A 72089-nucleotide genomic window follows, 5' to 3' on the forward strand; every position below is an offset into this window, starting at 1 on the left:
ATTCTTAACAGCTTCTATGAAGTCAGCATAATCCGAGTACCAAAAGCAGAAATATTGCTGAAAAAGAAAACCACAGATGATATCCCCAATGGACATTGATGAAAGAAATCCTCAACAAATTCTTTGTGAATTGAATACAGCAGCATATCAAAAGAAGCATGATAAAGTAGAGTTCATCTCACAAATGCAAGTATAGTACTGTCACTGTTCTCCTCTTGTTCATCGATTTGCTGGAGCAGGCCCAATAACGTCTCCATTGTGAGACTTGTTGTTACTGTGTTTGCCATATGGAATATGTCATGGGTAGCTTGCCAGGCTTTGCCGTGAGGGTGAGATACTCTTGGTAGCTTGCCAGGCTCTCTGAGAGGGGCGGAGGAATCGAACTCGGGTCGGTCATGTCGGCTGCGTGCAAGGCAACCGCCCTACCCGCTGTGCTAGCACAGCGGGTAGGGCGGTTGCCTTGCACATGGCCAACCCGGGTTCGATTCCCAGAATCCCATATGGTCCCCCAAGCACCGCCAGGAGTAATTTCTGAGTCCAAGAGCCAGGAGTAACCTCTGTACATTGCCGGGTGTGACCCAAATAGAAAAAAAAAAAGAAAAAATATAGTACAATAAACATAAATAATTATAATGTACTATCTCAACATAAAGGATAATAAAATATTATAATATAAATTGATGTAAAAACTTTTAGTTTTTAATATAATCAATATTTATTTATTATAAATAGCCCCAACAAAAGCTAGCATAGATGATAGCAATATCCATTTACAACAAAGTCACATACAGCACTATAATAAATGGTAAAAAACTGAAAATCAGATAGAAGGTAAGGATGTTCACTTTCACTACGACTACTTAATATCAGCATGAAAGTCCTTTCCAGAGCAATTAAACATGAAAAATAAATAAAAGTGATCCAATATGGAAGAAAAGTACTGAAACTGTCATTGTTACTGATAACACAAAGGCCATAAAAATCCACTAAAAGAAAATCCACTAGCATGTTGATATGCATAGAAGGACATAAAAATCCACTAAACATCTTAGAAACAACAAAGCAATTACACTTAGATATAATCAAAAGTAGCAATTACAAGGGAACATACAAAATATGGCTTCATACCTATACACAAACAATTAACTATAAAAGAGGGAGCTAAAAATGTTTTCTCTATTTAAAAATGTCCCCAAACACAAAAGATCAAGAATGAATGAGGCCAGCTTTACAGCACACAGCCACAGAGAAGAAAGGCCGTGCGGGGGCCTCCACAGCTACCGAGAATGCTCCCTGTCCTGAAGAGAGCCGAGATCACCGGGAAGTCCCAGATGGGGTAGGTGCTGCATCCCGCCTCCTCCAGAGGGAACCCCGGTGACCATGAGCCTCTACAAGCATAGCTCGCTTATGCAGGAACCAGGACTCTCACTGCAAACCAAGCGGCCGTGCGATATCTTCTTATATATAAAGTGGTCAATGGAAAGTAAATTCTCCAACGTTTTTCCCTGAAAATCAGGCTTAACTCTTTTACAAACCACAACACCGAATAGGAAAGAGAGAACTAAAGGGAATGCCCTGCCACAGAGGCAGGGTGAGATGGGGATGGAATGGGGGGTGGGAGGGTTACTGGGATCCGTGGTGGTGGGAAATGGTTACTGGTGGAGGGATGGGTATTCAAAATAAATAAATAAATTTAATTAAAAAAAGAATGAATGAAAGGCCTATAATAGTATGAAAACTATAACTCACTTATGAATTAAATAGAAAAGGGACCCAAGGGAATGGAAAAGTATTCTATGATCGTTATTGGAAGAAAAAATGTTGACAAACTATACTACCTTAAGCATTATATATTTAATAAAATTCCCATCAAAATCATTACATTTTTCAAGTATTATAATGAGTACTACTAAAATTATCATGATAATAAATGAAAACCCTGACTAGCCAAAGCTATCTCAGAAAATGAAAATTTTGACAGGTATATATTCTCTGAATTTAGAGCTACATTATAATGCTGTAGCAATAAAACAGCCTGGAACTGGAATAAGGACAGGATGAAAGATTCATGGGTCAAATTGAGACCCTACTTACTAATCCCCAGATATACAATTAGTCTTAAAGGAGAATTGGGATTATGAAGCAGAGCAAGGAAAGCCTTTCAATAAGTGGTACTGGGGAAACTGGATAATCATTTGTAAAAAAAATAATGTAGCTCCATACCTCATATAATACACACAAAATAGATTGAAAGTAGATTATCTACCTAGAGATTAGACAAGAAACCAGAAAATACATTGACACAACTCTCCACAATCTGGGAGTCAAAAAGTTCTTCAATGATCTCTACCACTGGCAAAGGTAACAAAAGCAAAACTAGGCAAGTAAGACTTGGTATTGAAAAATTTAGGTATGGCAAATGAAAATAAGAATAAAATGAAAAGCAGCCAACTGACTTGGAAAAGATTTTTATACATAGCACTTCAGGTTGAAAGACTAACATCCAAACCTGTAAGTAACTACAAAGTTCAGCGACAACAACAAAAAGCAGTAACCCCATACAAGAAATGTGGAGAAAAGATAGTCACTTCCACAAAATACATTTGGATGTTCAATAAACATATAAAAGAGTGTTCACTATCATTTGGTATCAGGAAAGTAAATCAAAATTAAAATGTGGTATAACCTCTCACTGATAAGAAAGAATGGCATATCTATTTGTCTATATTTTTAAACCTTACAAGCAACAAATGTTGGTGAAGATGTGGGAAAAAGGAACTCTAACTCACTATTTCTGGAAATGTCACCTAATCCAGCCTCTATGGTAAGCAATGTGGAGATTTCTCAAAGAAGTTAGAATGGAGGTTACATTTAACTTACCTTTCCTACACTTACGTATTTACTCTCAACATACACCAATATTAATTTGAAAAGATATATGCATTTATATATTTGTTGAAGTGCTTACTTAGTACAATAGACAGAATATTGAAGCAACTCAAAATCTAACAACAGATGAATGGCAAAAACAATTGTGGTGTATATACCCAATGAAGTACTATGCAGCTAACAGAAAAGAAAAAAAAAAAACCTTGTCTTTCAGTTTGCTGCAAGTTGAATGAAATTGGAGGGTATCATAGTGAACAAAATTAAACTAGAAGACAGAATAGCAGATAGAAATATTGTCTCACTTATATGTAGTATGTAAAAAACCAAAGCAAAAATACGGTCAATATCAATCAATAATAAACTTCTGATACTAGAATACAGCCCTCAGAATGACCGTTTTGGGGGGAGGGGAGGAAGACCAAACTTGTTGCTAGTAACATAAGTGGAGGGACCTGAGCACATATTATGATCTAAAACTATAACTGTCAATCAACAAAAAATAGGGGGATGACTGGGGAAATGAATGTTGAACTGGAGGTGACGTAGGTATAAGAGGAAGGTCATGCGTGCACTTTCATGGTGAGGTTGAGCAGTAACTTTGCGCATCAATACCAGAAAACTGAACAATATCGTAACCCTATTACCTAAACTATTATGGGGAAAAATAAAACCTTAAATACAGATAATAACAGCTTTTGTCAGGAATAATTAGAAACTGGAATTCTCTGTTTTGCTTTTAGGAATACAAATTGATGCTACCTCTGTATAAAACAATAAACAGTTCTCCATTTAAATATAAAAGTATCAGGTCAGAAGGCAGGGCATTTGCCTTGCATATGGTCAAGGTTAATCTAGTTTCAATTCTTTGATATTTGTCCACATAGCCACTAGGAGTGATCCCTGAATGCAGAGCCAGGTAAGAAAAAGTGTTATATCTATTTATCTACTTTTTCAATCCTTATAAGCAACAAATGGTGGTGGTGAAGATATCATTGAGCATTGCCAGGTGTGGTACAATAGACAGAATATTGAAGCAACTTTATTAACTTTATTTAACAAAAGCCATTAATTAATTAATTGATAATTAAAAGCAACTTTAACAAAAGCCATTAATTAATTAATAGATAAATACATTTCTCATATGCAATTTCTGGTCATATGCTTAATGTAACAGGTAATGACATCTCTGTATACTAATAGTAGCACTGCACTGTAGCACTGTCCTCCCGTTGTTCATCGATTTGCTCAAGCGGGCACCAGTAACGTCTCACAACAAATTGTGAGATTTATTGCTACTGTTTTTGGCATATCGAATACGTCACGGGGAGCTTGCCAGGCTTTGCCGTTTGGGTGAGATATTCTCAGTAACTTGCCAGACTCTCCGAGAGGGGCAGAGGAATTGAACCCAGGTTGACCATGTGCAAGGCAAATACCCTACCCGCTATGCTCTAGCCCATACTAATAGTAATGTTAAAATAATTTATAATGATCAAAAAGTAGAAATTAAGTACATGATTATGGCTGAATGCCTAAACAAAATGTGGTTGATATATGCAACAGAGTTTCATTCAGCTTTAAATAAGGTAATAGAATTCTGATATGATCTTATGACAAATAATTATTGAAATTAATACAAGCCAGACACAAAAGAATATACATTGTAAAATTATCTTATATGAAACATGTGTAGTTCTACTTGGAAATGTAGAAGCATAGAATTCCAACTTGCAACTTGCAAGTTTTTTATTTAAATTTTTTTTGCATTGCTGCTCTTGCGTATAAAAGAAAGTTTTAATTCTTACCTCTCCATAGGTATAAAGATATTTTATATCTATACATTTAAATGAGTCTCCATTTCTGGAAGCTAAAAACTAAATTACTGGGTCAATAGAAAAAAAAATCAAACCTTTCAGAATAAAATCGTGTCTATAGATGCATGCTAGGGGTAATTGACCAATTCTTCATGAAATTTCTTATTACTCTTTTCATAAACACCTTGCATACATAACTACAGATGATTCAAATACAAACTAATCTGTAATGTTACATGCAGAAAGCATCAACATTGAGATAGCATAAATGTGCTAACTGAGAATCTCATTCCTGTCTAGCCAGTTCAATATTACAAAAATGCTGTTTAGTAAATATTATTAAAAATATTTAATTAATGATGAAAATTTTATTTCTCCTATGTCCTATAAGTTTGCTGTCTAGGTGTGCTTCCTTAATTCCAATCTTTTAGTTAAATTCTAAGGTTACTAGAATTAAACAATTATTTATTTCTTACATTATCAGCATCTGGTATATAATTTATAGAATAGCACGTAGGACTTTTGCCTTGCAGGCAGACAACCTTGGTTTGAATCCTTCGTCCCTCTTGGAGAGCCCGGCAAGCTACCCAGAGTATCCTGCCTGCATGGCAGAGCCTGACAAGCTCCCCGTGGTGTATTCAATATGCCAAAAACAGTAACAAGTCTCACAATGAAGATGTTACTGCTGCCCACTCGAGCAAATCGGTGAACAACAGGAGGACAGTGCTACAGTGCTACATATTTGCTGAATAAATGAATCTATAACTTCTAATAGCAAAATGACTTGACAGAATAGCAATGTGTGTGTGCTTTCAAATTTCTCAACCCATCAGAATTAGAACTAAAATTAAGCAAAACCAATAAATTAGACTCTGTACTTTATAGCTACAGAGGTAGTCGTTCTTTTCAGAAAACTGAATCAAAGAATACTGTGAGCAACACAATTGAAGTAACACAGCAGAGACACATTTACCAAGTCCAAGATTACAGAATTGGATGTTCTTTTAATTCTTTCTTCCTTAGATCTCATCCGGGATATAAATTACTAAAATAAGTTAGTCTTTTCACATGGCTTATATACCAGGGTAAGTTATTATGTTTATGAATTAGGTTAGAAGAAATCTTGGGGAGAATTATGAAGAGGGAGTAAAGGAAATATATATTAAAGGGGTGGTTCATGGAAATTATAAAAAATAAGGTCTGATATAATACAGATATATTTTAATCTCTGATATGAATCAAACTTTCTTATATTTGACAAGCTATGAGTTGGTGATGTGCTATATGAAAAATTTTAATGTGTAATATTCTTAGAAGCCTGCTGTGCTGAAGTATGAATAAATTCAAATCAGAACACATCTGGGTTGATTAGAAAACTGAAAGTCAGTAACTGAAGAGATTGTGTAGTCTCTGCACTGTCTCATCTAGGTTTGATTGTGCTAGAGCCTCTTATGATGCCCTAAACCCTGTCAGAAATGATCTCTGAAGCTATAACCAGAAGTAAGTCCTGAACACAGTTGGTTGTGAACCCAAATAAATAAATAAATAAGAAAGAACAAAAGAAAAAGAAAATTAAAGGGTCATAATATAGAAACAATGTCGACATTTATTTTTAAAAGGTATAGAATTAAAAATGAAAACTGATGTTAGAAATATTAATACAGTTTACATTTGCTGCTTGATATGTGTTAAGTATTACTATGGTCTTCCAGAGCTTCTCTATTGATATAAGCAAGTACAGAACTTATTATTCTTGTTCACATCTGAAATAAATAAAACACAGACTTTTAGTCTCATCTTGGGTATCTTGTGAAAAATACATTAGCTCCTAAGTAAAGAAAGAGAAGTTCAGCTTCAGCTAAGTATATGCAAAATGTCAGAGATCTATGTCCGTCTGTCTATCTTTCTGTCTGACTGCCTCACTTTGAGACAGGGGTGGGGAGCAGCAGAATGCCTTTTATAACATAGCATTGGGTTTATGTACAATATATCTATTCTTATAGATGCATTTTTGTATTTTATGTTTTCCCTTTTTCCCTGAAATACCACATTCACTGAAAATTCTCTATAAGGCAACTGCTTTCTATCTCATTCTCTTCCTCCTCCTTTGTTCCTTCTCTTATCCCCTCTATTCTCCCTCCCTCCCTGTCTCCTTTTCATCTTTCTTTCCTCCTCTTCCCAATCTTCCTTCATGTATCCTTTCCTCCAATTCTCGATCAGTTATGGAAATGAAAATTGATATGTATCAGCTACTGCTAGTCTCAATCATTCTATCCACTCAATATTTACTTGAATATTACAGTCACTTTCTCTTGTCATCTTGTTGATGATCGATTTGCTTGAGCGGGCGCTAGTAAAGTCTCCATTCATCCCTGTTGTGTGCTAGTGTAACCCAATGGCATCTGCTCACTTCAGGAACACGAAGAGCCTCAAACCATTTGTTCAGGGTCTTGACGAAGAACTCTGACCATCTCATAGGTGGTCGGCCGTGCATCCTTTTGACATCCTGCAGAATCCAGTCAGTAATAGCTCTAGTCCAGCAATCATCTCCAAATTGCATTACATCTCCAGCCCATCTGATTTTTGATGCCTTGGCAAAAAAGACAGCGGCCCTGATTCTTGATCATCGATGGAGGTCGGAAGTCCGGATTTCTTCTCTCACTGAGTGAAGCATGATAGTCCAAGCATAGCTCTTTCAATTGCTGTGCTGGAAACCCAAATAGTGTTCTTGTCCTGTTTTCATAGGGCCTAGGTCTCTGAGGCATATTTTAGTGCAGGAAGAATGATGGAGTCAAAAAGATGTGCCCGGAACCAGAGGTTCTTCATCCTCTTAACAAGTTCTTCAATGCTCTTGAAGGCGCTCCGCACTGTTCAATTCCTCCTTCGCAGTTCTGGCGTCAAGTCATTACTCATGTTTAGTTCTTGACCCAGGTACACATAGCTGCTGCATTTGGAGATGTTAGTTACATTGAGGGCAAATGGAACATCAGGGACCAGTTCATTTTTCATGAATATTGGCTCGGTGAGATTCAGCTGCAGTCTGACCTTTCCACACTTACGGTTGAAGTCGGCCAGCATTAGCGCCACTTGGCTAATGTTTGGTGTTATTAGAAACGATGTCATCAGCAAAGTGGAGGTGGTGTAGTTGCTGACCATCTATCTTCACTCCCATTTCTTCCCATTCCAGTTGTCACATAACATTCTCGAGGGTGGCACTGAAGAGTTTTGGTGAAATGATATCACCCCCTCTCTTTACGTTGATGATCACTTCCTTGTAGAATGGTGAGATCCTAGTGGTGAATCTGTAATACAGCTCATAGAGAATCCTAATGTACTGAGTTTGAATGTCCTGTTTGGCTAGGGCTTTGATGACTGCTTCAGTCTCAACAGAATCAAAGGCCTTCTTTAAATCGATGAATGTTAGACAGAGCGGCATCTTGAACTGTCATGAAACTTCAATGAGCTTGGTCATAGTGTGGATATGGTAGATCAAGCTGAATTCTTTTCGGAACCCGGCTTGCTCACATGGTTGTCCTTCATCTAGTGTTCTGCCTATTCTATTCAGGATGACTCAAGTGAACAGCTTGTAGATGACAGACAACAGGCAGATCGGGCAATAGTTGCCAATGTCGTGGATGTTTCCCTTCTTGTACAACAGAAAGATCCTGCTGGGTTTCCATTGGGACGGAACCTTGCATTCAGACAGGTAGCATGTGTACAGCTGAGCCAGTGTATTGATGAGTACTGACAGCAGGTTCTTCAGGTATTTGGACCCTGTCTGGACCGGATGCTGTTTGCTTCTTTACTAACAAAATGGCATGTCGGATTTCGGAAGGGAGAATGTTGGGAACGACATAACAATCCTGCGGAATTTGGTATGTGGGCAGGTGGATGTGGCTATCAAAGAGATCCAAGTTGAAGTCATGGATAATCTTCTCGATTGCCCTTCTGGAAGATGTGATAGATCCATCAGGACATCGGGGGGAAGTTATCTTGGTAACTTTAAAGTATCATGCTAAGTGAAATGAGTTGGCAAAGGACAGGCGATCATTGCGAATGCTTTTCCCAGCTTCTGCCACATTGGCCAACACTGCTGCTCTTCTCTCTTTGAGGTCTTCCTTTATTGCTTCTCTGCACTGCTTTGTGAGCTCGGATGTTAGCTTGTTGTTGCCTGAGGCCCATGCTTAATCATGTTGGCAAAATCATTCTCCAATTTTACAGTAATTCTTGTTAATTATCATCATAAAGTTTAGTTTCTGTAGAACCTAAAGGAGTAGGGTAATTCTAAATATGTATACTTTCTGATATAAACATTGCATATTTTATCTCAGTTCCATTATTTGAAATGAACAGAATTTATATCTCTATGGTCAGTGGTAATGAAAACACATAGGTTTAACATACACAATATAAACACAAATAATTGTGGTTAACACTGCTGGAATTGCTTTCTATAAAGAGACAAATGAGAAATAAAATTATGCTGTTCTTGCAGGTATTTTATGTGAAGTGGAGAGGAGAGAGGTGGCAGCAGCCTTGGAAAGGGAGTCTCTCATTTTCCCTCTGTCTCAGTTGATGGGTTTGAAACTGGGGGACTTAGGACTGAGACTCTTGAGACTCTTGAGAGTGTTCTACGTGCTCGTGCACAGAACAGACCTTATGTCTCACCAGCCTGATGAGTAAGTAAGGCCCTCCCGTTGATCGTCGATTTGCTCGAGCGGACCCAGTAACGTCTCCATTGGAGACTTTGTTGTTACTGTGTCTGGCATATCGAATACTCTCGGTAGCTTGCCGGGCTCTCCGAGAGGGGCGGAGGAATCGAAGTCAGGTCGGCCATGTTGACCGCTTGTAAGGCGAACGCCCTACCCGCTGTGCTATTGCTCCAGCCTGATGAGGTGATCATCAAATTTCACCTGGGCCCCATATGTTCTGCCTGGCATGGGAACTAGTCCTTGCCACCCAAATTCTTGGCGACCATGGAACTCATGGAAGAGTGAGTAATTGCTCTTTGCAAGAAATGAAATTTAGTCCTAAGTAGTACCCAGACTTTTAATTTCTGCTACCTTCCTTCACAGAAAAAAAAATTCAAGAGACGAGAGACAATAAAGTAAAATCGCTTACGTTAGAGATTATGATAAAAATAAAAGAGAGAGAGGAGGAAGACAGAGGCATTCAAGAGAGCATACAATCTTCTAAGGAGAGGACTAAATGTACACATCTCATTCTCACGGTGATTCAATAAACAAATAAATAAATAAATAAATGTACACATCTCAAGTGAAATTGTGGGCCTCCCAGTCCCAGAATGGGGAAGCAGCCCATTTGCCTTCTCCAAGTTAGTTTTATAGTTTTTCTCTAAATGTCCTCCCTACCGCCCACCCTGAAGTGTTTTCTATGTAAATTAGAGTTCATTGCTATGGCATTGTTAAGGGTTGTCAAAGGTAAGAGTTTGAAACATTTGGTAGTTCATCTTCATATCCATATGTTTATCACATATCTTTGTTCCTGCTGAGGCTCTAGACTTCACTGGGTGGTGCTTTTGGCTACTTTAGTGCCAGTGATAGAGTAACTTTAAAGAATCATGCTAAGTGAAATGAGTCAGAAAGAGAAGGAGAGGCATAGAAAGATAGCAATCATCTGGATGTAAAGTATCAAAATAGGAGACTAACATTCAAGACTAGCAAAGATAAGTACCAGGAGGTTCACTCCATGGCCTGGAGGCCAGCCGCACATGATAGGGGAAAAGACAGCCCAGGTATAGAAAGGAACACCAAATAAAGGGTGTTGAGAGGATCCTCCCAGGATGAGAGATGCATGCTGAAAGTAGACCATAGACTGAACATGACTGCCATTCAATGCCTCTTTTGGAAACCACAGCACCCAAAAGGAGAGAGAAAACAAAAAGGAATTCCCTGCCACAGGGGTGGGGTGGAATGGGAGGGGGAGTGTGGAGGTGGGAGGGATATTGGAAGCACTGGAGGTGGAGAATGGGCAGTGGTGGAGGGATGGGTACTCGATCATTGTATAACTGAAACCCAAGCACAAAAAACTGTAAGTCTACAACTGTACCTTATGGTGTTTCACTAATAAAAAACTAAAATAAATAAAAATAAAATATATGAAAACAGAAATACTATAAAACCAACTTTTCAAATATTTCTAATTAAAAATGATCTTTCAGGGGTTTCTAGTAAATAAACAAACAAATAAATAAATAAATAAAATTTCATCTTGGTTTTATTATTTCCTAAGAACTCATTGCCCACTCCCACCATTCACCTCCAATCTACCTACCTACTTCAAAAATTTTCTCGTGATATTGTAGCACAGGAAAGTGCCATATAAATACTGTAGATGGAGTCTGAAATTAGATAAGGGCAGATGACCATCTCCCTTGCCCAACTCTGAAAGATAAATGGATGGGAGGTCTAAAGTTCTATAGTGAAGGCTAAACTGAAAAAAGTGAAGATAGTGACATAATAATATATTGCATTTCCCAATAATAGTTAAATTATTTTATTTTAACATTATCAATTCCATCATTATCAAAGTAGAATTAGAATTTTGAATGTATTGTTATATCATATATAACTTTCTTAAAATCCGTTTTTGAAATCTAAAGTTTGTAATTAGCTAAGATAAAAGAATTCAGTCCATAGGAACCAACTGTTTTCTCCAAAGATAAAGTGGAGAGTAAAATCAAGTCATTCATCTTAAGGTTTATTTTATTTGATGTTTTCACGTGAAAACTAACCTATCTATTCCATTTATTTTACTGTTGTCCTAGTTTCCAGGCACTTTGAGCAACGATTTTTTTTAAAAGGATTTATTAATGAGTTAAATCCTGACAAGTAAATTAGATAAAATCACTTTAGAGAACTGTCCCTTGGTATAGAGACAGGAAGACACATAATGCTATGCTTTTGTAACTTGGGAATTAAATGACTCTGAATAATATTTACTCCTGGGCATCTGTCATATTTACTCAATTTAGGCCTTAGTTGCCCTTTGTTCCTAACAACTCAAAAATATGGTTCCAGTGAGGGACTTGAATGGATCCAGGACAAGCTGCATGTTACCCTGGCATAGAAAAGGGTCAGGCCAAGCATCATAAAACGTTTAATAAGTTAAGACCAAGATCATAGACAAACTCTGTCATGACCCAAAAAGAAGTAACTGGATAAGGACCGTGTTGGGATTAGGAAGAACTAATCTGGCCTGAGGACTCTAGTCTGAGATATGTAGTGAGATGCCCCCAAGAGAGCTATCTTTTATGCTTAATATGTCTCTTACTGTGTCCATACAAAATGACTAAAATATTCACTGGGTCTCAGGCCCTGTGGACCTCTGGAACCAGCCACAGTCATGCCTAAGACCACTCTCCACACTTTAGGATGAGCCTTACACATGAAGGTACTGGCAAATAACCCAGGCAAGCGGGACTCGGGACTGAGATCTCTAAGCCTGCTCGGATCGGGACTGGGCCTCCTCCACCCAGATCCCCCATCTTCCAATTGCTAGTCGTCACACCCACCAACTGCCCCTGGCACCATGTTATCCCATCAACAGCCAAGACCCAGGGACTATAAAACCTAGCTCCTGTAAGAGAACAGTGCAGAGTCTCCTGCCCCCGCGCCTGGCTGTCCTCACTGGGGCCTCTTGGGGGGGCGGGGGTTGAGATTCCCTCCCAGGCTCGAACAGAGCCCCAGCAGTTGAAGACCTCCAGAACCAACCACAGCCATGCTTAAGACCACTCTCCACACGCTTGGACAAGGCTCAGAGATGAAGGAACCGGCAGAGGAACCCAGGCAAGCAGGACTAAAATATTATTAACAAGTAAATTTAAGATGACTGTTTAAATGTATTTAGGATAAGGAAAGATAAATATACCCTTAAACTGGAATACTGCCCTTGGATGGATCTCCTTTCAGGATGAGACAATCCTACATAGTTGTGGATAGCAAATACATATAAATGTGGTTGTGCAGTCAACAAATGTCAAGCCCTTCCCTCTGAGGAAACTTCTTCTTGGACAAAGTCTCATCCTTCAAGGAGATCCACCCAAGGGCAGTATTTTATGTAATCTGGTCTAATCTTGAAATCTTGAGAACTTTAATAAACTTTGAGTTATCTTTTGTGAATAGTTTGACTTTCTTTCTTTCTTTTTTCTTTCTTTCTTTCTTCCTTCCTTCTTTCCTTCCTTCCTTCCTTCCTTCCTTCCTTCCTTCCTTCCTTCCTTCCTTCTATTATTTTAGCATAGGGCTATCCATTTTTCTCTAGATCATTTGCTTAAGAATATTTTCTTGCTCTATTTAACATATTTGCAGATAAAATATTTTCAAAGATAGAAATCCCTAAAGCCTGAACAAAAAAATGATGATAGAGGGTTTTTTAAGTACATACCACATGTTTTAAATAATTCTATACTGACTTATGAGTAAATAATTTGGGACGAGTGTAAGCCACACAGAGCAGTGCTCAGAGATTGTTAATGGTTCTCTACTCATGGATCACTGACAGTGCTGTGTGAAACATGCAGTGCTGGAGATTTAAGGCAAGTGCCTTAACTCTGTACTAGCTCTTTAGGCTGAAATAAACACTTTTAACTATAATATTTATGCTACTTTTATTTCTGGGTCTCACTACATCCAAGTCTTTAAATTGGAAATAAGTATGAGCTTAGTTTCATAAAAAGCTGATGAAAGAGAAAATACAACCAAAAATAATTTTCTCAGAGTAACTTAAATGAGTATACTTTTAAATTACTTTACACTGATAAAGTAGTTCTTATAGGGTTTAAATTATAATTGCTTTTTAATTCCCCTTTAACTTCCAGAAATATTTCTCAATGGTTAACTCTTTAGTGTAACTGTGAGGTAAATAGTTTGCATATATGATTCACTGTGTTGCTTGTGACAAGCTAATGATGAAGAATGATAAAAGAAATGAATGTCATTGTTAGATTGTTTTAAAACTAAAACTCTAAATCTAGAACAACTAGATGAGTTTTGATGAAATTGTCTTTGTAGTTGCAGTTATTCTAGGAAATTTAAAAGAATCAAGTTTCACAAGAAATAAGTACACTGAGAAGCCTGAGTTCTATCATTTACTTCTTAGACTTTCTTGAAGAATGCAAAATTACCCTGAACTATCACAAAAATGTAGTTGCCTAATGTATTTCTGTCTTCTGAGCTATGAAAATGAAGGTAATATTGACTGTGTAATGCACATGAGAGCAACAGGCAAAAATAGAAAAATATAATTTAAAAAATTGCTAGGAAAAATAATTGTTAGTGAAAATTTTGAATTGTAGATTTATATAAGTGTTATTCATGTTGAGTAATAGAGTTATTTATTTTAATAATGGAAAGTCCAGTTAGTTGAAATTTTAGATGAATCCCTGTCTGATTCATATTAAGTGCTTAAGTTCACACTTAATAAGTGTTTGGTATATTATGCATTACAAGAAAATCTTTCTCAAGGTTAAAATAAATCCCAATCTCTAAAATTTAATCACTTTGGGGATGGTTTTAAGTTTTTATTTATGCTGTTTTAGTATTTTTTCGACCTATAGCTGTCATAGATATACTAGAACAGAATTTTCAGTAATACTGTTATCTCTATTGTGTAATATTCACACTTTTCAAATAGAAAAATGACTTTTTCTCCGTATGCTCAGCATTCAGGTCCTCATTCAACCAGAACGTGTTTCAGATCAATGAAATGGATGATATAATATTAGGGAATAGTAAGTCTCACTAATTAGCCAAACCTTCTTCTTCCACACTTGTCACAGAAAGTCAAAGCTTGGCAGAAACACATGTTTCTCTCATGGGAAAGGAATGAAGCCCCAAAAAGCAAATGTAAATGGTGACCTTTAGAAAGTAATATAAGTTATTCTATAAAGTGCTTTAAAATATGAAAAGTAAGCATAGATCAGGGAAATAAATGTGACAGAAACAAGACTGCCTGCAGTGAATTTTACCACTACTATTCAAATAACTCTTCATTAATTTTCTCAAAAGAATCAATTTCCCTTTATTTTTATCCAGTCAATTTGATGAGACAATTTTCCAATAACATCAAATTAAAAATCAATCAATTTTTTCCTGTTTTATCTTGAAGAATTGCCATAGTTTTGATGAGGTTATGTCCCAAATAAGATTGCATAAAAAAGAATATAATGTTAATTAATAAACTTTTTTCCTATACATTGAATATTTGAATATAGAATCTAAAGCTCAAAAGTAGTGACTTAAAAAAAAAAAAGAAATGTAGTATTTTAAGATAACCATAAAATTAATCGAGATCCCAAAAAGAGGGCTTAAATAAGTGGGAAAGCATACAATGGACACATTAAAATTATGTTATCACTATTATTATTATTTTAATTATTATTATTTAGAGTACACACTCCTGGCAGTGCTCAGGAATTACTCCTAGCACTATTCAGGCAGTCTCATGTATTGCCAAGGATCACTCAGTTGGCAACATGCAATACTAATGCAATGCTTACTGTTCTATCTTTCCAATCCCAATTTGGTCAATAAAATGCCTGCATATTTGCACAATTTCCATATATAGAGATATGCATGCATGTCAATAACATTAATAAATTATTAAATAACATTGAGAAAAAATGCGAATTATATTTGAATCAGTATAAAATTCTACTTTTCAGCTCCAGAAATTAGGAAACAAAATGAGTGAAATTAAAAGGATAAAAATTAATTTAAATTAAAAATTTAAATTTAAATTAAAAGGATAAAACAATAAGTAAAACTGTTATTATTTGCAGATGATTTTATATTGTACATTGAAATTTGTATAGAGTATACCAAAAAATTCCCTAATACAATTAAACCTATTCAGAAAATTAGCAGGCTTCAAAAGCAGTGCACAAATATTTGTTGCAGTTTTATATGTAAAAAGCAATATAGATAGAAGGAAATAATAAAATTCCCTTTGCAATCAAGTAAAAAAAAAATTCACCTCACACTATGTACAATAGCCAGAATATGGAAAAAACAACTTGAGTGCCTGAGAACAGATGACTGGTTAAATAAATTCTGGTACTTCTACATAATGGAATATTATGCAGCTGTTATAAAAGATGAAGTCATGAAATTTGCACATAATTGGATCAACATGGAGAGTAACATGCTAAGTGAAATGAGTCAGAAAGAGAGAGGAACAGACATAGAATGACTGCATTCATTTGTGGAATACAAAGTATTATAATGGGAGACTAACACCCAAGGAGATTAGAGATAAGGGCCAGGAAGATTCCTCCATGGTATTGAAGCAAGCCTCACATTCTGGGGAAAAAGAAAGCTGAAATAGAGAAGGGACTATCAAGTAAAGGATGCTTGGAGGGCTCACTCAGTATAGGAAATGCTGAAAATAAACTATAGACCGAACATGATGGTCACTTAATACCTGCATTGCAAACCATAACACCCAAAAAGAAGAAAGTAAAAGGAGTGTGCCTGCCACAGCAGCAGGTGGGGTGGGGTGGGGTGGGAGTAGCGGGAAGGCTACTGGGATCATTGGTGATGGAGAATGGGCTACTGGAGGAATGGGTACTGGATCATTGTATGACTGAAAGGTAATCATGAAAGTTTATAAGTCTGTAATTGTATCTCATGATGATTCATTAAAACTTTTTTTTAATGCACCTCATTTAGGAATCAAGAAGTGAAGTGAAAGACCTTTATAGTGAAGACCTTTTTTAGTGAAAACTGTAAATCACTACAAAAAAAATAAAGGAAGATACAAGACAATGAAAACATATTTATTATTTGTGGGTTGAAAGTATCAACATAATTGAAATGACCATCTTACTAGTACCAAATTCAGCACAATTCAACACAATCCCAATAAAAACTTCCGTAGTGTTCTTCTAAGACAAAATAAATGCTTTTAAATATTGTGGAGAACCTTACATCTCTCAGAACAGGCTAACCAATACTGAGAAAAAAGATGGGAGGAACTGAATTATCTGATTTTAAGCTATATTATAAAGCTATAGTAACCAAAGATGTATGGCGCTGTGCTAAATACAATGGAATAGGAAGGAGCACCAGAGGCAAATTCTTAAGTGTATTAGAGTTAATTTATAACACAGTAGCTAGGCACCTGAAGTGGAGTAAGTGTCTTCAACAAAAAAATAAAATGCTGGAAAACTGATTAGTCTAATGGGAAAAAAAATAAACTGGACCCCTATCACACACAAGACGCAAGATTACTTGAAAATGGATTTAAGACCTTCAAATCAGACTTATATCTATTAAATTTGTTGAGGAAAGTAAAGACAGAAATCTCCGATATTGACCTCTGAGGAATCTTCACTATTCTGCTATATTGAATTTACATGGAGCAGACCAACCCAGAATCCCATGGCCAGCATGTGCCCTAAGAGAACAAATCACACCATATGCACTAGTAAAAAAAATCCTAAAATACAATCTGTTAATGTCCAGTCCCATAAACAACCAAGAACAATTAAAATAAAGGAATTCATAGATGTTAACAGGGTGTCAGGGTGTCCCAAATGTCTGGGAAGAGCCTCAATTATATCAGACTGTTATAATCTGTCTGCCTGAAAGATACATTTGAGCAACAATTCTATCCATCCTTAATGATCTGAAAACACATTTGAACACATTTTCAATAAACCTGAAGACAGCCTGATGGGAAAAAGAAGTGAAAGCACTCAAACACAAGTGATAGAGCTAAAGAGTACAGTAGCAAGTCTCATCAGCAAATGGGATGAAGCTGAAAATTGAATCTATGATTTTGAAGATAGAAGAAACAACTTCAGAAATAAAAATGAGGCAGTTTGAAAATAGAATGAGAAATAAAGATACCTTAAGAGGCATTATTGACAGTACTAAGAGGAGCAATCTCAGAATCAGAGTAATTTCAGATTGAACACAATTCAACGCAATCCCAGTAGAGGGTTAGGAGCATAGAGGAAGAAACATGGGTTAAAAAATAATTAGATGACAATTTACTGATCCAAGAGGTTCAAAGAGTGCTAGATAAATCAAACCCAAACAGAACAACACTAACATACCTTGTAATCAAAATGGCAATAACCAAATAGAGAGACACATTCCTTAAACCAGAGAGAAATAGAATCTTACATATAAGGGGGAAAGCATAAAATTTATAGCAGATTTCTCTAAAAGAAACTCCGCAGGCAAAGAGAAGGAGATGGCATATCCTTATTCATCCAAAGTATTGAATGAAAAGGAAGTTCCAACCAAGAATACTCTACCTAAGCAAGGTAAACCATCAGAGTTGAAGGGGGGTTATAAAAACACTCTCAGACAAACAGGAGCTGGAGGCATTTACAAAATTTAAACAGATTTGTCTGGATCACTGACTTCACTTATATAAAAAAGTGATAAAAGAGCAAAAACTACAAAGTGACTTATAGATGTATGTAAAATTATTTCCTCCTACTAATAATTCCCATATAAGGACTGAGCTCTTTCATGAAATGGCACAAAATGGCTGGATGAATTAAAGAAACAAAACCCAACCTTCTGTTTAGTTTTTTTATAAGATGGACACTTATATTCTCATGATAAAGAAAGGCTAAAAGTGGGAAAGTGATAAGCTTAAAGGCTAATGACAATGACAGATTGAAGAAAGCAGGCACAGCCACACCTTTATCAGACCAAATAAAATTAAACCTCAATAAAACAGTAGGAAAATAGAGTACATGCTGGTTATGTATCTATTGGATCAAGAGTAACTCTACTTCTTTGCACCAAATGAAGGAGCAGCAAAGTATTTAAAGAAACTTCTAATAGACATGTGGAGATAGAACAATGGAAACACAAATTAATGAGGCAGTTTAAAACTCCACTCTCATCATTAGACAGGTCAACCAAAGAGAACATCAGCAATAAAAAAGCCCTAAAATGAGGAATAGGAATAATTGTGGCTAATAGTCATATTTAGGACCCTTTCACAAAGAAAAGCTGAATACATATTCAATACTGTACATAAAATATTCTCAGGAAAGATTGTATGTTATAACACAATTCAAATATCCATAGAGTTACAAAAATAGAAATTATATCAAGCAGCTTTTCAGACCACAGTCTTATGAGAGTAGAAATTATTCATGAACAAAAATATTAGAAAATCTCAGATATTTGAAAAATGAACAACATGCTATTGAATTACAATTGTAATAGAGAAAGGGGGAGAAGAAATAAAAAGATTCTTCAAAATGAATAAGACTGAAAACAAACATTCAAACACTGAACAAAAAATTACTAAGATGTGTACTGGCTTACATCAAGAGAAAACTCAAGTCAATACTCTAAATTCACAGCAGGAAGAACTAGAAATAGATCAACAAGTGAATTTCAAAGTAAGCAAAACAAAGTAAACAATAAAAAACAAAATCAGAGATCATTGACATAGAAGTAAAGAAAACAAAACAAAAGGTAAATGAAACCAAGAGGCTTTGTATATTTGTTTTAAAAGAACAAGAGTTATGAACCATTATCAAAATTCATGAATTTAAAAATGTGGGAAAAAAACCAATAAATTGCCTTAGGAATAAAAGGGTAGAAATTAGAACAGACACCGACGAGATCTTAAGAGATAACTATGAAAAATGCCTATATTACTAATATGCAAACTTGAAAAAATGGATGAATACTTAGAACCATATAACATTCTAATATTAAATCAGAAAGAAGTAGAAAACCTGAACAAAAAAATCACAAAAAGGAAATTGAAACAGTAATCCCACAAGAACAAAAGTCCAATCCAAATGTGTTCACTTGTAAATTTCACAAAAATATTAAACTATACTTAATGAACCATAGTTACTCCTCAAATTTTTCCAGTTTAACAAAAAGACAGAAATTCTTCCTAACAGCTCCTTTGAAACCAACATTACCCCAGTGCAAGAAGCAAAAATAGATAGATGAGGGGCTGGAGCGACAGCACAGCTGGTAGGGTGTTTGCCTTGCACGCAGCCGACCTGGGTTCGATTCCCAGCGTCCCATATGATCCCCTGAGCACCTCCAGTAGTGATTCCTGAGTGCAGAGCCAGGAGTGGCCCCTGTGCATTGCTGGGTGTGACCCAAAAAGGAAAAAAATAGATAGATGAAAAATGAAAATACAGACCAATATCCCTAATAAATATTGATGGAAATCTGCTCAACAACATAAAATTCACATAATATTTCAAAATAAAACTATAAAATTAATAAGAGAAAGAAATTGTACATTCAGGATACTTAATAAAAGGAAACTGAAATGAAGAATCCTCTATTGTGCATGATTATAACTGAGACTTAAGAGAGAAATCAAAACTTTCTCACACTTACTTACAATAATGTAAATGGCAAAAACAACCAATATCTTAAGAGAAAAATGGAAACAAAGTTTATCATGCTAATAATGTCTAAAGTGTCAATGGACTTAACTCTCTTGTCAAAAAACAGAGTAGCTAGATGGGTAAAAATACAAATCCAACTTTCTGCTACTTAAAAAAAAACATGTGGGGCTAGAACAACAGCACAGTGAGTAGGGCATTTGCCTTGCACGTGGCCAACCCAGGTTTTATTCCTGGTACCACATATGGTTCCCCAAGCACCACCAGCAGTAATTCCTGAGTGAAAAGCCAGAAGTAACCCTGTGCATTGCCGGGTGTGATCCAAAAAGCCAAAAAAATTAAAAAGAAAATGCATTTGAAACCTTATAATAAACACAGACTCAGAGTAAAGATTAGGAGACAATCATGCTTTATTTGGGAGGTGGGGACAGGTGGCGATTTGAGTGCGTTGGGACACATCAACGGTGCTCAGTGTGTGAATTAGGGATCATGCCTGGTGGGCTAATGGGATCATATGGGAGGCCGGGGTTGAACCCAGATTTGCCACATACAAGGTGAGTGACCTACTTGCTGTACTATCTCTCTGGCCTGGGGAGCAATCATTCTTAAAAGCTAACAAAAAATGAAACAGCCATACTTGTGTCATTACCAAATTGCCAAAATTACCATCCTACCCAAAGCACTATAGAAATTCAATGCAATCATCACCAAAATTATGATTAAAGAACCTTGAACAAAATCTACAAAATTTTGTTCATAACTGTAAAAATTCTTGAGTAGCAAAGCTGTTCAGAGAAAAATATGGGATGAACTGCTTGTCCTGATTTTAAATTATATTGTAAATCTGGAGTAATCAAAATTGTCTGACATTGCAATGAAAACAAATTTTCAAGTCAATGAAATAGAATTGAGGACTCAGAGATAAATCCTCAGATATATGGACAGTTATTCCATGACAAAGGAACACAATGCATGATGTGCAACAAAGAAAACATCATCTTCAACAAATAGTGTTTAGAAAGCTGCATACCACATGCAAAAGAAAAAAATAAAATAAAAAAATCTGATATTTATCTCACATAATGCATGGTAGTTAATTCAAAGTGAACAAAGTGCAGTAGACCCTGAGATCAGTTCATAAAAGACAAAGTACATTTAGTCAAATAAAGGCAGAACTCTAGAACATGGACCCTGAGTGAATTGATTTCATTGACAAAGATAACAAATGCAAAATAGAACTCATCAAAATGAAATGTTTTTCACATAATGGGCACACTAAAAAGACATCATGCTAAATGAACAAAATATTTGTGTACAATACATCAGAAAATAGACTAACATACAAATAAATAAAATACTCACAAAGTTCAACTATAGTTATCTTAACCCCTATGAAATAATAGGGAGATGTGATGAACAGACATTTTTTGTTGATGAAAACAGGCATATAAAACCTTATTTATTATCCCCTGTTATCAGAGAAATGCAAATCCAAATGAAAAACATCAAAAAGTCAAAATGGCATATATAAAAAATGAAAATAACAAGTGCTGACAGGAAGATGGTGAAAAAGTAACATTGATAGTGGTTTTGGTGTTAGAATATTTTATGCCTAAAACTCAACTATCAATATGTTTGCAAATCACAGTTTATTTAAAACAATTAATTTGAAATAAGAAAAAATAATCCTTATTCTTTGTTAATGAATGGAAATGGTATAATCTACTCAGTCTCTATGAAGAGTTTGAAGATTTTAGATGCACACACACACACACACACACACACACACACACACATACACACATACACACAATCTTCACATAGCCCAGCTATTCTACTTCTTGTCATCTGTTCCCAAAATGAGAATAAAATATTCATATGAAAAGATGAATGCCATCTGGGGACCATAAAGTAACAAAATAAAAGACTAACATTCCAGAATAGTCGAGATACGTACCAGGAGGTTCACTCCATGGCTTGAAGGCCAGCCTCACATGCTAGGGGAAAGGGCAGCTCATACAGAGAAGGGAACACCAAGTAAAGGGTGTTGAGAGGATCCTCCCAGGATGGGAGGAACATGCTGAAAGTAGAATATAGACCGAAAATGATTGCCACTCAATGCCTCTTTTGCAAACCTCATCACACAAAAGGAAAGAAAGAACAAAAGGGAATGCCCTGCCACAGAGGCAGGATGGAATGGGGGGATGGGAGGGGTGGAAGGGTTCCTGGGATCATTGGGGGTGGAGAATGGGCACTGGTGGAGGGACGGGTACTTGATCACTGTATAACTGAAACCCAAGCACAAAAACTTGTAAGGTCAACAACTGTACCTCATGGTGTTTCACACATGGTGTTTATTAATAAAAAATAAATAAATAAATAAAATAAAATACTTTTTAAACAACAACAACAACAAAAGTTGAATACACACCTGTGTTCACTGAAATACCACGTACAATAGCTAGGATATTGAAAGAACTTAAATATCCAAAAACATGTGAATGGATAATAAAGTTGTGGAGTATACATTCAATACTACAAAGTTATAAAAGGATAGTGTAATTACCTACAACATAGATGAAACTGGGCTGGAGTGATAGCACAGTGGGTAGGGCATTTGCCTCACACGCGGCCCATGCAGCCGACCAGAATTCGATTCCTCCGCCCCTCTTGGAGAGCCCGGCAAGCTACTGAGAGTATCTCGCCCGCACAGCAATGCCTGGCAAGCTACCTGTGACGTATTCAATACGCCAAACACAGTAACAACAAGTCTCGCGATGGAGACATTACTGGGCCTGCTCGAACAACGGGAGGACAGTGCTACAGTGCATAAATGAAACTGAAGTGTATTATTTTAAGCAAATAATTCAGAGTTAAAAGCTTTGGTGTGTGTGCGTGTGTGTGTGCGTGTGTATGTGTGCATGTGCACACTTATAAAAGTTTGGTGAGTAGGACATCAAATTTCATCTTAGACCTCACTGTAGTAATGTGAGACCGTTGTTTCAGGCCCAAAATTATATCTCATAATCTACTCAGGAACACTCTGTCATATTGGAAATCCAAAGCATTTTAATATCAAAATTTTGACTTAATTCTCTTTACTATCTTACCAAGTTAGCTTCTGGCTTGAAAGCCTGTGCTAGAAAGCTGTATCTTTGAATATTCTTGCTTCCTCTAATCACCTCTTCAACTTACTGGAAAATGTTTCAGATCTTAGGCCAGGGATATGTCTCAGTGTTAGAATACTGCCTTTCTTTTGTGAAGTCTTCTTTGTTTTAATTTTGTTTTGAATCTCCATTAAAAAACACTTGCACAAGTTGTTTATGGTTGGGTTTAAGTCATAAAATGCTCAAATATCCATCCCTTCACAATTTTCCACCCATTTCGATACTACCACCCCCCCGATCACCTATCACCTATCCCTCTTCCCATCTGCCTTTTCTTCTTTCTCTCTCTATTTCTGTCTCTCTGTGTCTCTGCTTTTGCCTCTCTCTCACACACTCGCTCTTTCCTTCTGGGCATTATATTCTATATTACAGGTACTAACAGGTTATGTCCCATTTAAATTCTGCTGAGAAAAACATCTTTATAAAATGGAGCTGGATAAAAAATACCATGGCATACTACATAAAATACATTTGCTTTGCACATGACTGATCTAAGTTCAATCCTTGACACCACATCTGTTTTCCCCAAGCAGTAACAGAAGTGATCCCTGAGGAAAATAATAAAATTAAAACAATTTTGTTTATATTTACTGAGAGAAGTATTCTAGAATAGTTAAGATAACAAATTCGGGTCCAGAGAGAGTGCTCAAAGGGTTGAAAGCATGTCATAGATGCTGAAGTCGATCCCTGATATAGATTGCCCCAGTAGTACCATCAATTATGAACTCAGTATATTCTAGTACATTTGAACTGGGGCAGCATTTCATTTCTTGGCTTCAGCACCAGACATTCTGACCTGTACTGTAGGATAACACTCTTTTGTCCTTCCTCAGGTAGCTTAGGTTTGTCAGGTCACACCCATCTAAGGACACTGAACTTGTATTGTAAGCAATGTCCTTTCTGTGTGAACACAGGAAGACAGTTAATATTATGCTTTGTAACTTGGGAGTTGATTGACTCCAAATAATATTTACGCCTGGGCATCTGATTTCTTGACTCAGTTGCCCTTAGTTCCTAGCACCCCAAAAGCAGGGTCCCAACGAGGGACTGAATGGACCCAGGGCAAGCAGTGAGCTACCCTGGCATCAAAATGGGCCAGGCCAAAGAGCCACGATACTCAACTATAAGTTGAGGGCATTGATCATGGACAAATGCTGTCATGATCCAAAAGTAAGTAACGACGAGAATAGGACCCTGCTGGAGCTAGGAAGATTAACCTGGCCTGAGGACTGTGGAATGTATAGTGAGATGTTCTCAGGAAGAACCAAACCAAATTTATATCTCTTACTGTGCTCATACAGAATGACATTGCTACAAATATTAGAAGTATATTTATGACAATTATTTAAGTAGATTACTAACTGAGGAAAGAACACACCCTTGTTGGGATCCCACCCTTGAGCGGATCTCCTAGTAATCTGAAGTAATCTCTGTAGATGAGATTTTATCCTTGAGTTAATCTGGAGGAGTGGTATTACCTCTCTTTGTTGATTCGTCAGTATTCAACCCACCTTTATGTCACCGCCTTTTGTGACCGCTATATAAACTAAGATCTAAGCTCGGAGAGGAGAGTCAGGAGCGAGAGAGCTTGGGCTCCAGAGATCCAGAGTCAGAGCCAGAAGGAGAGAGGTTCCAAGATTGGGGCCCAGGAGATAAGGAGGCAGAGAAAGATAGGAGTGAAGAGGATTAGAATAAACTACTATTGATATAGCACAGCGGGTAGGGCGTTCGCCTTACAAGCGGCCAACATGGCCGACCCGAGTTCGATTCCTCCGCCCCTCTCGGAGAGCCCGGCAAGCTACCGAGAGTATTCGATATGCCAGACACAGTAACAACAAAGTCTCCAATGGAGATGTTACTGGGCCCGCTCGAGCAAATCGACGATCAACGGGAGGGCCTTTACCTTTACCTTTACCTTACTATTGATATAGACCGGCCTGGCCCTCGTTTCTTCTTCCATCTGCCCTTGGCCAACAGCCATTCTGATCCAGGCCACACACAGCGGCTCAAGAGCACCGAACACAGGTGGTGAGACAGTGCCATCCAGTGAGCCTGTGAATACACAACCTTCGGCGAGATAAGATTTTACACTGTACCACCAAGCCAACCACTGCTGGATAGTCCCCAATACTGCGGCAAAAATGACAAACCTCATTTATATTAACATCAAGAAAAATAAAATACTTCCCCTCACTTCCCCTCACTTTATTTAAGCACCATGGTTTACAACGTTCTTCATGATGATTCTATATTCCAGCACCAATACCACCACCATCATCACAATACCACCACTATGATCACAGTCCTTCCAGAAGTCTATATTTTCCCACCAGGCCTCAAGGGTGCCTCAACAGCAGGCCCATAATAATTCATTTTAGATCACTTGTTAGCACTGAATGGCTAAGGAAATAATAAAAATATTTTAGTAGAAGAAAATTTGTGAAAATAGTTGTAGCCCAGGACGGGGACATGAAGTCCTCGTCTGAGAGTTTATTAAGCTGTTGTTACAAGTTAAATCTTCTATGTTAATGTTTCTGTTAGTGGAGATTGGTTGGCTTCTATGTTACATCCCATCTATTAAGGTATGCTACTACTGGCACATCACACTTGTGGGGTTAGTAGATGGTTAGTGTTTCAGGGTTTGGTTCCAGAAAATTCAGAATACTTAACTGGGCAATCCTGCCAAAGGCATGGTGGTGATTTTGGGATGTGAGAACAGCTGCAAGGGTTTTGATAGGTCTGTGATGTTCCCACAAACTTTGAGAATGCTCCACAGGTTTCAACCTGAAATGAATTAGAAATGTTTGTAGTTACTTAATCTCTTTGGAGATTTCTTTATGTCTCTGGGAAAAGGCTAGCAGATGAGTTATGCGACAGGGGTGCTGGGCCATGGGCGTGGCTACCTGGTTCCAGGAAGATTGGGGGTGGGGTCTAAGGGGTGGTTGTCCATTCTGACTCCGAGAAGTCCTGAAGTTTTCTGTAACAAAGACCCATATACCTGAGATTTTTGGCACATTAGGTTCTCTGTGGAACTCAATTCTGAGGTTGTTGTGTCCAGCTAGAGGAGGTATGCAATGGCTTTGGAGTTTGAGAATGGCTACTGAGGCTTTGTTAGTACTACAACTGACCACACACCCCCTCTGAGAACACCTCAGAGGTCTCAGCCAAGAACAGGTGTCCAAGAAATTTTTACAGTTAGTTGATCTCTTTCAAGATAAAACAATAGGTTTTGTAATAAACTAATGTAGTGTAAAATGTTTTTTGAAAACTATAAATCATCAAAATAATTTTAGACGACACAAATAAGTGAAAGATATTACATGTTTATGATGTAAAGAATTAATGTGTCAAAATTTCCATACCACAAAGTGATTCATAAACTTAATGCAATTCAATAAAATTCCAGTAAAACCAAAGTCATTTTATTAACCAAAAATTTAAAATACTTAAGTCTTGCCATCTTTGCAGCATTCAGCCTAAGAGAAGGACCACATGGAGGGTGCGGGAACCACAGATCCCGAAAAAAAAAAAAAAAACAGGTTCCAAAAAGAGCCGAGATCACCGGCAAGTCCCAGATGGGTTAGGTGCCGCATCCCGCCTCCCCCAGATGGAACCCCGGTGACCAGAAGCCTCTACAAACACAGCTCAAGTATGGGGGAACTAGGACTTTTTCTCAAATCTGCCGAACTACAGCTCCCAGGTAACCTCTGATTCCAGAAGTCACGCCCACAGCCCGCCCCCCAGCACCATCTTTGCAGCATTCAGCCTAAGAGAAGGACCACATGGAGGGTGCGGGAACCACAGATCCCGGAGGAAAAAAAAAAACAGGTTCCAAAAAGAGCCGAGATCACCGGCAAGTCCCAGATGGGGTAGGTGCCGCATCCCGCCTCCCCCAGATGGAACCCCGGTGACCAGAAGCCTCTACAAACACAGCTCGAGTATGGGGGAACTAGGACTTTTTCTCAAAACCGCGTGGCCGCATAAGCGGCCACGCGACATCCCTCTATATACAAAGTGATCAATGGGAAGTAAAGCACCCAATCTTTCTCCCTGAAAATCAGAGTTAAGTTTGGAGCACGGCCACAGCCCCAGAAACACAAGGACTTAATGCAGAACTCAGCAGCTTGGAGCAGAAAAGTGAACGGACTATGCGTTAATCCAGGCAATCATTTCTGCCCAGAGGGGAAAGGGTGTTGCCCCATTCGCCCTCTCTTCTCTGGAAAGAAGGATGGCGACCGCATAGGAGCCTTGTGGACAGCAGGTATGAGCCAGGGGTGTGGGGACGACTAAAACCTCATGGGAAGGGGGGCGTTCCGGTCTGTCCTTCACGCCCTACTGAGGTCAACAGTTGCCCCCCACGAGCGGCTCCCCAGCACGGCCACAGCCCCAGAAGCACAAGGACTTAATGCAGAACCCGGCAGCTTGGAGCAGAAAAGTGAACGGACTATGCGTTAATGCAGGCCATCATGTCTGTCCGGAGGGGAAAGGGTGTTGCCCCATTCGCCCTCTCCTCTCTGGAAAGAAAGATGGCGGCTGCATGGGAGCTTTGTGGATAGCAGGTATGAGCTGGGGGTGTGAGGGCGACTAAAACTTCATGGGAAGGGGGGCCTTCCGGTCCGTCCTTCACGCCCTACCGAAGCCACCAGTTGCCCCCCACGAGCGGCTCTCCAGCATGGCCACAGCCCCAGAAGCACAAGGATTTAATGCAGAACCCAGCAGCTTGGAACAGAACAGTGAACGGACAATGCGTTAATCCAGGCCATCAAGTCTGCCGGAGGGGAAAGGGTGTTGCCCCATTCGCCCTCTCTTCTCTGGAAAGAAGGATGGCGGCCACATGGGAGCCTTGTGGACAGCAGGTATGAGCCGGGTGTGTGGGGACGACTAAAACCTCATGGGAAGGAGGGCGTTCCGGTCCGTCCTTCACGCCCTACCGAGGTCACCAGTTGCCCCCCACGAGCGGCTCTCCAGCACGGCCACAGCCCCAGAAGCACAAGGACTTAATGCAGAACCCGGCAGCTTGGAGCAGAAAAGTGAACGGACTATGCGTTAATCCAGGCCATCAAGTCTGCCGGAGGGGAAAGGGTGCTGCCCCATTTGCCCTCTCCTCTCTGGAAAGAAAGATGGCGGCCGCATGGGAGCCTTGTGGACAGCTGGTATGGGCCGGGGGTGTGGAGGTGACTAGAACCTCATGGGAAGGGGGGCATTCCGGTACGTCCTTCACGCCCTACCGAGGTCACCAGTTGCCCCCCACAAGCGGCTCTCCAGCACGGCCACAGCCCCAGAAGCACAAGGACTTAATGCAGAACCCAGCAGCTTGGAGCAGAAAAGTGAAAGGACTATGCGTTAATCCAGGCAATCATGTTCGCCCAGAGGGGAAAGGGTGTTGCTCCCTTCCGCCCTCCTCCCTCTGGAAAGAAAGATGGCGGCCACATGGGAGCCTTGTGGACAGCAGGTATGAGCCGGGGGTGTGGGGGCGACTAAAACCTCATGGGTCGGGGGGCGTTCCGGTCCGTCCTTCACGCCCTACTGAGGTCACCAGTTGCCCCCCACGAGCGGCTCTCCAGCATGGCCACAGCCCCAGAAGCACAAGGACTTAATGCAGAACCCGGCAGCTTGGAGCAGAAAAGTGAACGGACTATGCGTTAATCCAGGCCATCAAGTCTGCCGGAGGGGAAAGGGTGTTGCCCCATTCGCCCTCTCCTCTCTGGAAAGAAAGATGGCGGCCACATGGGAGCCTTGTGGACAGCAGGTATGAGCCGGGAGTGTGGGGGCGACTAAAACCTCATGGGAAGGGGGGTGTTTCGGTCCGCCCTTCACGCCCTACCGAGGCCACCAGTTGCCCCCCACGAGCGGCTCTCCAGCACGGCCACGACTCCAGAACACAGAAACCAATTTCTTAACTATCTGACTTTCAGTAGAAATACTTCCAGGGTCAATAGGTAAAATAACAGAAATCCAAAACCAACATTTAATTCTTGAACCCAGCTGTAGAAAGCAAATCACTTCACAATGCTTTTTCAGCATGTCTGATTTGGGGGGTGGTAAACTCTAAATAAGAGTGGTGAATCTTTTATTGAAACAATGAATCTAATCAAAGCAAATAAATAAATAAATAAATAAAATGGATGGACTGGTCCATGCTGCCCCCACCTGTGAAGTTACTGATCCTGCAGAGAGCCTCTCTCTAGACTTGAACTTCTCTGTTTTTTAGCAGCATTGCCAAGAGAGGCAGTATCTTGTAGGAGGTGAGCTGCTGAATGTGCTGGCAGTACTCTGTGGCCACATTGCTCAGGGCCTAGGCTGCTCCTCCTCCTGGATGCCGGTGTCAATGACCACCTGGGTCTGGTGATCTGTGCACATGATGATATTCCTTAAGGTGCAGAAAGAGGGGGATCAAGACATTGAGCTCCACCAGTCTGGGCAGGACTGTTATGTCAACCACTGGCCAATGTGCTTGTTGGAACCATCTCTGAGGTAAGGCAGGACCCAGTCTTGGTGCTGCAGGAAGTGGGAGAGTGTGGGTAGTGTTTGCTTCACTGATACTTTGCAGGGGTGTGGGACCTTGTTCTGGCACATTCTGGACAAAGAAAGGTGATCTGCTGAAATGTGACTGATGTGGTCGACGAAATGAGGAAGAGCAGGTGGGGAATGGCATTGCTGCAGATGAGAATGGCTCTGAACTCTGGACTGTCCCCTGCTATATTCCCAAGCACACAGTCATGTGAGCTGAGGAATGTTGGTCAAAGCCCAGGCTGCCTTGAACTGCCTTGAATTGCCTTGAACTGCAAGAACTGAAAGAACAGATGAAGTGAGGACTTCAGGAATTCTGCCATCCTGGGAATTAGCTCTGTCTCTACAACCAGTTTTAGAGAACTACTTCACTGGAACAGTGTTTTCCTGGCTGCCTGAACGGCCTGGAACCAGAGGTCCAGAGCCGAGGTATTTCTATCACTGATGATTTCCAGCAGGAAGAGACTCATCCTTCTGGTTAACTCTTTGGAAGCTGGGTCAAGGGACAGATGAGTGATGTCCCTCTCTTTAAGGCTTACTCATTTTTATGGCCTTCTGGAACTCCAGGTTGACTGCCTGGTTGACTACATATAGGTACAGATGTCAACAAATGACATTCTTAGTGAAAAAGGAAACTTACAGAATGGGAGGAAAGTATGTGCAATCTAAGTGTCTGGTAAATGGTTAATATCCTGCCAAACTATATGAAATTCTATTATTCAAAAACAGACACACATATACACATGTATATACTTCTAGTCACAAATTTCAAGAAATTTACTTCCTACTAAACAGTTACAGGTAATTTAACAATGGGAAAATTAGCAAAATATATATTCTGTCATGGTTTACTAGACCAAATAGAATTTAGGGGAAAAAATTAGGAAGAAAGGAATATTCAAAATGGTGAAAGATTTAATTCTCACAGAGGGAAAACACATTGAAAGTATAAATATGCAACAATGGAGTATCACTATGCATGAAGATGATCACACTTGGAAGAAATGAACAGAGAAATATGCAAATCCACAATCTTAGATTTATACATCATACAATAAACAGTAATTCAAACCACTAGAGGAAAACAAGGACATGTATTTGCAGAACTATACAATTAACTGACTGCCCATAATTGGTATTTATATTACAATATACTCAACATAAAATGCACATTTTAAGCATGCAGATAATATTAAAATAATAATAATGGAATGTACTACATTTTACATAAGTTTTAGAATTTACTAGAAATCAGAACAATTTCTAGTAGACATCAAACTTAAAATAATCATTCAAGAAAAAATAATTTCAACGCACCTATAATTAGTAAAAAAAATGTGACCCTATAATTTAAGGTAGTGTCCAAATTCTTTTGATCCAGATAGTTTTACTGAGTAATTCTGTAAAACATTTAAATAGATATATCCTTGATTATACAAGTGCCCTACAAAATAAGATAACACTTCCCAAAATAAATTTATGATTAGAGAACATAAACTGAAACAAGACAAATATTCTTCATCTCACTGTGTTGGGGCTGGAAAGATAGTACAGTGGGCAGGGTATTTACTTTGCATGTGACATACCCAGATTCTATATCCCACACAGCATATGGTCTCTTGAATTTTCCATGAGTGATCCCTAAGCACAGAGTCAGGAGAAACCCCAAAGCACAATTGCTGGGTGTGACTCAAAAACAAAACAAAACAAAAAACAATGTTTTAATTAGGAAGTTATGAATACGTACCCTCAAATTTGGACATGATTATATGCTTATGAAACAAAAAATTGGAAGATAGATATAATTCAAGTTGTAGAAGAGTGCGTACCTTATGTGTGTAAGGCCCTGGGTAAGATCGCTGCCACTCCCTTGAAAAGTAAATGTTTTGGTTCATGAATTTGGGTGGGAAACAATTCTGTTCATCACAATACTCACATGAGTTCGTGTTGTTGAGGATCAAAGAATTACCTTGTAACTTCCAAGGTTTATAATTGTGTCTATGAAATGAACTTAAAGCAGGCAGAGACTTTTTGGGAGAAAGAATCACGACGATCACCACCATCCTGTTATTCGTCGATTGCCTCAAGCAGGCCCCAGTAACGGGAGAAAGAATATTCAGATGTATTCTTTGAAATATTATGTTCACAGGGACATGACAGGGAAGTATCCCCCAAATTGGGAGATTAAAAAGCTGTCTCAAGGAGGAACTGGAAAGAGGGGATGTGAACAACTTAAGATATATGTAAGTTATTTTTAGTAAAGATGAACGGGTCCTTGAAATAATGATTGCTTATCTGGGTGTGGTATTGACACCTAAAAATCTCTTCTGTGATACATCGATCTTCCTTGGTTAATGAAATTCCCAGGAATTATGACTGCTAAATTCTTTTTGGAGTATCTATCTTTAGGAAGATGAATTAAGTTCAGTGAAATCCTTTGATAGACCTGCTGCTTTCTAGAATCTTCAGGTAAAAAATTATGAAGGATGAATGAGTAAAGGAGTAGTTTGATGGTTGAATGATATTGAAATTTTAGTAGATAGTGGTAAAAATTACACCTCTATAGAAATGGAAAGTTAAAATCTCGAATTTCCATGATACTGTAAATCAATGAAATTTTTAAGTAAAATAACTATACAAAAGCAGCACATTATGGTCTTTCATGTGTTTTTCTCCTTAAATTACATACGATAACACTTGTTATCTTTTTTTCAGACCACTTTCCACACGTTTGGACGAGCCTCACGCATGAGGAACTGGCAGAGGAACCCAGGTGCTCCGGGGGCTGAGATCTCCAAGATCTCAGATCTTATTCAGATCATATCGGGACTGGGCCTCTACCCAGATCTTCCATCTTCCAGTAGCTAGGTGTTACACCCACCAACTGCCCCAGGTACCATGTAATCCCGTCAATGGCCAAGACCCAGAGACTGTAAAACCAAGCTCCTGGAAGCATATAACCTCTTATTGTCTTGTTCTCACTCTCAGAGAACCCAGCAGGCTACTGAGAGTGTTCTGCCCTTAGAGCAGAGCCTAGCAAGCTTCCCATGGAGTATTCACTGTGCCAAAACCCAGTAATAATGATGGGTCTCTTTCCCCTGACCCTGAAAGAGCCTCCAATGTGGCACTTGCTAAAATCTCAGGGCTAGAACAAATAGAGAAGTTACTGGTGCCTGCTCGAGGAAATCGATGAACAACGGGATGACAGTGATACAGTGAAAACTTGTTTAAAGTACAAAAGAGTTAAAACTCATCGATGGGCTAAAAAGTCATAGTGTTGGTTAGTGTTATAAGAGATTAGTGATATATAGAGTAATACTCCTAGACTGCTGTTCCAATATGGGTATTTTTGGGACTTAATTGCACAAATGTGTCCTATTTTTTAAAATTCTGCATGTATAATTAAAGCACTTTTAAATATGTATGCACATAGTATTTATACTGAATATTATATAGACATACATACACTTACCATAGAATTTGTTGCCTTTTCTTTCAATAACTTCCTGTACTATAACATTTTATTATATCATTGATGATGTATCTAATTTCCAATAGTTTGCAATTTCCCTTCAACATCCTTTTGAAACTATTGTTTTAAGTTTATGTCCACAGCAGAGTAAATTTATTCAACTCCATTTATTTATTTGCTAGTACTTTGCACCAATATAATTCAAACAACATCTCAGTATTTTCACAAGGTTGATTCAATGTTATAGAATGGTTCTCTTTGGGCTGAAACTGAAAATTATTTTGTACATTTGCATCCTAAATAGAAATGAATTCATACCAATAAAATACAGGTAGTTGCATTCATTCTACTGTCAATTACATGATCATTTATCTGTTTCGATACATCTAATAGCGTTAAAGATTACCATACTGTCCTGTGTTAATTCCTAATTAAGATTCTTGAAACATTCTTTTAAACTAGTGATAAACTTTTGCTTAAAATTACTCAAAAGATTTTCATGTTTGGCTTTGTATTTGTCTCATTAAATTTATTTTTTATCTCCAATTTAAGATAACCAACACCATCATTTGTTTTAAATTGGACTAAAATTTTGTGCTAGTTCTTCACCTGCATGCCTTTAGCTTTTAGCAGTTGTTCTTTAATTTCACGAAGCTAATTTCTATTTGTTTCTTAACTGCTCAACATATCATTAGCTATACATTTATCACATACGAAAAATCAATTTCATAAAATATATTTTCCTGTAAAAGTTGTAACGTTTCCATCAGATTTAGGATGAGTCCATTTTGTCACATTCTAAATTACAATTTTTTATTATGACTACTTTCTTTGTGTAGGGGAGGGTCACATCTGGCAGTCTCAAGGTTTACCTCTGGCAGTCCACTAAGGAATCACTCCTCACTATACTTGAAAGACCAAATTTGGTACTGGGAATCAAACACTGGTCAACTGCCTGCAAGGCAATTGCCTTGCCGGCTATACTATGTCTTTGGCTCCAGTTCACCTGAGTTTTAACATAAATAATTTTCTTCATTAATTTTTAAGATACAAATATCCATTGACTGCAACATCCTCCATATTATAAAACTTCCAACTAGCAAATTGATCACATATTCATTGCATTTATTTCTTGCAGTATATATTCGGGCTGCAGTGATAGCACAGTGGTAGGGCGTTTGCCTTGCACGCAGCCAACATGGCTGACCCGAGTTCGATTCCTCTGCCCCTCTTGGAGAGTCTGGCAAGCTACCGAGAGTATTCGATATGCCAAACACAGTAACAACAAAGTCTCCAATGGAGACGTTACTGGGCCCGCTCGAGCAAATCGATGATCAACGGGAGGGCCTTTACCTTTACCTTTACTTGCAATATATTTAGTTTTGTTTTTATAATCAATAAACACAATCACTTGAGAAACAAATATGAACACATTCTGCTCCACAAAGAGATTTTCTTGTTGTGATCATAGTTCAAAATGAGGGATGGGAAATTCGAATTGTGCTTCTGTTGCCATGGCTTCAGTAATTTGAAGAGGTGGTCTTCTCACAGTCTAACCCAAGTGACTTTCAATTGGAACTCATTGTTACTTAAAATTTGTGATTTATATTAATCAGAAATCTATTTTGAGACATAGCATGAAGAATATATTTCATTTCATTTTCAGTGGTTCAAAAGTTGTCTTAGTTTTAAATTGTTATGGTAATCAAAGATTAGAAAAGCAATGAGTGTGTTTATGTGTGCTGGGAATGATACCCAAGATAGAATATCTTATGCCAGTATTTATGAGTTAAGTTGCTCTCAGGTTATTTTTTCTGTCAAGTTAGCTTATTTATAAATTTCTACCAAATATAACCTTTAAATAAAATTAAATACTATAATTATATTTACAATAATAATTTGATTATTGTCCATTATTTTGTTATAGTAATCCATGAAAGCATATATTTCCTTGCTCAAAGCTCCTTTTTATTCTTCATGGCCACTACTATTTCCTTATGGTTTTCACAGATTGGGAGAACACTGGGCCATTTCTGCTTTTTCTTGTGAATTATAAATTATTCTTGATAAAATTTCTTCCTAAAAACATTTGATTTGTTTGTTGCTTAAAGACCTTCTCTTTATACTGTTAATTAATAATTATAGAGTTTCTCAGGAATATTTAATAAAAAGTTGCATCAATTTTTGAATTCCATTAGATGACGGGGATTCTTAGATATCAGTGCATACTAAAATAATGTAATGTACACATATAGGAAATAGACATGCTTGCTTTTTCTCTTCTATTTTCCAGTTTCAACAAACACAACCACTATATATATATGTATATATATATATACATATATATATATATATGTTAGATAACATTGGTTTGTCCTTTCTGCCTTGCCACAGGGAGCTTAGTTTTATTGGGATACTCCCAACACAGTGCTCCCATCCCTCTGTGTTTACTTGTAACTTCTTTCTTTGTGCTCTGTTAACTAGTAAATATTGCTTTTCTCTTCTCCTTAAGTCCTTTGTTTAGTTAATTCAGTGCAATGCACTTTTTGTATAGACACAGGAAGACAATACTATGCTTTTGTAACTTGGGAGCAAATTGACTGTGAATAATATTCACTCCTGGGCATCTGTTCTCTCGATTTAAGTTCAGTTGCCTTTACTTCCTAGCACTCCAGAAGCATGGTCCGGGAGAGGGACTTGATGAACCCAGGGCAAGCAGTGAGCTACCCTGGGATCAAAATGAGCCTGACAAAAGCGCCAAAATACTTAACTATAAGTTAAGATCATAGTCATGGACAAATTCTGTCATGGTCCAAAAAGTAATAACTAGATTCGGACCCTGCTAGGGTTAGGAATGTATAACCTGGCCTGAGCACTGTAGTATTGAGTCTGTAGCAAAATGTCCCAAGGAGAGCCACGTTATAAGCTCAATGTATCTCTTACTGTGTCCAAATAAAATTACTAATATAAACAAGTAGAATTAAGATGTTTATTAAGATGCTAATTAAGTTATTGGACTAAGCAGAACAGAAACAGCCCTAGGTTGTATTTCCCTCTCTTAAGCCTGATGGGCAATCAAGAAAGGCTTTCATATGTTGATTGTGATACTGGTTGAGGTGTGGTGGCTACCCTCAATGTGGGAAAGTTGGAGAGAGATGGGAGAGAGAGACCAGGGTAGCAAGACAGAGCATGGAGAGACTAGCAAAGGGGACAGAGGGAGAAGAATGTAGGGGAAGAATGCAGGAGCAGGTACATGGAGAGATGAGAGATGCGGCTCTGAGAGGGAGTTCAGAGAGATGAATGGGAGAGACAGGAGGAGACAGGAATGAGGGGCAGTGTGAGACTAGAATGAGCATCTCAGTGAGACTGGAACAGGCACGTGGGGAGAATGGAATAAATGGCAACCAAACAGCCTGGTGGCCTCATTTCCTCCTTTGTCTGTTCATTGCATGGATCTACACACACACACACACACACACACACACACACACACACACATTACTGTCACTGTTCTCCCGTTGTTCATCGATTTGCTCGAGCAGGCCCAGTAACGTCTCCATTTTAAGACTTGTTGTTACTGTGTTTGGCATATCGAATACATCACTGGTAGCTTGCCAAGCTTTGGCATGCGGGTGAGATACTCTCGGTAGCTTGCCAGGCTCTCCGAGAAGGGCGGAGAAATCGAACCTGGCTCGGCTGGGCTCGCTGCATGCAAGGCAAACGCCCTACTGCTGTGTTATTGCTCATATATCAGGGTCCTGCTCCTTCAGTCCTTTCAACTGAACGCCATGGATTGTCCAGACATCTATTAAGACATAATGTTTTGAGTGATTTGAGTCATTTGACATTTGTTGACTCTAATTCTCTCCTTTGGAACACAACTGCCCAAACTTCAGAGAACCTACCTTTAGCTCCTACATAGTTTTGTAAAGAATAAGTTCAAAATACACACAAAATTATTTGCAGCAAGATATTCCGTGATCAATTTCCTATTCTTACACAAACATGCTCACACACGCACACACACACAGAAATATATTTGGTTTTTATGCCTCACAAAATGCATGTATATCTTGACATAATTTTATTAAAGCAACGTGTTAAAGGGTAGAGATTCACATCACACAAACACTAGGATTTATATGTCATCGAGAAAAATGAAGCTTGTTTTCTATATTAATGCCTATTATCATAAAACTATTTGCCAAACACCTCTGGAAAATTTTCTCTGTGTGCATTTATCTTGTCAGGTTCTGTCTATGATTAAACTGCACTTAACCTTTGTAGACTACCCATATAAAATGCATTATTTTTCTGTATCATTTTGAGCCATTATTTCTCAAATAATAATAATCATCATAACCATTATCAACATTCAAGAAAAGATTTAAAAGCAAAAAATTGTTTTAAAACCTTCTAAAGTAGTATTTTAACCTGATTTGAAACCTTTAAATTGTGTGAAGAGGGCAATCAAACTCCCCGTGGCGTATTCGATATGGCAAAAACAGTAACAACAACTCTCACATTAGTTGTTACTGGTTACTCTCACGATGTTACTGGTGCACGCTCAAACAAATAGATGAACAAAGGAAGGACAAAGCTATTGTGCTATAGTAATATTAATATAACTAACTCCCTGCACATAGAATGATGACTTTGTTGAAAATTAATTATACCAGTGTCGTATCAGTTAATCTATGTATATAAAATAAAATGTTCATACATTTGTACTTTTTATAGTTATGATATTTAATCACATTAACATTTATACACTTACCTATATTACTACTAATTTCTAGTTATTTTATTACTAGTACACTTATTGATCTATTTTATTAGTTTACAATTAATGTCTAAATTATATAGTGAAATTAACATTTTTCCTTTACTAAGATGAACTTCTAAAACAAATTGAGTGGTGATATTTTGTTTTTCTACAATCTCAAACATTTGGATAGAAATATTATTACTCACAGAAGAATAATGAAATCACTTGGTATGAAAAAAGTAAACACGAATGTATTTAAATACACTCAAAGTGAACAAAATACTTATCAAAACAGTCAGATACTATTACTTTTGATGATTTAAATGATCACTCCACTGCTAATTAGGAAATTCTGGAGTATTTTTATTTGCCACAAACAATATCTCATCAGTGAAAAATCTCAAAGAAGAAAAAAAATAGAAACATACACAAAAATAAATTCATCAAGCAAATTTTCTTTAGAAATGAATCCATCCAGGGAGCAGGGAACTGTGTGATTATACAGCAGATAGGGAACTTGCCTTGCATGTATCAAACCCCAATACCACATTTATGGTCCTCCAGCCTGCCAGGAGTGATTCTTTTCTTTTTCTTTTTGGGTCACACCCAATTTAGAGGTTACTCCTGGATCTGCACTCAGGAATTACTTTCTGGCGGTGCTGGGGGGACTATAGGATGCCAGGGATCAAACCCGGGTTGGCTGCATGCAAGGCAAACACCCTACCTGCTGTACTATTGCTCTGACCCCAAAGAGTGATTCTTGAGTGTAAGGAGTAAGCTGAGCATAGGTCAAGAATTATTTAATAGGGAGCCTCTCAGTTGTATCTTACTACAATATAATAAAATTATTCCACGACTTAGTGATAAAAATAGATAAAACTTTGTTTTCTTATCATTTCTGGGTTGCCTGGAATCAGTTGCACTGTTACACATTTGTGATCATAGTTTTCATCACATTTTATTGTTCAACACAGATCACAATAACAGCTAATACTAAGAGTTAAGAGAAACTACCTCTTGGCAAGGAAGAGACAAGAAAAAAATGGTATAGGAAAAATTATTAGTTTTTTATATAAATCTATTTTTTGAATCACTGTGAGAACAGTTACAAAGCTTTTGGGTTTAAGTCTTGGTCATACATTGGTGAAACACCCGTCCCTTCACCAGTGCACGTTTTCCACCACCAAAATCCCAGTATATGCCCCATCCCACACCCTCCCTATACGTGTGTGGCAGATGATTTCCACATTACTCTCTCTCTCTCTCTACTTTAATTACATTCAATGTTTCAACACCAGACCCACCATTATTATTTGGGATTTTCCTCCAACACTCAGACCTGCCGAAAAGGCAACATTAGATCATTTGTTTTCTATTGCTGATTATGAATAGCATATGATTTTGGAATTCTAAAATTGTAATAATTAAATCTGGAGGGATTTTTGCCAGAAGTCACTGGGTTCCGAGATTCGTTTGTGTGTCTCTGGGATCATGGCTGTTAAACAGCTTAATCCGTAGCTGGCGGGACTGTTTGTGGGTGGCGACTTGGAGTCTCATTGGGATGGGTGAGGTCAAGGGCTAGCTCCACCCCCATCCCGTGAGGCCCCACATGTCTCGCCACTGTTGGCCAATACTAAACTATTCCATTACAACACATCCTGTGGTCAAGACAATGTACAAACCTCTCTGATACAAAATATACTATATCTCCCACTCCCATTTAAAGTTTTTTTTTCCTCCCTGATGGAAGCAACTTATAATTAAGGATGCCATGGCTTCAATTCAGAAGTTGATGAGTCTCTTGAAGCACAGCCTTTTTCTGAAAATGTGTGAACCCAGACAAGATATCAGCACCTCTATGCACAATATGTTATGGTAACACAGGACTGCAAAGTGATCACAATCACTGATATTCAAAAAGTGGAGAAAAGAAAGTCACAGTTATATACTAATCTATAAAAAGTATGAAATCATGTCAAGCACATATAATGAATTCTCCATATTGGTTGAAACAATACTATTTTGCATTGTTATAAAATGTCCTTAAATCCAGTTTTCTAACTTGTTATTTCTTTCTCCCTTTAAATTTTCTGTATTTTTTTCTATAAAATGTGTCCTGTATATATAATAGTTGTCTCGATCTTTTGACTTTCAGTTGAAAAATTGGCAGATAGGGTTTTATTATTTTGCATCCTCTCCATGCCTTTTAATCTGTGTTACTATTGCAAATACAGTTATCTTAAAATATTTGTGGATTTCTATTAACCTTATTGGAATCATTTAATGCCACAGTTTTGATTGTTTCTTAGATTTACCATTTTCTTTGTGGAGAATCAGCTTTCTGTATAATATCATTTAGAATTACTATAAGAAAATTGTTATTCAGTAAAAATATTCTTCCAAATATCTTTAAGGTATTTACAAAGATTGTTAGGGTTATACAACTCAATTTTCTCCTTTTATGATTATATATTCAATTCTATTCTTTCTACCCTTATATAATATTATTTCACTATGTTATTTTCCATGTTTTGAAAAATATTTTGCTACCCTTTGTCCTATGCATAAGGAAATATTTTAAAATGGAATTATGCCTTATCTAGTTTTCCTTCTCTACCTTATTATTATTAATTATTTAATACAGATCTCAAAGCTAGTGAATATGGCTTAATTTTCTCTTATTGATGATTATACCTTCAGGTATTAATTTCTATATCATGTTTCTGTTAATCACAGCAAAACAGTACATGAGGAATTAAAATCTAATGAATGTTTTTACAGTATATTAAGTTTTCTTCACAATAAAGAAGATGTTTACTTTGATTTAATCAAATTTGCTTATATTTCAGTATGTTTTCAGGTTACTTTGATTGTATATGATGTAGAAACTGGGTTTGTTGTGCATATCCTCTGCTATGTTGTGGTATGTTCCTTCTATTTCACATTTGTAGAGAATTTTATTATAAATGGATTTGGATTGTTGTCACATACTTTCTGTGCATCTATTATATATTCAAATCTATTCATCTATTTGCTGTCATGGTATGGGATAATAATTGTTTTATGTCTTTGGAACCATCATTGCACACCTGTGATTAATCCCACCTGATCAAAAGCATGACCTGTTACTGTATTTTGAAAGAAAATTGCTGTTTTTTTTTTAATTTTATCTATATATTTACTTATGAGATACAGGGATAGTGCACTGTGGTTTTCTTTTGGTTTAAGGGACCAAGAGAAGTGCTTCTGAAGAGTTCTAGTTTTTTTTTTCTTTTAAGGAAATGGTTGAGAAAAATAAGCAATAGGTGGGCTTTGAATTTTTACCCTCAACACAAAGTCATGAATAAATCTTGAGCACAGCTAGATGTGGTTCAAACCAGGACTCCAATAAAATTAAGAAGTGCCATGTTCACCACGCGAAACCAAAGCTGAACTGTTCTGGGCACCCTCTCCTCATTCATCCAGGTACCCTCCTGGTGGCAGGGCCCCTTCCCGGTGCTGCGGCTGCTAATGCGGCCACAAGTTATTATCCCCCCTACATATCCCATAGGAACCATAAGTTACCCTCTTAGATGGAACTTTCACTAGGTTAGCTTAACCACCAGATACACGATCATCCTGTTGTTCGTTGATTGCCTCGAGCAGGCACTAGTAACGTCTCCTTCTTTCCAGCCCTGAGATTTTAAAAGAGCCATATTCAATGCTCTTTCAGGGTTAGGAGAATGAGACCCATCATTGTTACTGGTATTTGGCATATTGAGTATGACACAGGAAGTTTGCCAGACTCTGCCGTGCGGGCAGGATACTTTCGGTAGCCTTCCCGGTTCTCCAAAGGAAAAACGAGCATATAAGGTACAAAGAAGATAAAAACATATTAGAAAAATATTAAAGAACAAAATGTTACACATTGGGCATGTGCTTGTCATTTACACTGACATTTTAACAAAATATGGCATATTTTCATACATTTTTGCTAAATTGTTTTAACAGATTTGTGAATTGAATTTTAAAAGTAGATTTTTAAGATAGGTTGTGTATTGGTACCTTTTCATTCTTCCTGACAGTGGCTATATTGCTGTGAACTTCCCTCTTAGTACTGCTTTTGCTGCATTCTATGTAGTCTTGCAGGTTGTGATTTCATTCTTTTTTGTTTCTGGGGCTTGTTTTCAAGTGACTCTTTGATTTCTTCATCAACCCAATAGTTTTTTATTTTGGGGAAGTGAGGAGCACAGCTGGCAATGCTTAAGGATTACTACTGGTTCTGTTTTCAAGGATCACTCTTGGCATGCTATGGAGACTTCATGGGGTACTGGGAATCGAACACAGCTTGACCACATGCAAAGCAAGTGTCCAACCTGCTGTACTATCTCTCTGGCCCCAACCCAGTAGTTATCCTATCACTAGAGGTGAGTAGACTTCGTGAGAAAGGACCCATGAGGAAGGGACAGAGTCAGGGTCAGGATGAGCCATGCTGTTCATGAATAAAAGGGAGGCCTGAATATTTGGGGAGAGACCTGGACCCTCTAGTTAAACTGTACAATAAACTCTAACTTTTAATCTTCAGTGTATAGGCAAAACTTTCATATAATTCTCAAGAACCCAGGAACAAAGGAAAGTAACACTGCCATGATAACAATACGGGGTTGAGATAAAACATAAGTTTGGATTTTGTTTCCTGATCTGGAGAGTGTTTTGTGACTTTAATTGTGTTGAGAGTTATTAGGCCATTTATATTCATTGAGAGCATTATGGTGAAAATATTTTCTATATGGATTTTCACTGTTTTTAATTGTCTTTTAATATTTTTCTCAAACTCTTTTCCACTTAGTTTGCTGGTTTTAGGGCCACACCTGACTGTGCTTGGGGGTCCATATGCAGTACCAGGGACACAAATCATCTTCAACCATGTTCAAGGCAGTTGCCTTAACCCTTTACTATCTCTCTGCTCCCCTTGTACAATTTATTTTTCTGTTTTGGTGTCACACACCTGGTGCTCAGGGATTACTCCTATTTCTCTGCTTAGGAAACATGCCCGATGGTGTTTGAGGGCCATATGGTATGCCAGGGATATAAATAAGGTCAGTTAACATGTAAGTACTTTAACCCCTTCACTATATCTCTGCCCCCTACCGTGTACATATCTACCTATGTACAGTGATTCAAAGCTATTCGTTTCTTCTTTATATCTCACTCATAGCTTTCTTTTGACATTACCTTGAAGTTGGTTCAAAAGTTTTAATCTTATCTCATGCATTGTATTTAAAATAATGAAATCTCAAGTTTATTCTAAAAAATCTCCCCACCCCCGCTGCCCTGTATTCTTCTTTCCCTCATTTTATAGTATCTTCTAGCTCCAAGTGAGATTGCTTTCCCTTTGATAGAAGATTCTTGTATTTTTGCAGAGCATGTTTTGCAGCCATTGATTTCTTTGATATTGTTTTGGAAAAGGTTTTTTCACTCCTCCAAATAGCAGTGACAGCCTAGTGGAATAGATTACTCTTCTCGAGATAATTTCCGTTCAATATTTTCAATAGAGTGTGTCATTCCCTTTTGGTTTGTAGAGTTTCTGTAGGTTGACATGCTATGAATTTTGTTGCGATGGTCTTTTATGTCAGCTGTTGTTTTTCTCTGTTTCTTTGGTGTTTTACATTTTAATAAAAATGTGCCTTGGTGTGTGTCTAGATATATTTTGCATGGAAATACTTGTGTTTTATACAGGTATTAATCTGTTTTATTCCTCAGTCTTGAGGAATTCTTGGTTATTACCTAAAAAACTTTAGAAAAAGAAAATTAATAAAACTAAAATCTGTAGAAGAAAGAAAATAATAAAAATAATAATATTAAGTTAAATAGAAATCAATAAGATTATACAAAAGACCAATGAAACAAATTACTTCTGCAAGGAATAAGCAAGATAATATGCATACTCATAGCTATACTTATGAATCTAAAAAGAAGAAAACTTAACAAATATATCAGAAATGAATGAAAAATCTTAACAAACATATTGGAAATAAGCTACAATGTATAATTAATATAATAATGTATAAAAAGTCATGAAAAGACTCTTATGAACAACTTTGTGAAACTATGCTGGAGAACCTAGAAGTAACAGGAAAACATTGAAAACATAAAATATCCAAAACTGAATTTGAAGAAAATAAAATCTCTGAAATAGTCAGTTGTAATCGTGGGGTTAAATAAGTAACCAAAATTCTCTACAACACAAAAATTAGCTCCAGATGGTCTATAGTGAACTCTACAAAACTTCAAAGCCAGTATATTGCCTAGTTTTCTCAAACTTTTCCAAAAAACAAGAAACTGGAATTATTCAAACCTCTTATCTTAGTCCAATATTACCCTTAAATCAAAAGAAAAGTGCTAAGCACTACTTCAATATTCTGTAAATATAGATACAGATTTGAAATAACAGCAATTTTAATTCAAAAATACATTAAAGGATCATACTTGTGACCAGGTGGAATTAATTGCAGGTGTGTAATTATAGTCCCAAGTGCATAAAGCAATTAATATCACATACCATGACAGCAAATAAAAATATGAAAATCATTTGATCATCTAATAGATGCACAGAAAGTGTGCAACAACCAAAATATATTTATAATAAAATTCTCTACATATGTAAAATAGAAGGAACACACCACAACATAACAGGGACCATACACAATAAATTCAGTTTCAACATTATATTTAATCAAAGTAACCTGAACTTTTTTCATTTAATAGCTAATACAAAATATAGGATGCCTTCTGACCAGTATTATTTAATATAAATGGAATGATTTTGCCACAGCAATTAGAAAAGAAAAAAGTTAATAAAATTGTAAAAGAAACTAAGCCATCAGTATTTGAAAATTACATAATATACATAAATAGGAATATACATAGGAAACTCCAAATATTCCACTATAGAATTGATGATCTAATAAGTCAATAAGGTAAGGAAGTAGGGTAAAAATTCAATACACAAAAATTTTTCACAATTCTACAAGTAAATAGCTATCACTGTCACTGTCACTGTCCTTCCGTTGTTCATTGGTTTGCTCAAGCGGGCCCAGTAATGTCTCCATTCTGACAATTGTTACTGTGTTTGGCATATTGAATATGTCACGGGTAGCTTGCTAGGCTTTGCCTTGCGGGTGTGATACTCTGGGTAGCTTGACAGACTCTCTGAGAGGGGCGGAGGAATCGAACTTGGGTCAGCCATGTTGGCCGCTTACAAGGCAAACGCTCTACCAGCTGTGCTATTGCTCCAGCCCAAGTAAATAGCCAACTTAAGAAAATTAAAAAAAAACTATAATAATACAAAAATTGATTCCAATACATTTACCTAATGAGGGAGGTAATAAACTCACACATTAAAAATTGTCACTAATAAAACAAATAGTAGATAAATGGGAATAAACAATGCAGGGAACTGAATAAGAAAAGCACCATTTTTGTGATGACAATCTTATGCAAAGCACTATACCAATTCAAAAGATTATCATCAAAATACTGATAGTTTTTAAGACAATAAAAACTAGTTTTTAATTTTTAAGACTAGTTGATAGTTTTTAAGCGAAAACAATAATAAAATACATATAAAATCAAAACGCTACTTGAATAGTCTAAACAGACTTAGGAAAAGGTAGGAAGAATTTATTTCCCTGACTTTAAGCTACACTAGAAAACTTTTCAAAACAATGTTGTATTGGGGAAAAAACAGATTCAAACAAAGGGAAGAAACATGAGATCCCCAGAATAAATCCTCAGAGATATGGATAGTCAATTTAGGAAAAGCATTCCAATAACATACAATGGTGTTGGGAAAACTGGGTAATTAGATACATGTCAAAATATCAAACTGGAAGTACTGTCTAATACCATACACAAAATTAGCTCGTTATGGGTTAAAGATTTAAGGAAGTAATTTGGAGTGACAGCACAGCAGGTAGGACATTTGTCTTGCATGCAACCAACCAGGGTTCGATCCTCTGTCCCTCTGGGAGAGCCCAGCAAGAGTATCCTGCCCACATAGCAGGGCCTGGCAAGCTCCCTGTGACTATTCCATAAGCCAAAAACAGTAACAACAAGTCTCACAATAGAGATGTTACTGGTACTATACCTGCTTGAATAAATCAGTGAACAACGGGAGAACAGTGCTACAGTGCTACAGTTTTACATACAGCTAATATTTGGGCCTGCTATAGGACAGTGGGTAAAGCACATCACTTGTATGTGGCCAAACCAGGTTCTATTCTGGCACCCCATATAGTGCCCACATCTCAGTCGGGAGGGACCCCTGAGTCCAGAGTAGGGAGTAAACCCTGAGAACTGCTCAGTTTAACCCCCAAATAAACACAACAACTAACAAACAAACAAACAAAACCAAAATCTTCTGCACTGTGAAAGTCACTGGTAAAGCAAAGATGAAATTCAACTGAATCTGAGAAAATATTAGCACATCAAACAGCTGATAGGGAGCTAATTTTCAAGACCTGTAAGAAACTCAGAACACTCAACAAAGGAGATAAACAACTCAATAAAATGTTGGGTAGGAAAGCTGAATAAACATCAGCAAATAGTTCATAAAGAAAGACAAAGAAAGACTAGAGCAATAGTACAGTGGGTAAGGACCTTGCCTTGTATGCTAACTACCCAGGTTCTATCTTCAGCATCCTTAGTGTTCCCTCAAGTCCTGCCTGGTGTAATCCCTCAGAGCATAGCCAGGATTAAACCATGAGCATAGCCCGATGGGCCCCTCACTACAGCAACAACAACAACAACAACAAAAACCCACAAGCACAAAAAAAGGTAACAGGGCATGTTCAATGTTACCAAACCATTAGCATCTGACCGGAGAATTGATATTAACAAATATGTACTGGTGTCAAAAGGGTTCAAGGACTGTAATGAAGAGATATTAACCTTTTGGAGGTGAGTGTTTTGTGGCAACTAAAATTAACCCAAATAGATAATAACTGGGCTGGAGTGATAGCACAGCGGTAGGGCGTTCGCCTTACAAGCGACCAACATGGCCGACCCGAGTTTGATTCCTCCGCCCCTCTCGGAGAGCCCAGCAAGCTACCGAGAGTATCTCACCCGCACGGCAGAGCCTGGCAAGCTACCCGTGACGTATTTGATATGCCAAACACAGTAACAACAAAGTCTCCAATGGAGACGTTACTGGGCCCACTCGAGCAAATCGACGATCAACGGGAGGGCCTTTACCTTTTACCTAGATAATAACTAAGAGATACACGTGTATTATTTAATTAGTAATGTTGAGTATAATGTCATTTAAAATACTATTTTAATGAAATATTTACTTTAATTTCAAAGAAAAAAACTGCAGCTTATTTGTACGATAGAAAATTACCTTGCTACTATATAGATGTTTTAGTATAAGCTGCAGAATTATATTATAAAGAAGTAATAAATAAATACAAGTTGTCATGCATATGGGCAATAGAAGTATTCTGCTATTAAAAGCTTGAAATTTTATCTTTTCAAAAAAATGGGTAATCCTTTTGTTTTCGTTTCTTTAATTTTTAAATTTTATTAAAGCACCTGATATTCTTATTCAAAATTGAGTTTTATGCATAAAATATTGTAGCAATGATCCCACCATCAGCGTCAACTTTCCTGTGACAATGTTCCCAGCTCCCTCTCATATTCTTCCTTCCCCATCCTGCAACCTTGGTAGGGCTCTTTTTAAGTTGTTAAAGTTTCGGTCACTTTATTTTAGTATCATTGACTCTGCAGTTTAGATATTTGGCTGTCATTCATTAATACACCCTTTGTACTTTAAACTCCTGACCCACCCCACCCCCTTGCTTCTCATCTCTCTTTTCCCTCTCCTTTCCATTCTTTCTTTCCTTCTCCACCTTATATTCTGGAGCCAAGCTTGATCTGGGTTTAAAACATTGCATTCCATTATCCAATTATTCTAAATACCACATGTAAGTGATGTTATTTAGTGTTTATCCTTCTCCTTTTGGTTTGGTTCGCTTAACATGATGTCTTCCAGTTCCAACATCTCCCTAATACACTTATCTGTCCTTGGACATCTAGGTTGATTCAAAGTATTAGCTATTGAACTTAATGCTGCAACAAATAATGGTATGTGTATATTATTTTTAATGAATATTTTTCTCCTTTGTTAGGTTTTTGGGCCACACCCAGCAGTGCTTAGAGCTTACTAATGACTCTGTGCTCAGAGATCAATTATGGCAGGCTCAGGGAACCAGACAGGTTGCTGGATATTAGACTCATGAAAGTCAGGTAGAAGACTGTGTCCTACTCAATGGCCCCAGAAAAATAGATAGATCTTGAAGTGATTATGCTAAGCATAATAAGAGGTGAAATACAATCATTGGATTATTTTGATTATATTTGGAATGTGAATAACTAAAGCAAATGAAGAAGGCAAATGAAAGCTAATTTTTAGACAGATTACCAGAAGACAAAGGAGAAGGGTAGACAGAATAAATGGAGGAGTCTTCTTTTGAGTGAGATGACACTGTTCGCAGACACACCCCTATACACACTCCATGCCACTGACATGCCAGTTTCCACTACCTGTCGACTGCCATTTACAATGGAAATAAAAGGAATGGGCTAAGTGGAGAGTAAGTGAGTGATAGGAGGAGATAAGTTTGACAAAGTCTAGTATGCGTTGGACCTGACTCATATGCAACACTGGCACATAGTAGGTACATAGAGCATAAGGCTGGATGCTAGGGGTGCTTGGTTACATCCATGTTCACCATTCCTGTGTTGGCCACTGTGGTCACTATTTCAGTTGCTGTGCCTGGGTAAACCACAACAGGCTAAACCAAGCACTACCAATACCTGTCAAGTTTGTCTGGGAAAGACTCAGAAAATATTCAGTCTCCAGAATCTCTAGCACCATAACTTTCTGCTAGTCGAAACCACTGGCAAGGACCAGTAGGGGCAGGGGTAAATATAAGCCAACATTTGTAAAGTCTGTGAAAGATGTTGAAAGAGGAGAATAAATGTAGCTATTAATCAAATTGATCAGACTTGTATCAACTCATATGATTGATCCCTCCATATCAAATAGCTCACGTATAGAGCCGTGATCTTAGTTCCCTAGGTAACTTTTGCTCACATCCTCTCTACTTTGAATGCATATTTTCTCAGTAAATCTCTTGTTTCAATCAGTACTCCAGTTTTCTTAGATGAGTATTTATTGAGTACACACTAGTCTACCTTTTGAACTAGAAAGAAATCCAGGGCTTGTAATAGCTCTAAAACTTTGGTGGTGGTGAGTAGTGAGTAGTAAAGTATGAAGCTAGATCTCTGGAATACTCACATATCACAAATTAATAAAAATATAAAGCAGAGAGGATAATAAAAATCGGCTTCATTTGAAATATCTTATAGAATCCAAATATAAATTGGAATTCAAATTATTTCACAAGTTTATTTTTAAAACCTAGAAGGATAATTAAGATGGAATCATAACCGAAACCAATTGAAGACAAAATAGATTTCTCAGAATAAGAAATAACTCTCATATATCAATAACTATGAAAAAGGCATAGTTACTAACATAATAACTTTTATCTTTCTATTGGTTTATATTAAAATATTTAAAAAATGAAAGATGTATTTTTCTAGTTTAGTTTTAGATGACTAAAAGGTTTGTCTCTTTATCTTTAGGTTCCCCTTCCTGATATTTTAGGCACTAATTGATGGGAAATGGCAAAAAATGGGAAGTCATGACAACATCTAATTTTTTATTCCGAAAACCTTAAGTATCAGCAAAAGAGTGGAAACATGGCATTAAAATAGGGAAGAGCAAGAAACAAGGGGAAATAGGTAGGACAAGATGGGAAAAAAAAATGGTCCTACAAATGTTATGTGAAAATGTAACATCACACTGCCAGGCCTGATAGAATAACCAGCAAGGCAATAACCACCTTAATGTTCTGCCTGTTTCTGTCTTGACATTGTAAATGCCTCAAGATTATAGGAACCCTGAAGATAAAAGATAGGCACCAGGATAATTTATAGTTACCATGGCAACTTAAGAACCTGGTCAAACATGATGCGAACTCAATTTCAGACATCTCCCACCCATTTTTGGAATAGAGTAGGAGGGAATACAAAAGGCAGAAAGTCTGAAACCATAAAAAGAAGTTAAAGTCTTGGAGCCTGAAGTGTTAGTACAGCAGGTATGAGCATTCAGCCAACCTGGGTTCCATCTCTGGCATTGCATATGATCCCCTGAGCACCACCCAGAAAGATTCTTAGTGCAGAGCCAGGAATAACTCCCAATCATCGCCAGGTGTGGCCCAAAAACTTTAAAACAAGAGATAGAAAGGAAGTTAAGATCTCATTGGTATTTCTCTTGGAACCTAACTCCTTGCACTGATTGAAATGTCTGCTATTTTCCCTATTATTTTCTGGTTTTCCTAACTATATGTCATGTTTGAATTAGACTATTTTGTTCCCTCTATCGTCTCCAATGGAAACGTTACTGGGCCCACTCGAGCAAATTGACAAGCAACGGGAGGGCCTTTACTTACTTTACTTTACTATCGTCTCAGTCTTCAGTAGAGGGTGATGAGAGACTTTCCACAGTGGCAACGTCACATAAAAAATGTTTTTATACTTTCAGGTGGAAAAGGTGACTGAGTCCCACCAGAAGAAAGGTGCCCAGGGTGACGTCTATAAAGCAGGCAGAAGAGAGATAACAGACCTGCAAAAGACATCAACTGCTTCCTTCTCTACCCACCACCTCAGTCATCGAGAGAAGGGTTGGGGCAAGTTTAGATTGGATAGAATTCTGCAATGAGCACCTGCATGGTACCAAACTTATATCTAACTAGCTGAATGTGTCAGCCATCAAACAGGACCAAAGGCATACAAGTTTTCTCTGGCATGGGGCATAATTCCTGGTGAGAATTAATTTCTACAGAAGCCTTAGAATTCAGCATAGTGTGAGGAATTGTTCTTTTTTTTTTTTATTTTTGGGTCACACCCAGCAACGCACAGGGGTAGTTTCTGGCTCTACTCTCAGGAATTACTCTTGGTGGTGCTTGAGGGACCATATGGGATGCTGGGAATCGAACCCGGGTCTGCTGTGTGCAAAGCAAATGCCCTACCCACTGTACTATCACTCCAGCCCCTGCTGTTCACTTCTTTACAGATTATTTTGCATTGTTCTTTGATGGAACAGCAACGTCACTTCTAAATCCTAGCCAGGCTTTTAAGATCTCTTGACTTTCCTCAAAGAAAAAAGTTTTAGGAGAAGGCTAGTGAAGTTTAGGAAAAGTAAAAAAAGAAAAAATGTTTAGGCAGACTATTTTATTTAGTAAAATAGGGAACAAACAAAGAAGTGTTCACATGCTTCACTAGAGTGGAAAAAAATAGCCCAAGATAGCTTTGAGGGGAGGATATATATGAATCATTTCCATAATTGCCTGGATGTGGAACATTTTAGCCAAACAGGAGTCATTCCTGGAAAAAGAATTCAACTTCTTGTAGTCCATTCTGGAGTTCTTATCTCAGCCTTTGACTGTGAATTCCTCTCCTCCCCAGAGATCCATTCTTATTCTAGGCATGGAAATCTACATCACAAAAGTGATCCCAATTTTCATCTCAAAGGTCTTCATGCCTTTGGGCTGGTTTAGGTCCTAGGAATGCATTTACATCACCAGGGCTCCCCCTATCTCTGTGCCTGCAATACTTTGACATTAAAATTATAATTATTACAATAATGTTGATGTAGGCAGTTAGACAGGGAAAGGCCCCCATGGCAATGGAATTCCTGGGATGTACCAATAACCCTGAAGCTGCAAAATCTTCATCTGTGAGCACAGGATTTAAGGCCTGATAAGATCCTCTTCTGGCCCCAAGAGACCCAGAGAAGGCTGAACCCCTCTCTGAGAGAAGTCCAGCAGGAACAAAGGCCAAGAAAAGTAATTTCAAAGAGAATCATGAGCCACTCCCAGCTCTACACCCTTGGCAACCACCATTACCCCTTTGGCAATGGATTCTTACTGAGCTAGGAAGCCCAAAGTGGGGCACCTCAGGAAAACGCTATAAAAGCCACCTTGAACAAAAGGAAGCACCTACATATGGTGCTCGAGTCCATGTGCAGCTTGTGCCCACGTGACACAAGTGTCGCCTGCATCTGCCCTCTTGACATGTGTCCTGGGGCTCTCTCTGCCTTCAGAGAAACCTGCGCACTCTCTTGAGCACACTACTCTCTCCTTCTTTCCACTTCCTAACCCCTCCAAACAAAATCTGTTTTTATTTCACTGTTTGACTATTCCTGAAATTCTTTTCTGAGAGACAGGACAAAGTACCTGGAAACCCCGGGTAAGGCCTAGCAGTGACTTTCCTTTCCCCCCAATAGCAATTCCTCACTCCAACCTCAGGCCATGGCTTCCCAAAAATATAGGTGGTGGGCATTAATTCCAATGCTGAGAAGACCAAGCGGATGTAAGGTGTGGCTTGATAGCCACCTGGTAGAACTAGAGGGGCTCTGGCCCATGCCACACAGGGGCTCAGAGCCAACTTTATAAGTTCTAACCTTCCCAGCTGCTCCTAGGGTGGCAGAGGTGGGTCAGGAGAAACTGAAACTGACCATCTTTCTCCTCTCAACCTCACACAAGCCACCTGTGGGGGCCCACTGACTTCAAAGTGGGTGAAAAAATGAGGAAAAAAAAAAGCATGAAAGGTAGTCATAAATACATCTACAGATATACCAGGGCTAGAGCGATAGCACAGTGGGTACGGCATTTACTTTGCACTTGGCCTACCTGGGTTCGATTCTTCTGCCCTTCTCGGAGAGCCTGACAAGCTATCGAGAGTATCCTGCTTGAAATGCAGAGCCTGGCAAGCTCCCTGTGGTGTATTCAATATGCCAAAAACAATGACAACAAGTCTCACAATGGAGACATTACTGGTGCCAGCTCTAGCAAATCAATGAACAATGGGAGGACAATGCTACAGTGCTACCGATATGCCAAAAATATGTTATGACTAGAAATCAGACACTGTTTCCTGAAATTGTAATGACATTTTGCCCAAGGATTCAACAGTATAATCGAAGCATTTACCTCACATAATGCCTTATTTAAAGTAAATCTTTCATCAGATTTGTTCTGCTTCTTGTCTTTAAGGGTATTTTTATTTTCTCCTTGGTAGGGTCAGATGAAAATGCCATTATTGTGATTTTTTGTATTAATATGGAGGAAAATATTTCCTCTTAGATGTCTCTACCGATCCTATTCAGGATGACTCGAGTGGACAGCTTGTAGATGACAGACAATAGGCAGATCAGGCGACAGTTGCCAATGTTGTGGATGGCTCCTTTCTTATCCAGTAGTACAGTCATGCTGGTTTTCCATTGGGACAGTACCTTGCATTCAGACAGGTAGCGTGTGAACAGCTGAGCCAGTGTATTGATGAGTACCAATGGCAGATTTTTCAGGTGTTCGGGTCTGATCTAGTCTGGGCTGGGTGCTGTTTGCATCTTTACCGAGGAAATGGCATGTCGGAATTTGAAAGGGAGAACTTTGGGAACGACATATTCATCCTGCAGAATTTGGTATGTGGGCAGGTGGATGTGGCTATCAAAGAGATCTGAGTAGAAGTCATGAATAATCTTCTCCATTGCCCTTCTGGAAGATGTGATAGATTCATAAGGATGTTGGAGGGCAGTCTTCTTGGTATTGTAGTTGGCGAAGGACAGGCAGACGTTGCTAATGCTTTCCCTGGCTTCTGCCACATCTGCCAGCATTGCTGCTCTTCTCTCTTTGAGATCTTCCTTTGTTGCTTCTCTGCACTGTTTTGTGAGCTCAGATGTTCACTTGAAGTTGCCCGAGACTTGTGCCACTAGGTGAAGGACAACCATGCGAGCAAAGGAAGCTGGGTTCCGCAAAGTATTCAGCATGATCAACCATATCCTCACGATAACCAAGCTCATTGAGGTTTCTCGGGAGTTTAAGACGCTGCTCTGTTTAATGTTCATTGATTTAAAGAAAGCCTTTGATTCTGTTGAGACAGAAGCAGTCATCGAAGCCCTAGCCAAACAGGGCATTGAAACTCTACATCAGGATCCTCCATGAGCTGTATTACGGATTCACTACCAGGATCTCATCATTCTACAAAGAAGTGATCATCAATATCAAGAGAGGGGTTCAGCAGGGCAATACCATTTCACCGAAACTCTTCAGTGCCACCCTCGAGAATATCATGCCACGACTACAATGGGAAGGAATGGGAGTGAAGACAGACGGTCAGCAACTACACCACCTCCGCTTTGCTGATGACATCGTTCCAATAACACCAAACATCAGCCAAGCGTCACAAATGCTGGTCAACTTTGACCATGAACGTGGAAAGGTCGGACTCCAGCTGAATCTCATGAAGACAATGTTTATGAGAAACAGTTTTGTTCTTGACGTTCCATTCACTCTCAACAGAATGGACATCTCCAAATGCAATAGTAATCTGTACCTAGGTCAAGAAATCAACATGACAAATGACCTGGCACCTGAGTTGCCTGAGTTGCGCAGGAGGAAGAGAGTGGCTTGGAACGCCTTCAAGAGCATCGATGAAATATCTAAGAGGACGAAGAACCTCTGGCTCCTGGCACATCTCTTCAATTCCACTGCTCTTTCTGCATTAACATACTCTTCAGAGACCTGGGCCCTATGAAAACAGGATGAGAATGCTATTCAGGTCTCCCAAAGAGGAATCGAAAAAAACTATGCTTGGAGTAACCTGCTTCGCTCAAGCGAGAGAAAGAATCTGGAGTTCTGACCTCCTTCGATGGTCAAGAATCAGGGACACTGTCTCATTTGCCAAGGCATCGAAAATCAGATGGGCTGGACACCTAATGAGATTTGGAGACAACCGCTGAACTAGAGCCATTACAGACTGAATTCCATGGGACGTCAAAAGATCACATGGCCGCCAACCTACGAGATGGTCAGACTTCTTCGCCAAGACCCTGAATGATCGGTTTGAAGCTCTTCTTGTTCCTAGAACTAGCAGACACCATTGGGCTACACTAGCACGCGACAGGGATGAATGGAAACGTTACTGGTGCCCGCTCGAGCAAATTGATGAGTAACAGGATGTCAAGTGATCAAGATGTCACTACACACGTAATGCCAACCTCTCATATTTTGTAGCTGTGTATTTTTCTCTTTTATTTCTTGAAATATCTTACTAGGCACTATCCTTGCCCCATTTTAAATATCTTCAAATCTGTCTTATTACTGCCTTCCTTTTTCTTCCCCTTTCCTAATCTATTCTTTGATTCATTCATTATATTTTGATATTGTATATGTGTAGTCTTTATGTATGTATGCACATTAAGAGTTTGAAAGAGGCAGTTTCGGTTTCCCCTTGTTAGCAGTTCCATTTGTCTCTATCAACCTAATACACTCTTCAATCCAAAGGTCCTTTCTTGGATTTTCAACAGTCCTACAACTTTCCAAGACCATAAAATTCTGGCCCTGAGATTTAGCTCCCAGGGAGACTAAGATGGTGAACAATGTCTAAAGTAAATGGCTAGATCCCTCTGTATGATCATTAAATTCTCTACAAGTTTTTTGTCAATTAATAAGAAATGCAAAGAGCCAATTTTTATTTAAAAACACCTACACAAAACCCCTTATTTAAAAAAATATTTATTTATTTATTTTTCTTTGGGGGTCACACCTGATGATGCACAGTGGTTTTTCTTGGCTCATGAACTCAAAAATTACCCCTGGCGGTGCTTGGGGGACCATTTGGGATGCTGGGTATTGAACCCATGTCGGCTGTGTGCTAGGCAAACACCCTAACTTCTGTGCTATTGCTCTAGCCCCCAAACCTCTTATTTTTAATTTCCCTGCATTCTCTGTAACATTCTTATCATAGAGACCCAGTTTTTCCATAACTTAGCCTCCACAAAAACTTTTGTCATGATTAACTTTTATCTAAACTAAGTTCCTCCCAGATTGGAGAGTTTTCTTCTCTTTCCCTTCTACTTTCAAATAAACCTTTCTATTTCCAACTCTGATTCTCAGCATCTTTTTTAGTCAATATATTCATTCTTTAAAATGTTGAAGACTCTGGGAATCCCAAACCAATGCTGTGATCAGCCATTATTGCTCCTGCATCATTCTTTTTGTTACTAGTCATTTACAACTTTAATATATATGTTAGCATGGGTGGTAATCAGAATGAATTTATAGGATCAAAGGAAAGTTTCTTTATATGGTGATGGTTGGATATTGAAATATAACTTGTAATCAGTTTTACTATATGAAAATTTATTCTTCTACTAAGGCCAAAATGAAGTTTTATAATAAATTTTTTGTTCTACTTATATTTTATTTTGCTCGAGCGGGCCCAGTAACGTCTCCATTGGAGACTTTGTTGTTACTGTGACTGGCATATCGAATACTCTCGGTAGCTTGCCGAGCTCTCCGAGAGGGGCGGAGGAATCGAACTCGGGTCGGCCATGTTGGCCGCTTGTAAGGCGAACCCCCTACCTGCTGTGCTATATTTGAAGTTATTATTAATGGAATTGAGAACTAGCAGTTATCTCTTCAGTACTATTAAGAACATTATGAATATTTTCTCTCAGGATTCTTGTGTTGCAATTTTAATCCTTATGTTAATTATGAAAAGTATGTTAATTATGCATACTATTCATTGTTTTCTGTACAGTGTTTTAATTATCAACAGGCTTGGTGAAATTAAATTCAAATAGTTCATTTACAATAATGCCCAAATCTTTCATGGATTTAATTGATATTTTCACCTATTGAAATATGTTTCAGATATTTCCTATATGTTTCCAAAATGTTCATAGATACCTTTCTGTTTTTACTATAATGGGTAGTGAGTACAAAAGTGAAATTTATTCCTGAGTGTATGGGTTGAGAATTATATGAAATATTTGTGTATAAAACTCAGTTGTTTAAGAAGTGAAAGTTTATTGTACAATTTAAGTAGATGCGCCCAGGTCCCTTCCCAGTATCTAGGCCTCTCTTTTTATTTATCTATGACATCACTTGTCCTGTCCCTTCATGCCTTGTCCCTGTTACAACTTTCTAGTACTGTTCCTCTCATTCTGTCAACCTCCATTAAATGGCCTGGTCTTGTCCCTGGCTATTTTCTCCCTAGTGTATGTCTGAAATCTGCAGCTAGAATCTGTGATCTATATCCCATCGTTGAGGCTTGCTGTTATATAATCTGTCATGGGTCTCTTCAGGACTATACCTGAGTAGTTTCTGTGTCCTTGGTGTTTTTTCCACAGCCATATGGATGTGGGTTGATATCATTTGTTTTGCCATCTGTCTGTATGTAGGGGAAAGGTAAAGAGAGAGTTGCCTGGATGGGTGCTTCCTTTTATCTCCTGCATCTCACAATCCTAGTCATCTCATTATCTTTTTTGACTGGATACATTTTTAGCGAGTAAGATTTTACAGGACTAAGGAAATCAACTAGTTCACCTAGAGTTCCTCCCTTCCATTCCCACCATAACAGATAGAAGGAATACACACACACACACACACACACACACACACACACACGCACACACACACACACACAGATAGATAGATAGATAGATAGATAGATAGATAGATAGATAGAGAGAGAGATAATGCGGGCTGGAGTGATAGCACAGTCAGTAGAGCGTTTGCTTTGCATGCAGCTGACCTGAGTTCAATTCCTCCGCCCCTCTCTGAGAGCCCAGCAAGCTACCCGTGACATATTCAATATGCCAAAAACAATAAAAGAAGTCTCACAATGGAGACATTACTGGTGCCTGATTGAGCAAATTGATGAACAATGGGAGGACAGTGTTCCAGTGCTCCAGCGCTCCAGTGCTATGTAATGCATCTGACAGTGGAGAGCTTCCTGTCTGTAGAGTATCCAAACACAGACTTAGGGAGTAAACATGTCAAAGAGAGCAACCGAATTGTATTTTAATGATTTTTTGGTGATATTTTAATGAGGAAAACTTTTGCTTTAATTCTAAGCATTACTATTTTCTAAGCCAAAGAGTTAAATTTACATCACAAATCACAAATCACAAATCATCCTGTTAATCGTCGATTGCCTTGAGCAGGCCCCAGTAACGTCTCCTTCATTCTAGCCCTGAGGTTATATTCAAGGCTCTTTAGGAGAATGAGACCCATCATTGTTACTGGTATTTGGCATATTGGGTACGCCACGGGGAGTTTGCCAGACTCTGCCATGTGGGCAGGCTACATTCGGTAGCCTGCCAGTTTGTCCAAAGTAGGAATGAGAAAATAAGATGTCATAATAGGATGTCGCACGGCTGCGAATGCGGCCGCGCGGTTCCGGGAGCTGGTTTTTATAGTCTCTGAGTCTTGGCCGTTGATGGGATTACATGGCACCAGGGGGCCAGTTGGTGGGTGTGACCCCCGCCTACTGGAATTTGGAGGATCTGGGTGGATGATGCTCGGCCCAAATCCTAGTAGGCTTGGAGATCTCGGCCCCAGAACCCGCGTGACTTTGTCCCTCTGCCAGTACCTTCATGTGTGCGGAGAGTGGTCTCAGCATGGTGGTGGCTGGTCCTGGAGGTCTTTGGCTGCCAGAGCCCTGGTCGGGGCGGGGAGGGAACCTCAACCCGCTCCCCTCCAAGGGGCTCCGGCGGCGAGAACAGTCAGGCGTGGGGTCAGGAGAATTTACATAAAGAATTTACATGCAGGAGAAATTACATAAATTTACATAAGACATATTAATAGGAGAAGCACATATTTATTTAATACAAGTTCTATGTGATATAAAATAATACCCAAAGAAATAACAAAACCTACTACTTTTATGTTGGAGAGGCGATTTATGAGAAAGTAATTAAAATGTGTAAAGGGTGAAGGAAGTTAGAATATTTTTGACAGTATCCTTTTGTAATGAATTCTCTAGGTCTCAATCTTGATAATAATAAGGTTACTTTCCTTCAGGTATAGGGAGAGTATATTTCAATGGGACTGTCCTGTGCTTTTAGGAAAAAAGAAGGAAAGTTGCAGTGTTTTTCTTACTTCATCAAATGATTTTACCTAAAACTCATCAAAAATGTGAGAGCAGCATGTTTTGTGGTGTCAAGCTATGTACTTCCTTTTAGCATTTAATATCCCTGTTTCAAATATTGGGCCTATTAGTACAGTTTGTCTAGATTTCTGTCATCTGTAAATTTGATTAGCATGCTATATAACTGGAATGAAACCAATATAATAAAATATAATATAATATAATAAGCATTTGTTTCCCCAATCATTTCATTTATTAAAACTTACATCAATATTTTATTGTTGCTGTAATATATTTAAATATTTTTCCTGTCATATGATAGTCCATGTTATTCCTTATGATTGTCATGACCATTCTCACACAAATTTACATGTTTAATAATAAATTATTAGAATTTAGTAGATTATTTATCACAAATTGTATGTGATAAAAACTAAATATGAATGTTCTAGAATCTGATGCATGTGCTTAAATCCTGCTTGTCATTTATAAATTCTATGATTCAGGATAAGGCATTTTACATAGAAACATTTATCAGTAAAAAGCTGAAATATCTGTGTTTCTCTACTACTAATTTTTTGTATTTCCACTAATATGTATGGATTTCCTATCAGTTTTGGCTTTAAGAAAACAAATGACAGGAGAATGTAAATCATTGAGAAACTTGCCTGGTATGTGTGAAGTCCTGGGTTCAAACCTTAGCATGACAAATAAGCAAGTAACAGTAAATGCTATTATATTTTCAGCAGCTTATAGTATTAGATTTTTTAATTAAAAATAACTATTTCTCTTAACTGATTTTTTCAGTGTTACATATATTCACTTAGTCTTTAAATTGTTTAAGCAGAGTTCATCTTTTTATTTTGATATCAATATTCTGACATAAAATATGTGTAATCTAGGACAGTGTTTCTTAACTGTAGGTCATATACATCCCCTCTGTGCCCCAGTATATTTCAGTGGAGTCACAGGTAAAATCATGTAAATGAGGAACTATACCATGAACTAGGGGGAAACCCAAACAGGAAAGAGGCAGGGTCAGAAGTGGGCCACGAGGCCTGGAGAGATGGTACAGTGAATAGGCATTTGCCTTGTACATGGTCAACCCGGGTCCGATCCCCAGCATCCCATATGGTCCCCCGAGGACCGCCAGGAGTAATTCCTGAGTGCAGAACCAGAAGTAACCCCTGATCATCACTGGGTGTGGTCCAAAAAGCAAAAGAAAAAAAAAGAAGTGGGCCATGGTTGAAAAATTGTTTGAGAAACACTGATCTAGGAGACTTAAATTTCTCTGAAACGTAGAATTCCTCATTTTGTGTGTCTTATATAACTCATCTCCTATTTTAGACTTCCTAGTCAAGGTCTATTAATTCTTCACTGTATTGAAGGTGATTTTACTTGATAGAGAAATTAGATGCAATATGAGATGTGTCAACTTGTTTTGCTTTTTTAGTCATCAATAAATGTACCCAATGGTTTACTTGTTACAGATTGTCCAAAATATTATTCCAGGGAGAATAACATTATGTTTCCATTCTTGTCTCTCTGAGCAAAAGGAATGAACTCAGGAGGCTGGGGACACTGTGACATACATTTTATCAAGAAAAGAAAGAAATAACGGTACACTGAAGGGATAGAAAAATCAAAAGGAAATGAAAGAGGAAGCTTCAGTTTACCCTTGTCAGTGGCTGTGAGTTGTCCCATTTTTGACTGCCCCATCTTACATTTTACTTCCTGGGAATTCCTGGGCTTTTTCTGTTTGTTAACAGAGAGTTAACAATTGTCCAATATAAAAATTTTACCTGAGAGCTTAAGCTCACCTGGAGGCTAAGATAATTGGAAATACTGAAGGAAATGGCCAGACAGGAATCTGTTAGGTTCTTGCATCCTCTGTAACATTTGTTAATTGATAAATGCAAAGAGCCCAATTTTCATTTAAAATGTTCTACAGGAAAACACTTAGCTTCAATTTTCCTGCATTCTCTGTAACACAAAGACTCAGTTTCTCTATAAAAAAAGAAAAAAAAAAGACCAGAAAAAGAGCCATGGTTAACTTCGTCTTATACTAAACTCCCCATCATGTGGAGAATAACTTTTTATTCTACTTTCCCATAAATGTCTCTACTGAGTCTGGGCATTTGTATTATTCAATATTTTCATTCTTGAAGATATTGAAGAACCTGGGAATCATGGACAGATACAGAGACCCACAGTCACTGATGCTGCATCAGAAATAATGCACTTAGAAATAAATATAAATACATAAATACATAAATAAATAAATAAATGAGCAGGGTGCCCTGCAAGTGGGAACAACTCCTTAGTAGTGAAAAAGGGTGCCTCAATTTATCCTTGTCAGCTGCTGTGAGTCTTCAATCCTACATTTGCAAAATCCTACATTTGCAAATTCCTGGGCTTTTTCAGATACACAGGGAGTTAACAATTGTTCCTCATAAAATCCTGGCCCAGAGTTAAGCTCACAGGGAGACTAAGAAAATGAACAATATCAGAGGTAGGTAACCAGAAAAACAAACCAGCCCTACCACCCTGTAGATGCCTGCATTCTTTCTAACACGAAGAACTGCTTTTCCTATAAAAATCTCACAAAAACAGCCATAGATAACTTAGTCCTATATTAAGTTCCTCCACACTTGGGGATCTCCTTTTCTTCTCTCTTCTACTTTCCAATAAACTTTTCTACTTTCCAACTCTGCATCTGAGCATGTTTAGTATTCATTCTCAAAAATATTGAAAAACCTGGGACTTGCAAATGGACACAGAGACCTGCCTGACGCTTCTTCCTCACGTGCAGCGTTAGTGCTATGTCTTTTTATTTTACCACCTTTTTCTTCCTTGCCAATTTTTGGTACATTCCCATAATTTCCCCTAAGGAGTACTGCTTCCCAGGCAAGGAAGTCCTAATGCCAACTAGTATCACCCCTTAGGGTGCACTGATCCTATGAATCCTATTTTTTGATATTAAATTCTATATAGATTTTTAAAATTAAAAACATTTTATTGAATCACTGTGAGCTAGTTACAAAGCTTTCATATTTGAGTTTCAGTCACACAATGATAGAATACCCACCCCTCCACCAGTGTACATTTTCCACCACCAATGTCCCCAGTATCCTTTCCCCTCTCCATCCCACCCTTCTCTCTATGGTAGACAATTTCCCTCTTACTGTCTCTTTACTTGTGTGCATTATGGTTTACAACATAGACAATTAGAGACCATCATGTTTGGTCCTTTATATATTTTCAGCACACATCTCCCACCCCAAGCGATCCCTCCAACCATCATTGACTTAGTGATCCCTTCTTCATCCCAGCTGCCTTCTCCCACAGCTCATGAGGCAGGCTTCCAACCATGGAGCAATCTTCCTGACTCTGTCTTTACCATTCTTGCGTATTAGTTTCAGATTATGTTATTTTATCTTCCACAAATGAGTGCAGTCATTCTATATCTGTTCGTCTCTTTGTGACTCATTTCACTTAGTATGATGCTCTCCATGTCCATCCACTTATAAGTACATTTTATGACCATCTTTCCTAAGAGCTGCATAGTATTCCATTGCGTAGATGTATCAAAGTTTCTTTAACCAGTCATCTGTTCTTGAGCACTTGGGTAGTTTCCAGATTCTGACTATTGTGAACAGTGCTGCAATGAATATACAGGTACTGTGCTTTTTTGCACCCTTGGAAATCCTATTTCTTAAGAGTCTTGAATTTTGAGATATCACACCCTAGGATGCATTGCATATCAGTAGGCAGTTTTTCTGTCATTGTTCCGGGTTTATTCTGGGCCCATTGTCTCTGACTATATGAGCCTTATGGTTCTCCTCATGGTTCACTAACCTGTCTGTGCTAGCATGCTTACATTTTCATGTTATTCTTAAATATATTATTCCTTTGTTTTAAATTTCCACAATCTTGTTTTCATTTTCTTGGGCACAGTTACAAAAAAAGAATCATTTTGCTTATCAAGCGTGTTCTATGTCTTTTTTGATGTCTCTCAAATAGGGGACAGGAAGCATAATCCTGGTGGGTAAATGAAAGATACCTGTAGTGATGATGAGCATATGTTAGTAACATTAAATGTTAAATATGAATAAGACATTTTTTCCCAGTAAAATGTCACTCAAAGAAACTAGGCATGTCAAAAATTCCTCTTTGAAATATAAAAAAATAACATAAGACAATTGAAAAGGAATAATCCAGAGAAAGCTTCCCACCTATTTTTGCCTAAGGCAGGAAATAAATTCTTTATTAGAGACAGACTCAGACCAGAGATAACAGCAAAGAATCTGCAAAAGAGCCTTGTTAGAACTACTTTGATCTTCCTATTTACTCCTTCAGTATTTGTTACCCTTAGCCCAAATTCCTTTGTCTCACCATTTTTCTACTAATTTAGTGTTTCTTTGTCTAAAAGGTATAAACAGCCGTTTTCCGTCCATATTTTTGTGATTTTTATTTTATCTCAATTTCTAATACCTCATGCCCAGAAGTTAATCATGGAAGGCATTTCTGTGGGGGAAAAAGAAAGAGAGATTATTTGCTACAGCAAATAGAAGTAAGAAAGGCAGTCTAATCTCAATTCCAAGTTGGCTTCTGCAGGGTCTTTTAAAGTAGATACAAAAAATGCAGACATGTGATCACTAGTTCATTGTTTGGTGGGTGCTGAGATAGGCAGAGGCAAGGAGAGGAGATTTTAATCATAGTCACAGGATTTGGTTTTGTTCTGGGTAGTCTGGATTTAGCTTCTTGAATTACTATACATTCCATTACCATATAAAACTCCTAATGTTTATGATATTGAAGTTTCTTGATTGGAGACAGTTTAAATAGGTAGTTACATGTCCCCCTATGTTCAGGCCTCTGTCTCTGCTTCCTGTCCACATGTCCTGACCCCTCACTATTTATTTCCAGCACATGTTATCACAGATGTTGTCCTGTCCTTTCCTTTTTCTCTTCTGTATAGAGGACCATACCATCTATCCTGTCCCCGCTACCTTTTATACTGTACAGTGTGACTTGTTCTGCCCCCAGCTATGTTTCTGGTTATGAAACTCTGTTGGCTGTCCATGGGGTACTACAGCCTACCTGAACAGGCCTGTTACCCTGCTGTTTTTTTTTATATATTTATCTTTTCTTTGTCCTCTAGACACCTGCAAGTGGGTGAGAACTGATACTTTTCCTGCCATGCAGCCTGGGGAAGATGCAAGAAAAGGTTGCATGACCTGGGTACCCGTTTTAGGTGCCTTCTACCTCCACCCCTTAGCCATTTTCATGGTCCATCTGGGTGAAATATGTATACATATATATCAGATTTATAATGATTAACTGAAAATATAAATGTATTTATATTACCTGGAGTCCATCCTCAACCCTGACCATTTTCACTGCAAAGAGTTTCACCAGACTCTGTGACATCTTGAATTTTCTTTATCCTGCATTCTCCCATTTTCCTGTCCATGGTCCAAGAACCCTTTCAGTCACAGTCATTTCCCAAGAAAGAATTTAGGAGACAGGAAGCAATTTCAATTTTCATTATATTTTGTTTATATATTTTGGAGTGTGGGGCTTCCAAGTGGTTTGCTGGTGATTCCTGACCACCCGGGCCGGCGGTACAATGTAAAGGTCCAAGCATGGTTGGATGAGACCCCGTGACATTAGGAATTATCCAGGGTCACCCTGGTCGTTGCTCAGGGAACTCCAGGACTGCACCTAATGATGCTCAGGGAACCGTGAGGTGTCAGGATCAAACTGGGTTAGACACATGCTAAGCTAAATGCCTAACTGCTGTAGTAACTCTTGGACCCCTTACTTTATTCATTAACATAGTTAGGGGTCAGTGCACTACAGGAAAATATGCGTATTGATAATAACCAGAAAGTGAAAGAAACAGGGTAAGAGAATTGTTCAGGTCTTAAGAAAAGTATACACTTTCTGTTATGAAAGTCTCCATGTATGTGTCAGATTAAAATGTGTTTTGTTAATTTGTTAAAGATTCAGTTAATCTATCTTTGCTAATTGAATTGCCTTACACCTGGCTCCACTCCTCACACAATCACTGCATATGCTCCACTGACCCTGTCAAGGAGTGATTCCATAGCACAGCATGAGGAGTAAACAGTGAGCACTGCTTGGTGTGTCACCCCCCAAAAAACAAAAAACTTATAGTAAAATTATTATATTAAGTTTCATTTTTTATAGTATGCGTGATTCTGAATCTATTTGATAGAAATTTGACTTGCCAATAACTCTTTGCTTCACAAAACTTAGTATTGAATGAGAAAGAAAGATGTTTTTATCTATTAAAATAGGTGTAATATTACAAACTGATTAAGGAATGGCATCACTGACTAATCAGAAAAATATCTGTTTTTTAGAGGTTTTTTTTTCTTTTTGGGTCACACCCTACGTTACACAGGGGTTACTTCTGGCTCATGCACTCAGGAATTACTCCTGGCAGTGCTTGGGGGACCATATGGGAATCAAACCCGGGTCGGCTGTATGCAAGGCAAATGCCCTACCATCTGTGCTATCGCTCCAGCCCTTCGTGTACTTCTTTTAATCACTGTCTTTAAGTGTTCTTATTGGTGTAAATACTATGTTGTCATGCATTACACAAGTCATTTCCACTTCAGAAATAATAGTGGAACATGAGACTGAATGGGAAAATTTTTCACTCTCTGTGAAATCATGGAGGTTGAAAGTTGAGGAAAGCACATATAATTTTATCCTATTATTGTTACAAAAGTGTAAACCAGGTTTTTTTAAAAGGTTTTAATCCCAGCAAACACTGCCTGATCATGTAATTTAAATATCTAACCTAAATGTGTCTGGAACATTAGTATTATATACTGCTAGTATTTTGCCAAGGTGTCAAAAATTTTGCCAAGGTGTCAAAAATCAGATGGGCTGGTCACGTAATGAGATTTAAAGACGACCGCTGGACTAGAGCTGTTACTGACTGGATCCCACGGGATGTCAAAAGACCGTGTGGTAGCCCACCTACCAGATGGTCAGACTTCTTCATCAAGATCATGAACGATCGGTTTGAGGCTCTTCATGTTCCCAGAGCGAACAGATGCCGTTGGGCTACACTGGCATGCGACAGGGACGAATGGAGACGTTACTGGTGCCCGCTCGAACAAATCGACGACTAACGGGAAGTTAAGTGATTAAGTGACTGCTAGTATAAAAAAGGAAAGAAAGTAAAAATCTAAGTATTTCATAGTCTGAAACAGAAGGTGAGTTATGTTGAGGCATGCCAACTTATACAGATAGCCAGTTCCAAGACAGGGTCACTTGATGACAGCTTTCAGCAGATGGATACAGCATATGTGCACTACTGAGTCTGATTAAGAATGACCACGGATTAGGTTTATTAGCAATTCAAAGAAAAGGGAATAGGGAAAAGATCTGTGGACAAATCCTGCAAGTATTAATCTTGCAAGCTTTCTTAAAATAGTATTTATTTGGTGTACAAAATTCAGGTTCAGGGGGAAAATAAACATTATGATTATAAATTGTAATAAATAGTTTGGTAATAATTTAAATTAAGTTATATAACAAATTTTTATTTTATAATTTAGACATGGACTGGAGTGATAACACAGCAAGTAGGGCATTTGCCTTGCATGCGGCCAACCTGGTCAACCCAAGTTCGATTCCTCCCTCCCTCTCAGAGAGCCCGACAAGCTACCGAGATTATCTCACCTCCATGGCAAAGCCCGGCAAGCTCCCCATGTCGTATTGTCGTATTCTATATGCCAAACTCAGTAACAAGTCTCACGATGTTACTGGGCCCGCTCGAGCAAATCGATGAACAATGGGAAGACAGTGAAAGTGAATTTAGACATGATTTTTTCAGCTCGAAAAAGTGATAGAGAGGGTCACATGAGAAATCAATAAAATGGACACGATTGTTTTTTGATTCTAAGATGATTTATATTTCTAATAAGCACAATAATCCTTATATTTCCTGATAAAGAAGGAGATCTCATCTCTCCTTTCCATCCTCTCATTCACATTAGAATCATCTGATAATCAAACCATATGACAGAGAAATAACTACCCAACATGAAAGGCTAAGATAAAAAACTGGTGAATCTTAAAGGATTTAACTATGACTGTCCAGAGAAACTCTTTATTCTTCCGAGTATAAAAATGTGAAGCAAAATTTCAAATTTCTATTTTTTTCTTAAAATAAAGTGAAAATCATCAATCATAAAAAAACATTATTTACTGTGTCCTTTTTTCAAAGCTTAAATAATTCCATTATCTCATAGTCCTTTTGTCAGGTTTAAGCTAAAATGTTGGAAATAAAAAACAATCATTTTTCTTTTAACGTTTTAATTATTATTTTTGAGGTTCTATCCCAAGAGGGATCCTTGGGTTATATGGAAACATTTTTTTCTTCTTACTTTTTCGAATCCTATGGATTCTTTAAAGATTCTCCAAGGAATCTCCATAGAACATTACATTGATGCTGAACTAGCCAACATCCCCATCAATAGTGAATGTGATTTCATTGTTTTCCCTCAGTAACTTTTCAATACCATATTACTGATGCACTATTAATGATAGGTTCATGCATATATCATTCCATAACCACACCCACCACCAGTGTTTTTTTTTTTTCTTTCCATTAATGTCCCAAGGATTCCTCCTATCCATCTTCTCCCAGCAGGGAAATTGTTCTGTAGAACAACCCTCCAGTTCTGATTTTGAGCCACTTGTTCTCTTATTAAGTGGTTCCTTTTACAGAATATCCCGGTCAACACCAGCTTTTTCTACTCTTATTAATATATGGTCTTCTCACCCTTCTCCTGGTGTGAAATGATATTTTATTTTCACTTTGATTTGCATTCCCTTGATAATAAGTGATGGTGATGAAAACATTTTTTCATACATCTACTGACTATTGATGTGTCCTCTTTAGGTGTCTGTTCATCTCTCCTCATTTTTCAAAGAAATTATTACTTTTGTTGAGTTACCTAATTTAAATATCTTCAGCAGAGGCCCTTTATTGTATATTATACTAATATTTTAATACATTATGATCTCTGCATTTTTGTCCAATTTTCTATGATTATAAAAAACTTTTAATGTTGATATAGTCACATTTGTTGATTTTTGTCTTTGTTTTCTTTGACAAAGGGGGCAAATTACTTAAAATATCCTTGAGGTTCATGTCCAAGAGAATTCCGCTTATGTTTTTTCTCACTGTATTTTATGGATTTTGGTGGAATCACAACATATTTAGTTCACTTTAAATTATCTAAATAAGTTAACTTTGTTAATTCAAAGTTTTGGCTAAAGATAAGTACCTCAAATTTCAGTTTTTTTTCACATATGGCTATCTAGTTTTTCCAAATCATTCCTTAAAAAAGCTTTCCTTGTTCCACCTCATGTACCCAAGTATTTTGACTTATGTTGAAGTCTTAAACTGAGGACTTATCTCTTGGTTCTCAATTCTATTCCATAGGTCTGGGAATTTATCTTCATTGTAGTTCCTTGTGGCCACTATAGCTTTACAGTATAATTTAAAGTCAGAGAATGCAATGTTTAATTTTTTTTTCAAAATTTCCTTCGATACTCAGGAGCTTTATAATTCCATACAAACTTTAGTAGTATTTCTTAGTCATTAAGATTGTCTTCTGAATTGTTAGTTTTGCAATGAATCTACATAAAGCCTTGTTTAGGATGATCATTTTTACCATATCAATTTTTGCAATCTATGAGTTTAAAATATTTTCTAGTATCCTCTTTTATTTATTTCTATAACTTCAAGTTTTCAGTACATAAACCTTCAATTTTTTGTTGTTATTGTTGAGCTTTAAGTATTTGAATATTTTTGACATTATTTAAAGTAGGGTTGTCTTTTTCATTTATTTCTACCCTGTTTATTTTTCCTTGAAGAAAAGAAACATATTTGTTTTTGTCTATTGTAATAGACAAAAACAAATAAGTATTTAACTTTTCCATTTTGTTTACCATTTCTAAGAGTTTTTTTTTTTTTGATTTAGGGGTTTTTGCACAAATAATTATGTTATCTGAAAATACTAATAGTTTAGTTTTTTTTTTAACTCAGATGTATTTGATTCCTTTTTTGTGCCTAATTGCAGTGTCCAGGAATTCCAAAACTTTCTTGAATAATAGTGGAGAAAGGACATCTTTACTTTATATCTGATTTTATAGAGAAGGCTTTCAGAATTTCTTGAAGTCTAGGTGGTTATAAATTTTTTGTAAGTGAATGGTCATTACTATTTTGAGATATACTCCTTTTATCTCTGTTTTGTTGAGGACATTTATTTATTTATTTATTTATTTATTTATTTGGAGATCACATTCAGGAGCTACTTCTGGATACTCTTGGAGATATTTAGGGGCTACTTATAGATATACCAAGCCACTCCTGTAATGGTACAGGGGACTATATGCAGTGCCAGGTATCATTGAAACAGGAGATTGACCACATGTTAAATAAACATCTTATCATCTGTACAATCATGCTAGCTTTTGTCGAATTGAATTCTTTTTTAAAATCATTCACAGATGTTAAATCTTGTCAAAAGGACACTCTGCATCAATTGAAATGATTTTTTTAGCCTTTTGTTGATAATGGTTATTAGCTTAATTTATTTACACATATTGAGCGCACTTTGCAACCCAGGATTGGATTCACTGAATCATGGTGTATGATTCTTTGTTATAATGTTGGATAGAGTTAGTTAACATTTTGTTAAGGACATTTGGTTTGATGTTCATTAAGAGTATCAGTTTACAATTTTTATATTTAGCAATATTTCTTTCTGTTTGTGTATTTGTGTATTGTTGGCTCCATAAACATTGTTAAAAGTATTCCATTTCTTAGATATTTTGAAATAAATTTGGTGTATAGAGAATAAGTCTTTTAGATGTGGTAGCATCCACTAGTCAACATTCTGGGCCAGGTTCTGTCTTCTTAGGAAGATATTTAGTGTTTCAATTTCCTTACCCATAATTGGTCTGTTCAGGTTTTCTCTTTTGTCCTGATTCAATCTTGGAAAACTGTACGAATGTAATACCTGTTTCCTCCAGGTTCTTCAGTTTTGTGGCATAGAGTTTTTTTTATAGTAATATATTACAAAAGTTTTGCATTTCTATAGTAATATATTACAAACTTTTGCAATTATTTCAATTTTTATCTTTCATATCTAATTGATTTTATTTGGGTTTCTTGTCCTTTTTCTTTCTGGGCATAGATTTGTTAAGGGTTTATCAATCTAGTTACTCTGGAAAAACTACCTCCTAGTTACATTCATCATTACATTGTTTTCCTTATTTACTATCATGATTTCTGCTTTAATTTTTTACTATTTCCTTGATATTACTTATTTTAAATTTATTTGCTATTTTTGTTGCTTTATCAATCTGTGAAAATAAGTCATTTGAGAATTTTCTTATTTAAATATAAGCATGTTTTGCTATAAATTTGCTGAATCCCATAGGTTCTGATAGTTTTATCTCATTCTCATTTACTTTCAGAAATCTTTCGATTTCTTTTTAATTTCCTCTTTCATTCACTACCTATGTCACAGTGTGTTGCTAAGTTTACAAATGTTGAAGCTTTTGTCAACTTTTATTTTATGATTAATTTAAACCTTCATAATATTTTATCTGAAAGTATACTTGATATGATTTATGACATTATGGACATTTAAAATTACCCTAACCTATGATCTATTCTGGAGAATGTACCTCATGCACTGAAGAAGAGTGTTTATTCAAATTTTAGAGGTATAAGGTCTTATATTTGTCTTATAATCCAAGTTCTTCCAAGTCTTCATTTAGTCATTACTGATGTTCTGTTTGTTGATCTGTCATATGATATATTTGGAGTATTATAGTCTCCCATTACTTGTGTGGTGGAAATAGCAAACATTTTCCAAAATTTCATAAACAACATCGTGTTTGAATGCCATATATTTACATTTTTAAATTTTGACATGGCTCACCACACTTATACACTTCCAGTATTATACTTTTTTTTCTCATATTTTGGGGGAGTGTGGCCGATCCAATGGTCCTTGGGGGACTATACAATACAGAGAATCGAAACATGCAAAGCATACATCTCCTGAGATGTTTTCTCTCATATCTTAGCAAATTTTAAGAGTTATATCTCTCATACAATAAAATCAATCCTTGACTTTTAGTAACTTTACTATGTGATGCAGTCATTACTATTTAGCTTTAGGATAGCTTACACCCACCCCAGTAGCTCCTCATCATGACCAATAATAGCTAAGCCCTATTCTATCTCCAGCACAAGCAGAAAACAGATAATTCCATCATATATATATATATATATATATATATATATATATTGCCCTTGGGAACATAATATAATAACTCAATAATAATTAAAATTTACATAGAGCAGCTTCAGTTGCTGGGGACAATGATATAACAATCTATGTTTTTAATGGTATTTTCAAAAAAGCATAATAAAAAGTTCAGTAATAATGATTTATTAGAGAAAATAGAATATATAGTCACTTGACAAGTCAAAGATGAGATGAGTAATGCTATGGAAATTGTTTCCTTTTATTGCTGCTGCATATGCTTTTATGCATCAGTGATCATTGACCAAGAGAAATTTGCAAACTCATTATTAGTAATATTGACAGAACTGATGATAAAAGTTTATTCAAGAACTGATTTGGAATACTTAAACAATAACCTGGAGATGTAAATAAAGAATTTAGCACTATGCTCTGTTTGCTTATCTCTCCTCTATAAAACACCAAATGTAAATATTAAATTTTCAATACTTTCAAACAAAATGAAAAAATGACATAAAATTATTTTTCAGACACCAGCTACATACAAAACACTGAATGAGAAACCCTGCCTAGATGCTTATCATGGTAATTTAGCACAGTTTCACTTTATACATTTTTAATCATAGCAACAAAGACCTAATTTGTGTGTGAGGATAAATCAAAGTGTGCATCAAATGCACACTTATTTAATATTCACTTGTGTCAAGTAGTAAAAGTCT

General features: G+C 37.6%; 1 pseudogene; it reads right to left on the reverse strand.

Moving 5' to 3' along the window:
- Nucleotides 1-25852: 25852 nt before the first annotated feature.
- Nucleotides 25853-31810, reverse strand: LOC130017028 (importin subunit alpha-8-like; annotated as a pseudogene).
- Between the last annotated feature and the right edge of the window lie 40279 nt (nucleotides 31811-72089).

This window comes from Sorex fumeus, unplaced genomic scaffold (genome assembly GCF_029834395.1).
Source record: "Sorex fumeus unplaced genomic scaffold, SorFum_2.1 ptg000171l, whole genome shotgun sequence".
NCBI classification, from domain to species: domain Eukaryota; kingdom Metazoa; phylum Chordata; class Mammalia; order Eulipotyphla; family Soricidae; genus Sorex; species Sorex fumeus.